Consider the following 60,948-nt stretch of genomic DNA (forward strand, 5'->3'; position numbering starts at 1 on the left):
GTCCCTGCCTTCTAGCGGGTGGGGGGTCCGATTGGGTCCCCCCCGGCTGCGTGCGGCAGGCGGATTCCCTCGGGGAGCGATCCGGGACGACGGCGCGGCTATTCGTTTATAGCCGCTCCGTCGCGATCGCTCCCCAGAGCTGAAGAACGGGGAGAGCCGTATGTAAACACGGCTTCCCCGTGCTTCACTGTGGCGGCGTATCAATCGAGTGATCCTTTTTATAAGAGAGACTCGATCGATGACATCAGTCCTACAGCCACACCCCCCTACAGTTGTAAACACACACTAAGTGAACACTAACCCCTACAGCGCCCCCTGTGGTTAACTCCCAAACTGCAACTGTCATTTTCACAATAAACAATGCAATTTAAATGCATTTTTTGCTGTGAAAATGACAATGGTCCCAAAAATGTGTCAAAATTGTCCGAAGTGTCCGCCATAATGTCGCAGTCACGAAATAAATCGCTGAACGCCGCCATTAGTAGTAAAAAAAAAAAAAAAATAGAAATGCAATAAAACTATCCCCTATTTTGTAAACGCTATAAATTTTGCGCAAACCAATCGATAAACGCTTATTGCGATTTTTTTTACCAAAAATAGGTAGAAGAATACGTATCGGCCTAAACTGAGGGAAAAAAAATGTATATATGTTTTTGGGGGATATTTATTACAGCAAAAAGTAAAAAATATTGCATTTTTCTCAAAATTGTCGCTATATTTTTGTTTATAGCGCAAAAAATAAAAACCGCAGAGGTGATCAAATACCACCAAAAGAAAGCTCTATTTGTGGGGAAAAAAGGACGCCAATTTTGTTTGGGAGCCACGTCGCACGACCGCGCAATTGTCTGTTAAAGCGACGCAGCGCCGAATCGCAAAACCTGGCCTGGGCATTTAGCTGCAAAATGGTCCGGGGCTTAAGTGGTTAATGACACGGCTACCAGCACTCACTGCCAAAAAAAGGTGCAGGCGCACGTTTGAAAAAATAAATGATGCGTCACGCGAGTATGAATGGGGTCCAAGGACTCTTCCACACATGTGACAGTCACTACTGCCCCTGTGAAAAATGAGCCGCCTTGTATATAGAGAATATTTGCTGATCCCGGCGTTTTGGTTTTGGTAATAAAAAATGCAAAAGTCAATACAAACACAGAATACACATTCCAATAGGAGTTTGTATCTAATCCCTCTAATCTTTTCGTTTGCATCCCAGCAGCTTTCCTTTTTCCGGAGGTAATGGTATAGTCAGCAGGATATTAGAAGTACAGATTGTTCTTATATACTTCCCTGCAGTATGCAGCACGCAGGGAACATGGCTTGGTTATCGACTGTTATGTGGGAGTTCTGTTTAGTAAATAGTAAAACAAAACAAAAAATCCCTTTAAATGAAAAGGAAGTCTTGCTGTTTAACTAAATGCAATGCTTCTTGTTCTAATCAATCTAACCGCTGATATTTGTGTTGTTTACAGGAAAGCCATAGGACAAAATATTGGCTTTTCACATGGAAAACAGCTCTAAATAGATTTACTTATTTATATATATACTAGCTGAATACCCGGTGTTGCCCGGTCTTCCTATCTTAACCTTTTGGGGAGGAAAATCATAGTAATATAAATATACCCATCTTTTATATAAGGGTGTAGGTAAGGGTTAATTTAACTGTCATATATTTTTATTTGGCATATAAGTAATATGTGTAGCAGGTATTATTGAAATATCTCCAGGCGTACAGAAGTTATGTGGGAACATACATTTCCCATTGATTTGCATGGGACTTTAAACAAAAACCCCGACCCTCACAAATGGGGGTAGTCAAGGGATAAATTAACTATCCTATAGTTTAAGTGGACATATAAGTAACATGTGACCAAGTGTTATGGAAATATCTACAGCCGTTTGGAAGTTATGAAGTAACATGTATTTCCCATAGAGTTGAATGGGACTTTAAAGAAAAACCCAGACCATGGCAAATGGGGGTGGGTAAGGGTTAAACCACCTATCCTATGTTTGTTGCTGACATATAAGTAACATGTGTGCCAAGTTTCATGTTAATATCTTTAGCCGTTTGGACGTGATGCTGGAACATACATACATACATACATACATACACACACACGTTGAGTTTTATATATATAGATGTAGCACTACCCCCGAAGGAGCTGCTGGTTAGTTTTGGGTGGCATGCTACCTCCATTCCTCCGCCATCTAGGGCAGGGGTTGACAAATTTGCTTGGAATCTAGAAGCCAGCTAAAAAAGTTAGGAGCCAGAAAACGCGCCCCGTCCCGACGAGCTTGCGCGCAGAAGCGAACACATACGTGAGCAGCGCCCGCATATGTAAACGGTGTTCAAACCACACATGTGAGGTATCACCGCGATTGGTAGAGCGAGAGCAATAATTCTAGCCCTAGACCTCCTCTGTAACTCAAAACATGCAACCTGTAGGATTTTTTAAACGTCGCCTATGGAGATTTTAAAGGGTCAGCCTAGGTTCACACTGCTGCGAATTCAAAATCGCGGTAAAATGCGCGATTTTACCGCGATTTCGCGGCCGCGATTTTGCCGCGATTTCGGCCGCAATTTAATGTAAATCGCGGCCCGAAATCGCAAAAAGTAGTACAGGAACTACTTTTTGAAATCGCAGATGCGGCGTCGCACTGATTAGGACAGTGCCATTGCCGACAATTGCCGCCGATTTGAGATGCGATTTGACATGTCAAATCGCATCTCAAATCGTTCCAAATCGTACCCAGTGTGAACCAGGGCTCAAGGTTTGTCGCCATTCCACGGCGGACGTAATTTTGAAGCGTGACATGTTGGGTATCAATTTACTCGGCGTAACATTATCTTTCATAATATAAAAAAAATGGGGATAATTTTACTGTTGTCTTATTTTTTAATTTAAAAAAGTGTAATTTTTTCCCAAAAAAGTGCGCTTGTAAGACCGCTGCACAAATACGGCGTGACAGAAAGTATTGCAACAATCGCCATTTTATTCTCTAGGGTGTTAGGATAAAAAATATATATAATGTTTGGGGGTTCTAATTAGAGGGAAGAAGATGGCAGTGAAAATAGTGAAAAATTACATTAGAATTGCTGTTTAACTTGTAATGCTTAACTTGTAATACCAACGGCCACCACCAGATGGCGCCAGCTTACACATCTGGTGGTAATAACTTGTAATACCAACGGCTCACCACCAGATGGCGCCAGCTCACAAAAAAAGCCCCCCCTTCCAAGCCAAGTCGCCAGGATCCTATTTCTAGTCGCCCTGGCGACCGGGATTTGTCGAGCCCTGATTTAGGGTACATGATGAGAGCTGAGAAGAACTGCAAAGTCCACACTTTAGTGTCGTTCTCTGCGCTTTATTACCCAACGGGGTAAAATAATAAAAGTAGTAGTTGAAGAGGTAGAAAGGATAGTAGGTAGTAGGTTCAGGTGTATAACTTTGTTCAGAAACATTCCTGCTTCCAGCGATAAACTCTCGTCGCCACTCTAGCCAGAGCGGGTATTGTGCACCTGGATTGGCCTCTCTCACCAGCCTAGCAGCCAGAGTGTCACACAGAACTTTAGCAAAGTCTCTGCCACAGACAGGGCCGGATTTGCTCTCCCTGCCGCTCCAAGGCCAGGTTCCACAATGCACCCCCTCCCTGCCAACCGAACCAGCCCCCCCCCCCAAAAAAATCAACTGAGAATGGTAACCGGATGGCAGGGGTGGCACGGTTAGTTCAAATATTTTTTGTTTCTTTTATTTTTTTTACTTTTTTATCACTTTTTGATTTTTATTTATTTGTAGCTTGTCGTTTACTTTTTTTCTTTTTGTATATTTTTCTTTTTTTTTATATTATTTTTTTTATTATTGTTTTTTTATTCTTTACTTTTTAATTACTTTTTTTATTTTATTAATTTAATTATTATTTATTTTTTTCACTTAACTTTATTGCTATCACACAAGAGAAAACAATTCCCTGTGTAATAGCAATCAGAGGTTCATTGACCATGTCACCTCAAAAACAGGAGTCCTAGCACTGTGCTAAAACTCCTGTCACAGCTGAGATGGCAAGAGCACAGCTCACCCCTCTCACTGTGTACATCGGGGGGAGGGACGGGAGACAGACTTGGCGGCTGGGGGGAGGACGGAGTCCCGAAAAAAGAGCCAGCAGAGAGAGGTATGTGGGGGGGGGGGGGGGAGAGGGGAGGACGGACGGGAGCACATATTTTACAAGTGATTTCGACTACATCACAGCAATCACTTGTTAACAAGCGAGTGGAATTTCCCCACACTACAATTAGTCCTGCTACAAAGCAACTTACCGCCCTTAACTGTATGTTCCAGCCATCGGGGGACTCCATGCCACTGCCGCCCCTCTGTGCCCTGCCGCCCCGAGGCCTGGCCTCGGTGGCCTTGTGGGAAATCCAGGCCTGGCCACAGACCTTCCCAAAGGCAGAGATTTTTTCAGTCCAGAATCCTTCTCAGCACAGGAATAAGCACCGGGATCTCTCTTGAATAAACTTTGGTGAACTCAGAACTGACGGACGACCGTCACTCAGCCTTTCAGTAATGGTGCGTCCTTCGATGAAGTTCAAGGCCTCTCCTGAGATACCAGCCTCGTGCTCGGTGCTCTTCAGGACAGGTTCTTCATCGGGTGGCTTCCTCCCTCAGGACATACAGCACAGGACCACTCTGCGATTGTAGACCCAGTCTGACTACCACAGTGGCGTAGCGTGGGTTGTCAGCGTCCCGGGGCAAGGCAAGAAATTTGCGCCCCCCTAACCTGGGACTCTGAGTCCCTTCCCTTCCTACAATAGTACTGACCAGCCTGATTCCTATACTGACCACTACACTAACCTCTACAAGGACTTACATGATTCCTAGACTGACCATTACACTTACCTACCTGTCCACTGCACTGACCTACCCGATTCTTACACTGAACACTACACTGCACATCACACTACACTGCACATCACACTGTCCACCAGGGCTGGTGCAAGGATCTTTGACACCCTAGGTGATACCTAATTTTGCTGTGACCCGACTCCACTTTACCCTGCCCCTGCAACACATGTGACCTATGTGACCACCTGACACACCTACCTGACACATGCACTGATCCACCTGAATCCTACTTCCTGCAATACTCACATTACACTGACCCACCTGAACCCTACAGTGACCTACCTGACACCTACACTGACTGACCTGACACCTACACTGACCCCTGCACTGACCTAACTGACACCTACACTGACTATTACAATGACTGACACCTACGCTGACCCCCCCTCCTGACACATACATCCTGATCACCTGCCCTTGTGGAAAACAGTACGTTGGTCGTACCATACGGAGCTTTTCCACAAGGGTAGGTGAACATGTGGCCAAGATTCTGAAAGGCCGCACTAACCATACTGTCCCCAGACACTATGTAGAAAAACACAACAAGAGAGTGGAGGGGACGAGCTTTCAGATCATAGATAGGTTTGTTCCCCATTGGAGGGGCGAGCCTAAAACCAGAGGCGTATCTAAGCTGGAAGTATTCTGGATATTTCAACTAAAGAGTTTCGTTCCACATGGGCTAAACGTTGAGTGGGATGTTAATGCCTTCATCAATCAGGCATAGCATTACAATTCATTGTGGAGCCCTGCACATTGCGACCAAGAGAAAAATATATTTTTGGTTTAAATATGATGTTGATGTTTAGGATTTATTTTTTCAAGTATGGTTTATATTATATTGTTTGGTTAGCTCTATCTCATCTGTTTGGATTCATGTAATTTTTGGTATTCATTTTTCCACCCCCCAGTGAATGTTGAAAAAACCTAGATGTATACATATTCGGTTTCCATAGGAGGTGTTCTGTGGGCTTTTTTCATTTATACAAGCCTAATAAGTGTAATACCCCTTTTCAGCCACAAGATGCCGCTCTTATTGTCAATGATACTTCTTTGGATTTGAAGCTCAGCTGAGTGTCATGTTCCTAATGGGCAGTGAACGTCGGCAGATTAACAGATGAATGATTCCAAACAGGTGGATAATGGGCTATTAAGGCAGGTGAGGGCATGGGACTGTGTACACACCCCAGTAGAAGTCCAATTGCGACGAAACCGGTAGGGTATACAGGTCACATTGCCACCATCTGCTAAAACTCTGTGGATTCCTTCAGCCTTTCACAGGGCATTGAAGCTTTATTTTTTGCTGCATGTTTTTCTGGTTGGATTGTTTTCTCCTTTTTTTTGGATTCACTACTGAATTTTATTGCCAATTTTATTCAAAGTGTTGATCTTTGTAGTGACACTAGTTTGATGTTTTTTATTAAATCACAACTTTTTTACACTATGAGGAGCTTTTTCTTTTTTCTTTTTTCCTCACATACCTTGGTATGATCAATTATTGGCTGTATCACGATTTTCCAATCACCCTTGGAAACATCCGAACCCCCCTGGACTGTGAGTATAATCTCCCACCAGCAACCGTCCTGATGTCACATAGGCTTTGAAATAGTCTTGGAAGGATACCACCGCAAGGATAACCAGAGAGGGCAATCGACCCATACAAGCATTGGAGACCCACCCATCTTATGATGAGCAGTGGGTCATTGGAATCTGGTAAGAGTATCCATTTACTACCTTCCCTAAAGTGATTGGAATGAGTTGCTGAAGATATTCATCTCTTCAAGTCCATACGAGTGGAAAGAGTTTATACTTGTATATCACCACTGATAGGGGGACGGACTTTACATCTTTTGTTTCTATGCAGACTGTTGCAGAGGAATATAGAGATTCTTCCACATATTAATTTATGTTGATGCTGGGTGTCTGGTTCATATGCCAAATTGGGAGAGTTGCTACCTCCTCTTTTTGCTATCAAACACCTTTTTGATTGCCGGATTGATCTATATGGACACATAACAACACAGACTGATTTATGTACAATATGGTGTTGGGTTGAATTTGTGTAATGCACTTTGTTCAATTTACAGGTTTATTTAATATTCTCATTTTTATATTTGTGATTGATATTTCACATTTGTGATACTATACATTATCCCACTATCACTGTGTGGATACACGTTGTTTTTTCATTCCTTTCAGGAGTGTCTTACTCCATTTGGGGCATCCAGAGTAGAGCTGAGTCATTGGCGCTACACTTTATATTTTTACATTCTTTCACAAATACATTTTGTGTGTTGGCTGCCTATCCATATTATATTTTAGTTTGCGCAATATTTTTTACACTCACATACAAAGACCCACCTGACTCCTACTTCCTCCACTACTCACACACCCCCCCCTCCCCACAGCTTGGTGCAGATCCATCCTCCTCCTTACCTCTGCTCTTCGTTGCTTCCCCGTCAGTGCCATCCACCCGCTCGCTCCATGGTGTCCTCGCCGGGGGCCCTGCCAGCACCATCCACCCGCTCCATGATGTCCCTGCCGGGCGGGAGCCGGAGGTCAGCTATCAGACCCTGCACCTCCATGCTCCCATCTCCACGAGCCCCGCCCTGCCGCCCGCTGTACACACAGCGCGGCACCAGAGGGACAGGCAGAGGAGAAGCTCCAGCGGTTTACAGTTTACAGTGCTTGTCTGAGTCTCTCAAGTCCCGCCGCCATGTTCAGTGTTTCCCGGCGCACTGTCGTATAGGGGTCATGCGCGGAGGCAGGACTTCAAGAGCAACCGTGATAGGCCAGCCGCACATGACCCCCATAAGCCCAATCACAGGGTGCCTGACAGTAAACATGGCGGCCAGAGATCAGGGGACACGGAAACGAAAATTACGAGACGGCAGCCAGTAGTGACACTACTGTCACTAAATTTTGCGCCCCCCTAAATGTCGCGCCCGGGGCCACGGCCCCCCCTGCCCCCCCCCCCCCCACGCTATGCCACTGGACTACCAGACCTACACAGTAGATCACAACCCCGGACCAACGTGGTCCCGGAGCCAGGAACACTTGGACACGCACCCCCGGCCATGAGGGCCACACAGGGGTGGTGGGATGACAGACCAGCGATCGACGACCGTGAACCAATGATGTCTGTCCCTTAAGTACTCTCCCCCAGCATGCACAGTGAGGCTATTAACCCCCACTGATTGGCAGCTGAGGAAAAACACCCAATACGCCCTGACTCGACTGCTGCCACCCTTGGCCTGGGGTGGTACAGGCACCCCAGACAGCAACAGTGGTCACTCACAGTACAGCCATGGCTGGAACAGAGGCCCAAATTTGGCAAAACAACACGGCCAGAGGCAACAAAATCTCTGACCACCCTCTAAATTTAGGGCAGCACCAGCTATGAAAGTAGCAGGGCGCTATATATATATATATGCAAAAATAAATAATTTCAGATATTGGTGAATAAAATTTAAATACATTATTACATTAAATTACATTATACACACCAATATCATTCTGTGATGGCAGGGTTTTGTCGGATAATCTGACTGTTTGTACGCTCCATCAGACAATTCTTGTCGGGATTTCCGACAACAAATGTTTATAGCATGCTTTAAAATTTTCCGACAATAAATGTGTCTTGCCGGAATATTGGATCGTGTGTACACAAGTTAATCGGAAAAAAATCCAAAGTACAAACACGCATACTCCGAACCAATGCTAACCATAAGACAACATTTGCAGAAGTTGCCCTAAAGGGTGGCACTAAAAGAGCTGAAAAATCACATTTTTTCGTATATGTTGGCTGAAAAAGTTTTGCCGTCTGTATGCATACAAAGTTCATGGCCAACGCCCTTTACCCAAAATTCCACGTCTTTGTCCGATGGAAGTCTGATCGTGTGTACGAGGCTTTAGAATCCTTTTTAACCATTTGCCAACTGCCTAATGTACTTGTACTGCAGCAGGTCGGCTCTATTGCGCAACAGTCTACTGACTGGAATGGTAACAGCTGATTGGAGAAAAACCAATGTAGCACCAATATTTAAAAAAGGGCCAAGATACATACCTGGGAGTTCCAGACCAGTTAGCCTAACATCAATAGTATGTAAGCTCTTGGAGGGGATGATGACAATTGCGCGTTGTCGTGCGACGTGGCTCCCAAACAAAACTGATAACCTTTTTTCCCACAAATAGAGCTTTCTTTGGGTGGTATTTTATCTCCTCTGCAATTTTTATTTTTTGCGCTATAAACAAAAATAGAACAACAATTTTGAAAAAAATGCAATGGGCCAGATCCAGAGAGAGATTTCCCGCGTCGTATTTTTAGTTTGAATCCTCAAACCAAGATATGACGGCATCTGGGTTTGATCCTACAGGCGTACGGCTTCGTACGCCTTTGGATCGTAGATGCAATACTTCGGCGTCCGCTGGGTGGAGTTTGCGTAGTTTTCTGCCTCGGGTATGCTAATTAGCTATTTCCGACGATCCACGAACGTACGCGCGCGGCCGTCGCATTTCCTTACGTCGTCTCTAGTCGGCTTTTTCCGGCATATAGTTAAAGCTGGTATTTTGCGGCGTATAGATAGACTTGCCATGTTAAGTATGGCCATCGTTCCCGCGTCGAAATTTTAATATTTTTTTTTTTTTTGCATAAGTCGTCCGTGAATAGGGATGGACGTAATTCACGTCTAAGTTAGAAAAATGACGTCGTTGCGACGTCATTTCGCGCAATGCACGGCGGGAAATTTCAAAACGGAGCATGCGCAGTTCATTCGGCGCGGGGACGCGCTTCATTTAAATGAATCACGCCCCCTAATAGCCGATTTGAATTCCGCCACCAAAGATACACTACGCCGCCGTAATTTACGGCGCAAATTCGTTGTGGATTTGAAACAAAGCCAAGTAAGTTACGGCGGCGTAGCGTATCTTAGATACGCTGCGCCCGTGCCGATCTATGTGGATCTGGCCCAATATTTTTTACTTTTTGCTATAATAAATATCCCCAAAAAATATATAAAACATTTTTTTTCCCTCAGTATAGGCCGATACATTTTCTTCTACAGATTTTTGGTAAAAAAAAGCGCAATAAGCGTTTTATTGATTAGTTTCCACAAAAGTTATAGCGTCTACAAAATAGGTGATAGTTTTATGGCATTTTTATTAATAATTTTTTTTTTTTTTTACTAGTAATGGCAGTGATTAGAGTTTTTTTATCGTGACTGCGACATTATGGCGGACACATCGGACACTTTTGACACCATTTTGGGACCATTGTCATTTTTACAGCGATCAGTGCTATAAAAATGCACTGATAACTGTGAAAATGACACTGGTAGTGAAGGGGTTAACCTGTAGGGGGAGCTGAAGGGGTTAAGTGTGATCTAAGGGAGTGATTCTTACTGTGTGGGGGCGTGGCTTGGCGTGTGATGTCACTGATCGTCCCCTATAACAGAGAACAGACGATCAGTGACAGTCTGACTAGGAAGCACGGGGAGAGGTTTGTTTACACTTACCTTTCCCCGTTTCTTCAGCTCTGTGACCCAATCGTGGGACACCGGCGGCGATCGGGTCCGTGGGCACGGTCACAGAGTACCCGACCGGGTCGCGAGCGCGCGACCCAGGGCTGTGCATATTAAAGGGGATATACCTGTACGCCAATATGTGCAGCCGTGCCATTGTGCCGACGTACATCGGCATGCGGCGGCCGGCAAGCGGTTAATGTAGAAACATGTCAAATAATGCATTTGGGTGGCACAAATATTAATTTATTCTATACACTGGGGGGAGAACCTCTGGGGGAATCTAAGATGGAAAAGGACCTGGGGGTCCTAGTAGATGATAGGCTCAGCAATGGCATGCAATGCCAAGCTGCTGCTAACAAAGCAAACAGAATATTGAAATGCATTAAAAAGGGTATTAACTCCAGAGATAAAACAATAAATCTCCCACTCTACAAGACTCTGGTCCGGCCGCACCTGGAGTATGCTGTCCAGTTCTGGGCACCAGTCCTCAGGAAGGATGTGCTGGAAATGGAGAGTCCAGAGAAGGGCAACAAAACTAATAAAGGGTCCGGAGGATATTAGTTATGAAGAAAGATTGCGAGCGCTGAACTTATTCTCTCTGGAGAAGAGAGACGTTTGAGAGGGGATATGATTTCAATGTACAAATACCGTACTGGTGACCCCACAATAGGGATAAAACGTATGAATGGTAATTTAATAAGACACGCGACCATTCACTAAAATTAGAAGAAAAGAGGTTTAACCTTAAACTGCGTAGAAGGTTCTTTACTGTAAGAGCGGCAAGGGTGTGGGATTCCATTCCACAGGTGGTGGTCTCAGCAGGGGGCATCAATGGTTTCAAAAAACTGTTAGATAAGCACCTGAACGACCGCAACATACAGGGATATACAATGTAATACTGACAGATTATCACACACATAGGTTGGACTTGATGGACTTGTCTTTTTTTAGCCTCACCTACTATGCAACTATATAATTAGAACATATTGGCCTAAATCGATGAAGAAATTCGATTTAAAAAAAATAAATTTATTGGATGTGTTTGATAGCAGAGTAATAAAGTTTTTTTTTTGTTTGTTTTTTTCCCGCTCTTTTTTTGTTTATAGTGCAAACAATTAAAACCGCAGAGGTGATCAAATACCACCAAAGGAAAGCTCTATTTGTGCGAAAAAAAATACATTAATTTTGTTTGGGTACAGAGTCACACGACCGCTCAATTGTCGGCTAAAGTAATGCAGTACCACTTCGTAAGAAATAGCCTGGTTATTAAGGGGGTAAAACCTTCAGGGGCTGGAGTGGTAAAAAGATAAGGATTATTATGATTATTATTACTATCATGTTGATAAGGTATCCCCCCCCCCCATTTTTTTTTTTAAAGAGCCCAGTGAACAAAAGTGAAAAAATAAATGGGTAAAGCTCCACTTTTAATGTTTTTCTGATATAGCCCTTTATATAAAACGATGAATAGTTGAAGCCACATTTATAGTAGACTAGCTGAATACCCGGCATTGCCCGGTCTTCCTATCTTAACCTTTTGGGGAGGAAAATCATAGTAATATAAATATACCCATCTTTTATATAAGGGTGTAGGCAGGCCCGGATTTACTCCCTGTGCCGCCCCAAGGCCGGATCCTTCAATGCCGCCCCCCCACCCCCCACACACACAGGGGCCAAGTGATACAGTGGGCGGCTATAGCCGCCGACTGTATCACGGGAGCGCGCCCGCAAGAACTAACCCATATGCGAGAGAGCTCGCATCCATATTTAGCACTATAACATTTAACTGGCTGCTTGCTTCTGCTTGGGCCTGGCACAGTGGCACACACACATGCACAACATGATGATCAATCATGGTCATCAATCATACCTGCTAGTGTGTAATCCCTGCTGGCTGCTTCTTCTTTTTCTGACGTCACAGTCTCAGACCCCCACTCCTGGCCTGGGGAGATGCGGGCCGCTCACAGAGGGTCTCTTCTCCTTACATGTCACTGTCCCCAGCCAGCGGAGTGTTTCCTTACATCTCAGGTGTCACTGTCCCCAGCGGAGTGTTTCCTTACATCTCAGGTGTCACTGTCCCCAGCGGAGTGTTTCCTTACATCTCAGGTGTCACTGTCCCCAGCGGAGTGTTTCCTTACATCTCAGGTGTCACTGTCCCCAGCCAGCGGAGAGCTTCCTTACATCTCAGGTGTCACTGTCCCCAGCGAAGTGTTTCCTTACATCTCAGGTGTCACTGTCCCCAGCCAGCGGAGTGCTTCCTTACATCTCAGGTGTCACTGTCCCCAGCCAGCGGAGTGCTTCCTTACATCTCAGGTGTCACTGTCCCCAGCCAGCGGAGTGTTTCCTTACATCTCAGGTGTGACAGTCCCCAGCCAGCGGAGTGCTTCCTTACATCTCAGGTGTCACTGTCCCCAGCGGAGTGTTTCCTTACATCTCAGGTGTCACTGTCCCCAGCGGAGTGTTTCCTTACATCTCAGGTGTCACTGTCCCCAGCGGAGTGTTTCCTTACATCTCAGGTGTCACTGTCCCCAGCGAAGTGTTTCCTTACATCTCAGGTGTCACTGTCCCCAGCCAGCGGAGTGCTTCCTTACATCTCAGGTGTCACTGTCCCCAGCCAGCGGAGTGCTTCCTTACATCTCAGGTGTCACTGTCCCCAGCCAGCGGAGTGCTTCCTTACATCTCAGGTGTCACTGTCCCCAGCGGAGTGCTTCCTTACATCTCAGGTGTCACTGTCCCCAGCGGAGTGTTTCCTTACATCTCAGGTGTCCCTGTCCCCAGCGGAGTGCTTCCTTACATCTCAGGTGTCACTGTCCCCAGCCAGCGGAGTGCTTCCTTACATCTCAGGTGTCACTGTCCCCAGCGGAGTGCTTCCTTACATCTCAGGTGTCACTGTCCCCAGCGGAGTGTTTCCTTACATCTCAGGTGTCACTGTCCCCAGCAGAGTGCTTCCTTACATCTCAGGTGTCACTGTCCCCAGCGGAGTGTTTCCTTACATCTCAGGTGTCACTGTCCCCAGCCAGCGGAGTGCTTCCTTACATCTCAGGTGTCACTGTCCCCAGCCAGCGGAGTGCTTCCTTACATCTCAGGTGTCACTGTCCCCAGCGGAGTGTTTCCTTACATCTCAGGTGTCACTGTCCCCAGCGGAGTGTTTCCTTACATCTCAGGTGTCACTGTCCCCAGCGGAGTGTTTCCTTACATCTCAGGAGTCACTGTCCCCAGCAGAGTGTTTCCTTACATCTCAGGTGTCACTGTCCCCAGCGGAGTGTCTCCTTACATCTCAGGTGTCACTGTCCCCAGCGGAGTGTTTCCTTACATCTCAGGTGTCCCTGTCCCCAGCGGAGTGTTTCCTTACATCTCAGGTGTCCCTGTCCCCAGCGGAGTGTTTCCTTACATCTCAGGTGTCACTGTCCCCAGCGGAGTGTTTCCTTACATCTCAGGTGTCACTGTCCCCAGCGGAGTGTTTCCTTACATCTCAGGTGTCACTGTCCCCAGCGGAGTGTTTCCTTACATCTCAGGTGTCACTGTCCCCAGCGGAGTGTTTCCTTACATCTCAGGTGTCACTGTCCCCAGCGGAGTGTTTCCTTACATCTCAGGTGTCCCTGTCCCCAGCGGAGTGTTTCCTTACATCTCAGGTGTCACTGTCCCCAGCGGAGTGTTTCCTTACATCTCAGGTGTCACTGTCCCCAGCGGAGTGTTTCCTTACATCTCAGGTGTCCCTGTCCCCAGCGGAGTGTTTCCTTACATCTCAGGTGTCACTGTCCCCAGCGGAGTGCTTCCTTACATCTCAGGTGTCACTGTCCCCAGCGGAGTGTTTCCTTACATCTCAGGTGTCCCTGTCCCCAGCGGAGTGTTTCCTTACATCTCAGGTGTCACTGTCCCCAGCGGAGTGTTTCCTTACATCTCAGGTGTCACTGTCCCCAGCGGAGTGTTTCCTTACATCTCAGGTGTCCCTGTCCCCAGCGGAGTGTTTCCTTACATCTCAGGTGTCACTGTCCCCAGCGGAGTGTTTCCTTACATCTCAGGTGTCACTGTCCCCAGCGGAGTGTTTCCTTACATCTCAGGTGTCCCTGTCCCCAGCGGAGTGTTTCCTTACATCTCAGGTGTCACTGTCCCCAGCGGAGTGTTTCCTTACATCTCAGGTGTCACTGTCCCCAGCGGAGTGTTTCCTTACATCTCAGGTGTCCCTGTCCCCAGCGGAGTGTTTCCTTACATCTCAGGTGTCACTGTCCCCAGCGGAGTGTTTCCTTACATCTCAGGTGTCCCTGTCCCCAGCGGAGTGTTTCCTTACATCTCAGGTGTCACTGTCCCCAGCCAGCGGAGTGCTTCCTTACATCTCAGGTGTCACTGTCCCCAGCGGAGTGTTTCCTTACATCTCAGGAGTCACTGTCCCCAGCGGAGTGTTTCCTTACATCTCAGGTGTCCCTGTCCCCAGCGGAGTGTTTCCTTACATCTCAGGTGTCACTGTCCCCAGCGGAGTGTTTCCTTACATCTCAGGTGTCACTGTCCCCAGCGGAGTGCTTCCTTACATCTCAGGTGTCACTGTCCCCAGCGGAGTGTTTCCTTACATCTCAGGTGTCACTGTCCCCAGCGGAGTGTTTCCTTACATCTCAGGTGTCACTGTCCCCAGCGGAGTGCTTCCTTACATCTCAGGTGTCACTGTCCCCAGCGGAGTGTTTCCTTACATCTCAGGTGTCCCTGTCCCCAGCGGAGTGTTTCCTTACATCTCAGGTGTCACTGTCCCCAGCCAGCGGAGTGCTTCCTTACATCTCAGGTGTCCCTGTCCCCAGCGGAGTGTTTCCTTACATCTCAGGTGTCACTGTCCCCAGCGGAGTGTTTCCTTACATCTCAGGTGTCACTGTCCCCAGCGGAGTGTTTCCTTACATCTCAGGTGTCACTGTCCCCAGCCAGCGGAGTGCTCCTTACATCTCAGGTGTCACTGTCCCCAGCCAGCGGAGTGCTCCTTACATCTCAGGTGTCACTGTCCCCAGCCAGCGGAGTGCTCCTTACATCTCAGGTGTCACTGTCCCCAGCCAGCGGAGTGCTTCCTTACATCTCAGGTGTCCCTGTCCCCAGCGGAGTGTTTCCTTACATCTCAGGAGTCACTGTCCCCAGCGGAGTGTTTCCTTACATCTCAGGTGTCACTGCCCCCCCCCCCAGGTGTCGCCCCCCCCCCCCCCACTGTTTACTAAGAACTCAGGGCTCTGTACACGGAGCAGTGATGTAGCTGTTTTTTTCTCCCTGCAAAGTAATCAGCCACATTGATTAAGTGGTTGTTAACCCACTTTCATTCATTTGCATTTCACCTAGTGACAGTGCCACCCCATCCCCCTCCTGTTGCAGGAATAACCAATATATTTTTACACTATCCGTTCTAAATGCTAATACAGTGTCCCCCTGTCTCTATAGTTCATTAAAAATATACCTCCTTCACTTCACCGTATCTCACGGCGGCTCCCGTCGCTCTTGTAACAGGCTATGTCTCCTCTCTGCACGTCTTGCAGAAGCAGTGGGCAGGGCCGAGATTTCCCCGCTGACATGACACGAGGAGGACATGAGAGAGGAGACGCAGCCTGTCACGTGATCGCCAGGAGCCGCCGTGAGATACGGTGAAGGAGGATTTTTTTTAATGAACCACAGAGACGGGGGGCACTGTATTAGATTACAGAACGGATAGTGTACAAATATATTGGTTATTCCTGCAGCAGGAGGGGATGGGGCAGCACTGTCACTAGGTGACACGCAAAGAGGGGGGAGGACAGAGAAGACAGACACAAAAGAGGCGCCGCCCCTTCACCCACTGCCGCCCCGAGGCCTGGCCTTGGGTGGCCTTGTGGGAAATCCGGCCCTGGGTGTAGGTAAGGGTTAATTTAACTGTCATATATTTTTATTTGGCATATAAGTAATATGTGTACCAGGTATTATTGAAATATCTCCAGGCGTACAGAAGTTATGTGGGGACATAAATTTCCCATTGATTTGCATGGGACTTTAAACAAAAACCCCGACCCTCACAAATGGGGGTAGTTAAGGGATAAATTAACTATCCTATAGTTTAAGTGGACATATAAGTAACATGTGACCAAGTGTTATCGAAATATCTACAGCCGTTTGGAAGTTATGAAGTAACATGTATTTCCCATAGAGTTGAATGGGACTTTAAAGGAAAACCCCGACCATGGCAAATGGGGGTGGGTAAGGGTTAAACCACCTATCCTATGTTTGTTGCTGACATATAAGTAACATGTGTGCCAAGTTTCATGTTAATATCTTTAGCCGTTTGGACGTGATGCTGGAACATACATACATACATACATACACACACACACACGTTGAGTTTTATATATATAGATGTTTTAAAACATATAGGGGAAACTCCTTGTTTTAAATATTTTTCACCTATCTATAGTAAATAATAAAACCCAGTGGTTATTAAATACTACCAAAAGAAATCTCTATCTGTCTGAAACAAATGATATGAAATTTATTTGGACAGAGTGTCGTATGATGAAGTAATTGTCAGTCAAAATACCACAATGCTGGAAATGTAATAAAATAACTTATAGCCCTGGTTCACACTGGGCTGCGGGAGTGAAGCCGTGCGAGTTCAGCTGAACTCGCACGATTTCACTCCCGCCGGCAGTCCCGATTTGGGCCGCGATTTAAGAGACATCTGTGCAGGTTTCTGCACAGATGTCTATGTAAATCGCGGCCCGAAATCGCAAAAAGTAGTACAAGAACTACTTTTTGAAATCGGTGCAGCGCCGCAGATGCGGCGTCGCACCGATTAGGACGGCGCCATTGCCGACAATTGGCGGCATTTGAGATGCGATTTCACATGTGAAATCGCATCTCAAATCGAATGAAATCGCACCCAGTGTGAACCTGGGCTTAAGGAAATGGGTGAAACATACTGGTACTGAAGTGGTTAAATAATGACATTAAAAGCAACAAATAATATTACACAGAAGTTTCCCATCAAGATCTGCACATATATCACAGCCAAAGGAAAATTCCTGTGGTGTAATTTGGATTGAAACCTAACTTTATGGGAATACATCACCATTAGGCTGCATTCACACCTTGGCGTACCTAATCGCGGCGTTTTGTCCCGCGAATTGCGGCGACAAATTGCGGCGCTTTGTACCGCGATTTGCGGCGACAAAACGCCGCGATTGTGAATGCAGCTTACCCCCAGGTCCACATCTCCTATGCCGAACGCCGAAAGCCGCCTGAAAAAAAGGTCCGGGACTTGTTTTCAGGCTGCAGGCGTACGGCGTGGAGATGTGAACCATCTCCATAGAGGGCAATGTAAAATCACCCCTCCAGCGTATTAGGGGCTGCTGCGGCGTCGCGCTTCAGGCGTATATACGCCTAGGTGTGAACAGAGCCTTACTGCATCAAAAGTCTAATGTTCGACTAGTGTTCAGATCCCCTGAAGAAGTCACGTGATGTGACGAACACTAGTCGGGAATAGGAGTTACAGAGCTGACACAGACCGACGGCGATGAGACGAGCTCGCTGCTCGTAGGTGTTTTGCTGCTGTCTGTATTTTAAAATGTGAGTTTTTTTACTTGTTACTACTTGTACCTTAATACATTTTATGAGATACTGCACTATGGGCCCCCCTCTGTTTCCTTCCATCTTATACCCCCTGAGCACTGGCTGATACCACGGACAGGAGGTGGAAGACACAGAGAAAGCGAGAGTTGCCCGGCTTACCAGTGAATTTCCAACATACCAGTTCCGGATACGAACGCGGCGTTCGTGGAGATAGGTCCACTATCCACAGCCTCAATGTGAGTGCGTGTATATGTGATATATCAAACCCATTTTAAGTTTTCCCACAGGATTATGCTATTTTCCGTTTATTTTTGCTTCCATGTTTGTATGAACACTTGATGAGGAGCCCTCTCCATCTCAGCATATTCCAATGTGGTTGCACATCTAGGGAGACATCTGTGGTACTGTGAGCCATCCGTGCTATGTCTCTGAGGTGAGCATTTAGTACCACAAGAGGTGTGCGCACTGAAGTCTGCTTTATTTAACCAGTTCCCGACCCCCGCATGTACATATACGTCCACAATATGGCACGTACAGGCACATGGGCGTACACGTACGTCCTTGCCTATTAGCGGGTGGGGGGTCCGATCGGGACCCCCCCCGCTACATGCGGAGGTCGGGTCCGCTCGGGGAGCGATCCGGGACCACGGCGCGGCTATTTGTTTATAGCCGCTCCGTCGCGATCGCTCCCCGGAGCTGAAGAACGGGGAGAGCCGTATGTAAACACGGCTTCCCCGTGCTTCACTGTGGCGGCGCATCGATCGCGTCATTCCCTTTATAGGGAAGACACGATCGATGACGTCATTCCTACAGCCACACCCCCCTACAGTTGTAAACACATACTAGGTGAACCCTAACTCCTACAGCGCCCCCTGTGGTTAACTCCCAAACTGCAACTGTCATTTTCACAATAAACAATGCAATTTAAATGCATTTTTTGCTGTGAAAATGACAATGGTCCCAAAAATGTGTCAAAATTGTCCGAAGTGTCCGCCATAATGTCGCAGTCACGAAAAAAATTGCTGATCGCCGCCATTAGTAGTAAAAAAAAAAAAATTAATAAAAATGCAATAAAACTATCCCCTATTTTGTAAACACTATAAATTTTGCGCAAACCAATCGATAAACGCTTATTGCGATTTTTTTTACTAAAAATAGGTAGAAGAATACGTATCGGCCTAAACTGAGGAAAAAAAATGTTTTTATATATGTTTTTGGGGGATATTTATTACAGCAAAAAGTAAAAAATATTGCATTTTTTTCAAAATTGTCGCTCTATTTTTGTTTATAGCGCAAAAACTAAAAACCGCAGATGTGATCAAATACCACCAAAAGAAAGCTCTATTTGTGGGGGGAAAAAGGACGCCAATTTTGTTTGGGAGCCAAGTCGCACGACCGCGCAATTGTCTGTTAAAGCGACGCAGTCCCGAACTGTAAAAACACCTTGGGTCTTTAGGCTGCATATTGGTCCGGGGCTTAACTGGTTAAACACTGGACTTTTTTTCTTTTGGGTTTTGGTGTTACCATTCCTATGGATTTTTTTCACATGTTTTTTGCTATGCATTGTTTCTGTGTGTTGCTACGCACAGCACAGATATTTTAGCTTGTGTGAGTTATTGATTTGTTCACATTTGTGTACTAACCTTTATTATTGTCTACCTGGTATATCCATCCTGTTACACCGTGTCACTTAGTGTTCACATCATATGTTATTGTATTCACCTCCTTCCCCTTTTTTAGGGCCAGATTCTTAGGGCCAGATTCACGTAGGTGAACGGCGGCGTAACGTATCGTAGATACGTTACACCGCCGCAAGTTTTCATCGCAAGTGCCTGATTCACAGAGCACTTGCGATGAAAACTACGCCGGCGGCCTCCGGCGCAAGGCGAGCCAATTCAAATGGGCGTGTGCCATTTAAATTAGGCGCGCTCCCGCGCCGGACCTACTGCGCATGCTCAGTTTCCTAACTCCTGCCGTGCTTTGCGCGAAGTGACGTAATTTTTTCGAACGGCGACGTGCGTAGCGTACTTCCGTATTCCCGGACGTCTTACGCAAACGACGTTGATTTTTAAATTTCGACGCGGGAACGACGGCCGTACTTTAGACAGCAATACGTTTGCTGACTAAAGTTAGGGCACCAAAAAAGACGACTAAAATTGCGACGGGAAACTAGACTACCGACGACGTAGCGAACGCGAAAATCCGTCGTGGATTGCCGTAACTCCTAATTTGCATACCCGACGCTGGTTTACGACGCGAAATCCCCCCAGCGGCGGCCGCGGTACTGCATCCTAAGATCTGACAGTGTAAAACAATTACACCTGTCGGATCTTCTGGCTATCTATGCGTAACTGATTCTATGAATCAGTCGCATAGATACTCTGAGAGATACTCCGTCGTATCTCCTTTGTGAATCTGGCCCTTTGTGTTTTATTTATTCATTTATTTTTCACCAGGGTCACCTACCCACATGGGTATCCTTATTTTTTTGTGTTATTAGTTTTCACAGCGCTTCACCACCACCTATCTATATTTGTATTTTTAAGGCAGACTATCAGGTGATTGCAGCAGTGCCCCCCGGTGTCCAGCATAGATAGCGCAAGAGTACCACCATTTATAATGTTAAGTATGGCCGTCGCTCCCGAGCCGAGTTTTGAATTTTTGACGTCGTTTGCGTAAGTCGTTTGCGAATACGGATGGACGTAATTTACGTTCACGTCGAAAGCGATGACGTTTTGCGGCGGATTTTCGATCATGCGCACTGGGATGTTTTCAAGAACGGCGCATGCGCCGTTGAAAAAAAAAACGTCAAATACGTGGGGTCAAGCATAATTTAAATAAAACACGCCCCCTACATCCCCATTTGAATTACACGGCCTTACGCCGCAACACATACGTTACGCCACCGTAACTAAGGGCGCAAGTTCTTTCTGAATAAAGAACTCGCGCCCAAAGTTAGAGCGGCGTAACGTATCGGAGATACGTTACGCCGGCTGGACAGATACACGGAGGTATCTGAATCCGGCCCACTGATTATACTGTTGTGGGTTTAGTAACACTTTAAGTACATGATTGGTAACTCTTTCAGGTGTAGCGCCCTGCTCCTGTTGAGTAGGCGCTATTTTGTAAATTTAGTTATCTGAGCTGTAGTTTAGCTCAGATTTTCATGCCAAATTATAGGTCTCTGTTCCAGATGGGCTGTGTTGCGCATCTTCCACCTGACTGTGGGTGTCGCTGTCACTAGGGGTCAAGGTTGGAATTGCAATGGGCTGGGTGTATTGGGTGCCTCTTGCCCAGAAGCAGCTCAGTGAGTGTGGTCTCCGCCGCTGTGCATTCTGGGGAGGGGTATTTAGGGGCAGACACCGTTCTAGCGGGGTCTTCCGATCCTGACCTGATGGCCCTCCTGGCCTCAGGGATGTATTAGCAACCTTTTTTGGTCTTGGGGCCTGCTGGCCCGAGGCTCTGTTACTGAGAGTAGGCCCAGGAGTTTCTGGGGGTCTACTGGTCCAGGGATGGTCCTGTGCTGTCTTCTCTGCAGGAAGGAGCTGAACAATTGAGGATTCAATTAGAGGACGGGCCCTGCCCAATTTACCTCACAGTGCGGCCGGCCTGGCTGAAATATCCTGGCGCCGTGAGCTGTGTAATTTCTTTTGGAACTTTACAAGGTGTTTGTGTAGCTACATGATCCTGTGGCAGAGGACCGTGTAACGACTCGACGGTATTCATCAAGTCTGTGGCAGAGACTGTTGAACGAGCTTCGCACCGGCTGCTAGGCCAATGAGAGAGGCCTATCTGGTGGTCGCTGAATCCAGTGTGGATGTAGTTTGTCCTCTGGATCCAAGATTATACCCACAACCCGCAAAGCAAGCTACCTGAATCTTCCCTAACCCGCTGTCCCACTAAAGGAACTTGTTTAATAAAATGTTTTGAAGAAAAGGAAACCAAGTGTTGGTGCGGACATTTGTAACTCTTCAAGAAGGACCCCTAGGACCAACATGGTGAACAGTAAGGTAACGGCAGACCCAAATCTAAACCAGCAGCTCCTTCGGGGGTAGTGCTAGATGGGTATTTATTACCTCTCACAGAGATCACATTACTCCCGCTGACAACATCTTCATCTGCTTTTCACTTCAGACAGCGCCATCTTTGTTCAGACATCATCCAGGGCCACCATCTTCTGCCAGGGTTGAGATGTCAGTGTTCACTAATGCCTGACAACAAATCAGCCTCTGCTGCAGCCTCTCACCTTATGACTTGCTACAATTGTATCATGTTGCAGTCTAATCACTAGGGGGAGGGGAGACTGAGGAAATGCTTTCTCTGGCCTGCAGCAGACTGATGACATCATCTAAGCCTAGGTAAAGTTTTAAGCGGATTTTAAGGATGAAGGTGGGTTTTTAACCACTTACCCCCCGGACCATATTGCTGCCCAAAGACCAGAGTACTTTTTGCGATTCGGGACTGCGTCGCTTTAACAGACAATTGCGCGGTCGTGCGACGTGGCTCCCAAACAAAATTGGCGTCCTTTTTTTCCCACAAATAGAGCTTTCTTTTGGTGGTATTTGATCACCTCTGCGTTTTTTATTTTTTGCGCTATAAACAAAAATAGAACGACAATTTTGAAAAAAATTAATATTTTTTACTTTTTGCTGTAATAAATATCCCCCAAAAATATATAAAAAAACATTTTTTTTCCTCAGTTTAGGCCGATACGTATTCTTCTACATATTTTTCGTAAAAAAAATCGCAATAAGCGTTTATTGATTGGTTTGCGCAAAAGTTATAGCGTTTACAAAATAGGGGGTATTTTTATGGCATTTTTATTAATATTTTTTTTTACTAGTAATGGCGGCGATCAGCGATTTTTTTTTCGGTATTGCGACATTATGGCGGACACTTCGGACATTTTTGACACATTTTTGGCACCATTGGCATTTTTATAGCGATCAGTGCTATAAAAATGCATTAGATTACTATAAAAATGCCACTGGCAGTGAAGGGGTTAACACTAGGGGGCGGGGAAGGGGTTAAGTATGCCTGGGTGTGTTCTTACTGTGGGGGGGGGGGGGTGGCCTCACTAGGGGAAACACTGATCTTCTGTTCATACATTGTATGAACAGAAAATCAGCATTTCCCCTGCTGACAGGAACGAGAGCTGTGTGTTTACACACACAGCTCCCGTTCCCCGCTCTGTACCGAGCGATCGCGTGTGCCCGGCGGCGATCGCTCCCGCCGGGCACACGTACGGGAGTCGGGGGCGAGCGGGGGGCACGTGCGCCCCTAGTGGCGGCTAAAAGGCAGGACGTCCATTTACGTGGTCTCGCCTAGGAGAGCCACCTTGTGGACGTATAATGACGGTGCGGCGACGGCAAGTGGTTAATGATAAAATGTGGAGTGTGTTTGGTTATTCACCCAACTAACAAGGTAATCAATACCATTAAAATGGATGCATTAAGGTGAAAAAAACACGAAGCTTTACAACCCCTTTAAGATCATATCCTAATTTATTTCTTGATCAACAAATATATAAAAGGTTTACAGAAGCAAGCAACATGCAGTCTAGACAACTCAATGTTCACAAAAGATTAGAGATACCGTATATACTCGAGTATAAGCCGAGTTTTTCTGCACAGTTTTTTGGGCTGAAAATGCCCCCCTCGGCTTATACTCGAGTCAACTTTTTGTGCCTGATCTCCCGGACTTTGGGGACCCAGTACTGGCCGGCCGTAGGTCCCCTAGACCCCAAACTTGGCACACATGTAGCCCCACTCTACAAGCGTTCAAAATTTGTTGTCAAAGCCGGGCACCCCTTCCATAGACTCCCATGTTAGACAGTAATTTCTCTGGTGAATTTGGGGACCCGGTACAGGCCGGTCGTAGGTCCTCTGGACCCCAAACTTGGCACACATGTAGCCCCCTTCCATAAACTCCCATGTTAAACGTCAGTCTAGTCATGGGCACAGTGAGGCATGGACACAGTGAGGCATGGGCACAGTGAGGCATGGGCATGGACACAGTGAGGCATGCACATGGACACAGTGGGCCAGATTCAGATAGATTAGCGGATCTTTAGATCCGCGTAATCTATCTGATTTACGATCCGCCGGCGCAATTTTGCGAGGCTAGTGCAGTATTCACAAAGCACTTACCTCCAAACTTGCGCCGGCGGATCGTAACTCCCCCGGCGGAATTCAAATTCCGCGGCTAGGGGGAGTGTACAATTTAAATCAGGCGCGTCCCCGAGCCGATTTAACTGCGCATGCGCCGCCGGGGAAATTTCCCAGTGCGCATGCTCCAAATGACGTCGCTAGGACGTCATTGTTTTCGACGTGAACGTAAATTACGGCCATCCGTATTCGCGACCAACTTACGCAATCGATGTAAAAAATTCAAAACTCGGCGCGGGAACGACGGCCATACTTAACATGGGATACACCGCATATAGCAGGGGTAACTATCCGCTGGAAAAAGCCAAACGCAAACGACGTAAAAAAAAAACGACGGGCGGGCGTTCGTTTCTGAATCGGCGGATCTCCTCATTTGCATATTCATCGCGTATACAAATAGAAGCGCCACCTAGCGGCCGGCGGGAGAATGCAGCCTAAGATCCGACGGTGTAAGTCACTTACACCTGTCGGATCTAAAGGAGATCTATGCGTAACCTGATTCTTATGAATCAGTCGCATAGATCCGACCGTCGGATCTCAGAGATACGCCGTCGTATCTCTTTATGAATCTGGCCCACTGAGGCAAAGTGAGGCATGCACATGGACACAGTGAGGCAAAGTGAGGCACAGTGAGGCACGCAGATGGACACCCTAGGCTTATACTCAAGTCAAAAAGTTTTCACAGTTTTTTGTGGTAAAATTAGGTGCCTCCGCTTATATTCGGGTCGTCTTATACTCGAGTATATACGGTAATAGACGATTAAAAAGGTGATTATATAATTCCTTCCCCAAAGATGGCCAATTTCGTATAATTCTACATAATGTGTTTATCGTTTAGCCTCCAGATCCTTTATGACCCCGGGATTGTGTTTCTTGAGGACCTCATGGAAGAAATCCATTTCTTTCTTTCCCAAGCGACTCACGGAATCGTAGATCGTTCTCATCTTGTCCTGTGGGGTTGGTGCGCTGCATACTGTATCGTATTCTTCATGTGCTAAAATCTTTTCCTTGTACAGCTCATCTACGACTGATTTAATAGAAATGATTCTTTGTATCAGTGCTGCTCTGTGCTTCATCACAAAATGGTCGCCAGACTCATCTGCGTGTATAAAAAAAAATTTTTTTAATGGCGTGCAAATATCTCAGACATTTATAGAATTTTCATCTAATGGGATGTAAAATCTCTCAGTTTCGGTCATTTTTGTATTAATTGTTCTTGAAGGAGAAGATAGCCATATTTGCTTTTCATAGTACCTGTTTTGCCAAGTTACTGCATTGCTGGACCCTTATCTCATTACAAGGCTTACAGACAGGGTCTAATTAAAAAGAAGAACCCTTGCATAGGAAGCGTAAGTTAGGAGACATGAGTGAGTTGTAGGCAGATGCAGTCTGCTTTCTCCACTGTAGGTGGAGCTCAACCAAAGCAGGAGGGCCAAGAGAAACTTAGTTCCTCTGTGGTTTCCTGGGTCACAGGGGACTGTTATCTGACTGGATGCTGGCACCCCATGTGACTGTGGTGGCCATGTCGGGTCAGGCAGTGTCTATTTAAGGCCATGGCTCCCAGGTTTGGTATGCATTTTCAAGTGTGGCTAGAGAAGGAACAGGTTACCCATAATATTTTAGAGTGACGATGTTGTCCCTTTGTTCCTTTATTTTTTTTAATCAGATCCTTTTTTTTATTTTTATATGCAAACAACATTAAGATAATACAGACACATTATACAAACAGAATACAGCCAAATAAATGACAATGGTCACAAAATAGTGTCAAAAGTGTCCGAAATAATTTTGCAGTCCCGATAAAAATCGCAGATCGCCGCCATTACTAATAAAAACAATAATAATAAAAATGGCACAAATCTATCCCCTATTTTGTAGACACTATGGCCCGGATTCACGTAGCACTTACGCCAACGCATCTTGAGATACGCCGCGTAAGTGTAAATGTGCGCCGTGCCCACAGAACTAGATACGCCTGAAAATAGGCTTCCTACGACCGACGTAAGTTTCCTACGCCGTTGTATCGTGGGCACATATTTACACTGGCCGCGAGGGGCGCTCCCATTGATTTACGATTCGAATATGCAAATGAGTGAGATACGCCGATTCACAAACGTACTTGAGCCCGGCGCATAAATATACACGGTTTACGTCCGGCGTATAGTTATTCCCCATCTATGAGGCGCAACTCATGCAAAGGTATGGACCAGGGAACAGCCGTCGTATTTTACGTCGTTTACGGCCCATCATTTGCATGGGGCCACACTTCATTTAAATGGATCACGCCCACTTCCACCTATTTTTAATTAGGCGGGCTTACGCCTACAAATTTACGTTACGCCGGCGCAACGTTGGAAGCATTTGCTTTCTGAATTCCATGCTTGCCTCTCTGTGTTGCGTCGGCGTAGCGTAAAAGAGATACGCTGTGGCGGCATATATAGATGTATGTGAATCCGGGCATATAACTTTTGCGCAAACCAATCTATATATGCTTATTGCGATTTTTTTTACCAAAAATATGCAGAAGAATACGTATCGGCCTAAACTGAAGAAAATATTGTTTTTTTTTATATATTTTTGGGGGATAATTATTATAGCAAAAAGTAAAAAATATTGTTTTTTTTTTTCAAAATGTACGCTCTTTTTTTGTTTATAGTGCAAAAATAAAAACCGCAGAGGTGATCAAATACCACCAAAAGAAAGCTCTATTTGTGGGGAAAAAAGGACGTCAATTTTGTTTGGGTGCCACGTCGCACGACCGCGCAATTGTCAGTTAAAACGACGCAGTGCCGAATCGCAAAAAGTGCTCTGGTCAAGAAGGGGGTAAATTCTTTCGGGGCTGAAGTGGTTAAATACATCACGGGGGGGAATAAAGTACAGGAGAACAGTATTTTTAATAAGATCCAGAACATGGGGCCATGACCTCAAACTAAGAGGAGGAAAGTTCAAAACGAATATTAGAAAAGTATTTTACTGAAAGAAGTTGATTCTTTTATCAGAAAAAATGTAAAAACAAAAAACCCTTAAGACACACGTCGGGCCACTTTTTTTTTTTTTTTTTTTTTCTGCCACCACCTTCTATCTTTCTATAAATACATTTTCCCCCAATTGCTGTGACAATGGAAGTTGCAACATACCGGTCTGCTTTATAGGTTTCACCATCACTGACAGGTCTTCCAGGTCGGCTGAAAATATAACGCACATTATTATCAGGCAGTTTTTACAGCTTCCTATCAGTTATTACATGTTGACATGTAGAGGAACAAGGGGATCATGCCTAATAAAAAGAATAAGATGCATCTAAGCTAAGGATGAACAATCACTGTGTACACTAAGCTCTATTAGTTATATTTTTTGGGGGGTACAGCAGATCCGGTAATTAAAAACTCAGGAGTAAGGATGAGCTTGGGCGTGTTTGCAACCCCACGTGCCCACGCCTGCCAGGAAGCCGGCACTGTGTAGCGCTAATCACAGGCAGTGAGACATTTCCTGCTCTGTGCAGTCGCGGATCGGGAAAATTTCTCACTGCCTGCGATTAGCGCCGCGCACTGCCGGCTCCCTGGCGGGCATATGGTCGAATGTTCTTAGCCTATAGTGTTAGGATATTTTCTCTGATGAAGGTTAACTCCCATAGTTGAATATTCTCATGGCTATTTTTCTCCGAGGATGGAATGTTAGGAAATGTTACCTTAGCCTGACAAGAGGCAACAAAGAAATGTATTTATTTATTTTAGGTACGCTGTCAATTTACTCAGCGATTTACATATATATATATATATATATATATATATATATATATATATATATATATATATATATATATATATATATATACACAGTATATATTGTACACTCACATCATTTCCTGCTCGTAAGGAGCTTACAATCTAGGGTCCATAACCCGCATTTATACATACACATTGTATGGCCAATTTAGAAAGGAGCCAACCAATCTAACCCATTCCGGGTTTTATATTTGTCCTAGCGTTTTAACCACTTCCCGACCCCCGCATGTACATATACGTCCACAATATGGCACGTACAGGCACATGGGCGTACACGTACATCCTCGCCTATTAGCGGGTGGGGGGTCCGATCGGGACCCCCCCCGCTACATGCGGAGGTCGGGTCCGCTCGGGGAGCGATCCGGGACCACGGCGCGGCTATTTGTTTATAGCCGCTCCGTCGCGATCGCTCCCCGGAGCTGAAGAACGAGGAGAGCCGTGTGTAAACACGGCTTCCCCGTCCTTCACTATGGCGGCGCATCGATCGCGTCATTCCCTTTATAGGGAAGACACGATCGATGACGTCATTCCTACAGCCACACCCCCCTACAGTTGTAAACACATACTAGGTGCACCCTAACTCCTACAGCGCCACCTGTGGTTAACTCCCAAACTGCAACTGTCATTTTCACAATAAAGAATGCAATTTAAATGCATTTTTTGCTGTGAAAATGACAATGGTCCCAAAAATGTGTCAAAATTGTCCGAAGTGTCCGCCATAATGTCGCAGTCACGAAAAAAATTGCTGATCGCCGCCATTAGTAGTAAAAAAAATAAAAATAAATAAAAATGCAATAAAACTATCCCCTATTTTGTAAACACTATAAATTTTGCGCAAACCAATCGATAAACGCTTATTGCGATTTTTTTTACTAAAAATAGGTAGAAGAATACGTATCGGCCTAAACTGAGGAAAAAAAATGTTTTTATATATGTTTTTGGGGGATATTTATTACAGCAAAAAGTCAAAATTGTCGCTCTATTTTTGTTTATAGCGCAAAAACTAAAAACCGCAGATGTGATCAAATACCACCAAAAGAAAGCTCTATTTGTGGGGAAAAAAGGACGCCAATTTTGTTTGGGAGCCACGTCGCACGACCGCGCAATTGTCTGTTAAAGCGACGCAGTCCGGAACTGTAAAAACACCTTGGGTCTTTAGGCTGCATATTGGTCCGGGGCTTAAGTGGTTAACCAGTGGCGGTGCGTCCATAGTGGGCACAGGAGCACCGCCTCTCTCCTGCACCCGTCACTCACCAATAGATAGATTCATGTATTGCATGAATCTATCTATTGTTGCTGCTGCCGCCCCCCTATTCAGGTGTTCGGCCCCCTGTTGAGCGCGGGCCATCTGAATTGCAGCAGTGGGGGTGTTTTGGAAGTGCCCGATTAGAGCCATAGGCTTCCTGATTTCCAAATTGTTAAACAGCGGGCGCACTGCTGTGCGTTCCCTGCTTAAACAGTGATGTGTTAGGGAATCGCTTCCCCAACACTGACCCGCCTCTCAGCCAATCAGGTCTGGTTACCGGTCATCTGATTGGCTGAAGGGACAGGCGCTGTGATTGGACGCCCAGGTATCCAATCATAGCAGAGATGACATCGAGGACTCGGAGGGAGCGTGGAGGAGGATGGCGCGGACCCGAGAAAGGTAAGTGGCAGGGGGGGGGGCAAACTGGCTGCATTTGATGGGAGAAACTGGCTGCATTTGATGGGACAAACTGGCTGCATTTGATGGGGGCAAACTGGCTGCATTTGATGGGGGCAAACTGGCTGCATTTGATGGGGGCAAACTGGCTGCATTTGATGGGGGCAAACTGGCTGCATTTGATGGGGGCAAACTGGCTCCATTTGATGGGGAAACTGGCTCCATTTGATGGGGGCAAACTGGCTGCATTTGATGGGGGCAAACTGGCTGCATTTGATGGGGGCAAACTGGCTGCATTTGATGGGGGCAAACTGGCTGCATTTGATGGGGGCAAACTGGCTCAATTTGATGGGGAAACTGGCTGCATTTGATGGGGGCAAACTGGCTGCATTTGATGGGGGCAAACTGGCTGCATTTGATGGGGGCAAACTGGCTGCGTTTGATGGGGGCAAACTGGCTGCGTTTGATGGGGGCAAACTGGCTGCATTTGATGGGGGCAAACTGGCTGCATTTGATGGGGGCAAACTGACTGCATTTGATGGGGGAAAACTGGCTGCGTTTGATGGGGGCAAACTGGCTGCGTTTGATGGGGGCAAACTGGCTGCGTTTGATGGGGGCAAACTGGCTGCGTTTGATGGGGGCAAACTGGCTGCGTTTGATGGGGGCAAACTGGCTGCGTTTGATGGGGGCAAACTGGCTGCATTTGATGGGGGCAAACTGACTGCATTTGATGGGGCAAACTGACTGCATTTGATGGGGGAAAACTGGCTGCATTTGATGGGGGCAAACTGGCTGCGTTTGATGGGGGCAAACTGGCTGCGTTTGATGGGGGCAAACTGGCTGCGTTTGATGGGGGCAAACTGGCTGCGTTTGATGGGGGCAAACTGGCTGCGTTTGATGGGGGCAAACTGGCTGCGTTTGATGGGGGCAAACTGGCTGCATTTGATGGGGGCAAACTGACTGCATTTGATGGGGGCAAACTGACTGCATTTGATGGGGGAAAACTGGCTGCATTTGATGGGGGCAAACTGGCTGCGTTTGATGGGGGCAAACTGGTTGCGTTTGATGGGGGCAAACTGGCTGCATTTGATGGGGGCAAACTGGCTGCATTTGATGGGGGCAAACTGGCTGCATTTGATGGGGGCAAACTGGCTGCATTTGATGGGGGCAAACTGGCTCCATTTGATGGGGAAACTGGCTGCATTTGATGGGGGCAAACTGGCTCCATTTGATGGGGAAACTGGCTGCATTTGATGGGGGCAAACTGGCTCCATTTGATGGGGAAACTGGTGGCATTTGAGGGGGCAAACTGGCAGCAATTGATGAGCACAGTAGCTGCATTTGATGGGCACAGTGAGGCTGCAATTGGTGTTTTTTTTTTCAGTTTGTTTGCGCCCGCCACCACTGGTTTTAACATCTAAATAGACAATATATATATATTTTTTTTTTAATGGAAATAAACGAAATTACGCAATATTGGTCTCTCTCTGCCATTCATTTATACCGTATGACCGTACACTGAGGACAACCCACGCCACAGTCGGAGATATAGCCAGAGGGACAACAGAGCCCAACCATCCACACAAGTGTTTGTGACTTCTGTCATGGGATTCCCTAGTATCTGGTGAGAGAGAGGGCACACAGAGAGAGAGCACGGACTGCACAGTTTAATCTGTTTTTCATCACTTGGTACTTTATTTTGCACAAAGAAAATTTGAATCTGCACTTTGAAAATTGTGAATCCTCTAAAACTTTTATGAATTCATGAACTCAATATATGGACTTTATTCATGGTATTATTTATGGTTATGTATTGATTAATGATTATTTGTTGCACAATGGCAACTGTGTGTTAGTTTAATCAGCATCGGGTAGCACTCTTATATTGATTTTCACATTTAACCACTTGAGCCCCGCGCTATTGACAAAAGACGTCCACAGCGCGGTTCTCAGGTGCCAAGTGGAAGTCTTTGGACGTCATTTGAAATGCATTACCCGCGCGCGCCACTGGGGGGCGCGCGGCGGGTAACCACTGTGCCGCCGCATCGCTGGGGACCCGATGCGTGTACCTGGCGGCCGCGATGTCCGCTGGGTACACGCGATCGTCGGGAACACAGCCGGTAACAGCAGGGACGTGGAGCTCTGTGTGTAAACACAGAGCTCCACGTGCTGTTAGAGGAGAGGAGACCGATCTGTGTCTCTTGTACATAGAGACACAGCATCGGTCACCTCCCCCAGTCACCCCCCTCCCCCCACACAGTTAGAACACACCCAGGATACACAGTTAACCCCTTCCTCACCCCCTAGTGTTAACCCCTTCCCTGCCAGTCACATTTATACAGTAATTAGTGCATTTTTATAGCACTGGTCGCTGTATAAATGTGAATGGTCCCAAATTTGTGTCGAAAGTGTCCGATACGTCCGTCGCAATATTGCAGTCCCAATAAAAATCGCAGATCGCCGCCATTACTAGTAAAAAAAAAAATAATGAAAAAAATCATAATTCTGTTCCCCATTTTGTAGGCGCTATAACTTTTGCGCAAACCAGTCGCTTATTGCGATTTTTTTTTACAAAAATACGTCGAAAAATACTTATCGGCCTTAACTGAGAAAAAAAATGTTTTTTTTAAAAAAAAAAATGGGAGATTTATTATAGCAACAAGTAAAAAAAATATATATTTTTTTAAAATTGTCGCTCTTTTTTTGTTTATAGCGCAAAAAATAAAAACCACAAAGGTGATCAAATACCACCAAAATAAAGCTCTATTTGTGGGGAAAAAAGGACGTCGATTTTGTTTGGGAGCCACGTCGCACGACTGCGCAAATGTCAGTTAAAGCGGCGCAGTGCCGGAAGCTGAAATTTCGCCTGGGAACGAAGGGGGTTTATGTGCCCAGTAAGCAAGTGGTTAAAGGCACATAAACCTTTGAGAGCTGCAACCATTCATTTTAATTACATTTTATTTATTTAAATGTATTCAATTAAGTTTGTTTTGCACATTTACTTATCCATCAGCGCAGGAGTATATATTGTTGTACCTACACATTTATATACCCATCAATTTATAGCCATGGAGTGACTCTGCTAGGTCCAAGTCTGCCTGCAGGACTTTACCATAGAAGGGATAAGCAGTACTTAAAGAATATGAATAGTGAGTCTTATTCAAATTGCTGTGAGAAAGAAAAAGTTAGTCCCAAGCTAATATTTTCTGCGAACTTCATTGGGGCCCTTATGGTGGTCCACAGATGGTGATGTTTGGTTGCTTAAATCTGCTTTGAGAGATCATTTTAATATCCCAGCACAAGGGGATGAAAAATTCTAGTCAGTTACTATAATAATACCTCTTGTCAGTGCCCCCGTCCATACAGACTTCTCGGCTGTAGCCAACTTTAGAGAAATTGATTTCGCACTTCCTCCCACATTGATTTCCGCAAACGGCAGATCGTTGATAGGATTGTTCATTTTAAACTTCAAAGACTAAAAATATATAAAATGTTTAGCTTGTTATGGGGTCATAATTATGAATTCGTATTCTTATTACTTATTAGTATTAATATTATTATTAGAGTTTGGCGAACGGTTTGGCCCGAGCATGAGTTTGGGCCAAACATTTGCTTTTCCCCCTTTCGATGAACACCTGAATTGTCAGAGTTTTCGACAATTTGTTCGGCCCGCTGAAGGACCACAGTGCAGAGTGCGACCGTACAGTGCATTGGAAGCCCTGATTGGCTGAAAAAAATTAAAACTTTGCCCAATCAGGGCACAGAGCACTGTCAGAGCCATGATTGGAGAAAGTAATGATGACTATGCTCAATCATGGCTCATTGTATGGGTACATCACCTAGTCTGGCAGACGGCAAACAGTTAAAGGTCCTGTCAAACAGTGTATGTGTTTATTTACTTGTAATACTACCCCCAAGGAAGCACTGTAATTCAACTGATTCCTTCCCCAATTTTAGTGCAGAGGTGGCCACCTCCTCAGGGTTTTGCTGGGTCCCAATAAAAAAATCTGACTGCCCTTCTGCATTTACTCCAACTGTGATTCCAGAACCTCCTAGAATGCAGGGGAAATAATCAGACTAGCAGCCTGTGAAACACTGAGCAGGCTAAAGCAATCAACAACTGCTCCACTGGATACAGAGGAGCCAGACTAAATTTACCCAGCATCCTATTCCCTAACAAGGAGGGTGCTATATACTATTGACTTTTTTGTGAATGGGTAGGGGCACTCCTTCACATAGGGGCAGGGCCGGATTCCAGACAAGGCCAACAAGGCCAGGCCTCGGGGCGGCAGTGGGTGCAGGGGCGGCACTGCGGCTGAGAGGAGAGGACACTTTTACTTTCATATCGGGAGTTCCCCCCTGTCATGAGGATGGTGAGAAGAGGAAAAAACAGAGGAAAGAGGAGGTGAGATAGTTCTTGGCAGCAGCAACCCCCCTCCTGGTTCTCAATGTCATTTTGTCATTTTCGGCAGCAGCACCCCCCAATGCTCAATGTCATTTTTGGCAGCAACACCCCCGTCTTCTCAGTGTCCTGCCGACAAAGTTCCCCGGCGGATAATGTCCCCCCTGTACTGCGCAGCCGGGGGGTGGCATTGAAGAACCTGGCCTTGGTGCGGCAAAGGGAGTAAATCCGGGCCTGCATAAGGGGGGGGGGGGGTACCCACAGACCCTCTTCGTTTTAAAGGGGGTTCCAGATTCCAATTAGTACACTAAATATACTGCATAGAATTACCTCAGGTATAACACTGGTGTTTGGTCCTTCAACATTCACGTTGTAGGTTTCCCCAGCAATTAATATGGTGCTGGTAGGTTTATCAATCTTATTAAATCCACTTTTTTCCTTTTTTTCATCGAGTTTCTGTAGTTAATGGAAACAAAAAAAAATATTTTAAATTAATAAAAATATCACTCAAATAATTTACAATATAAACAGCAGTTATGTATACGTGATGGCGTTGCGCTGTGTGTGGTATACAAATGTGTATCAACTCACGCCTCCTCCTCCTCGTCCGTGATAGGCTGACTCACGGCTGGGAAACCGAGTCAGAGGAAGAGGAGGAGGCGGCGCTTGGTTACACTGAATGTATCACAGCGCCGGGACATAATAAGACTAAAGGTGGGCACAGCGCCGGGAGATAATAAGACTGTAGATGGGCACAGCGCTGGGACATAATAAGACTAAAGATGGGCACAACACCGAGAGATAATAAGACTGAAGATAGGCACAGCGCCAGGAGATAACGCTGATCAAGGTACCGTACTTGAGGCACAGTGAGACATGGGCACACTGAGGCATGGACAAAGTGAGGCACAGTGAGGCATGGGCACAGTGAGGCATGGGCACAGTGACAATTGCTATTTTTAACGCATACTGTTAGACAGGTTAATTGGTTGTTCTGCGAGCTGCTCGGTAAGTAGGCTTGGTTTTTCCCTGGGCATTCCCCAGGTTTTGTTGTTATGGGCACAGTGAGCCATGGGCACAGTGAGGCATGCAGATGGACACCCACTAGGCTTATACTCAAGTCAATATGTTTTCCCATTTTTTTGTGGTAAAATTAGGTGCCTCGGCTTATACTCGGGTCGGCTTATACTTGAGTATATACGATAGTTAAATTTACTAAGCTATGACAATGGTTACCGTATTTACCTTGCTATAACGCACCCCAGCGTATAGCATGCACCCCCAACCTAGAAGGAAAATTCCTGAAAAAAAAATACTTACAGTTTGGATGCCCCTCGTCGGTGTCTTGCCAGCCGTCCATAGCGTCCATCGGCGGCCTTGTCTGGTCCAGCGTCCTTCTGCGGCCATCGTGGTGTCCTCCCCGCTCGATCCCCGCTTCCCGTGCTGTGTTTGAACCACTCCGCCGACATATATACCGAGCGCAGTACACTCGGGTATAGTCGGGCAGGCTCGGCTCCTCTCGCGTAAAGGACGTACAGGATGCACAGGACGTGACCGCGAGCGGAGCCGAGCCTGCCCCACTATACCTGAGTGTACTGAGCTCGGTATATGTCGGCGCAGTGGTTCAAACACAGCGCGGGAAGTGGGTATCGGCGTATATCGCGCACCCACGATTTTGCCCTGATTTTCAGGGCAAAAAAGTGTGCGGTATACGCCGATCAATATGGTACTTGCTATAAGTACAATTCTTTTCAGCAAGGAGAACCAAAGAGGGCTAAAAAAAAAAAAAACAGCTAAAACAAGGCTGAAAAAAATCTGACTTATTTGAGTTCTATTAGTGAAGCATTTATATATATATACATATATACAGTGGGAAGAAAACGTGTGTGAACCCCTTGGAACTAACTAGTTTTCTTCAGTTAGTTGCCATAAAATGTGATCTGGTCCTCATCTAAGTCACAACAATAGACAAACACAATGTGCTTAAACTGATAACACACAAACAATTCTTATTTCTCGGGTCTTTATTGAACACACCCATTAAACATTCACAGGGCTGGAGGAAAAATAAGAGAACCCATAGATAACAAAAGCTCATTGGAGTCAGTAGTTTGCAAACCTGACAGTGTTCTGCCAACACACAATTTTTTAACAGAGTATGTAGTGCAGTCCATATCGTATATATACTGCAGTTCAGAGTATATAGTGCCCTCAGTGTACTATATATAATACAGATAATATAGCGCAGTGTACAATATATAACATAGTGTATTGAAGTGGTTAAGGGGAGCCCTATGACAGAATTAAGAAAAAAATGGCATGGGCTCCCCCGGTCTATACCAGGCCCTTTGGGTCTGGTATGGATTTTGGGGGGGGGACCCCCACGCCATTTTTTAAAATGATTTTTTATGTATATTGCCGGGACAGAGGACAATATACCTTTAACCATGGTTTAATGACATTCAGTGCTTCCGTCTTCTCTCCCACCCTCAATACCATCACTGCATGTCCTGCATTGTGCAAAATGATGTCAACAAAATGGGCAAGGTCATGTAAAGTAAAAATACACATGGACATATTACCTGTAGGTCAGGATTTTTGCAAGGCACCAGATACAAATGAGTCCGATATTCTTTGATTTCTTCATTGTGTGGACTCATTATACGGAAGTATAGAACAACCTTCCCTTCAATTTGAATGGATCTCTTCCTCAGTGTCAAAAAGAACGTTGAACGAATCATAGCTCCGACACGTGAGAAAGTGGGATTCTTCAACACAATGTAAGATGAATTGATGCTTGTTGGGGTTTTAAAATGTACCTTTTCATCTTTAAAGTGCCCATATTTAATGCTGGTTTTGTCCCTACCGAGACCTGTAAATTTAAAAAGAGCAGTTTATAAGTATATGAGTCAATTACACTGTGGAGTGGATATTGAGGAAGCCTGCTCCTGCTTCCTGGTGTTTCCTGGTCAACTTCCTGGTTCCTAGCACCTTACATTACATAGGAGGGGCTTGCTCAACATTAACCACCTGGAAGGTTGCCATCGTTTGAGACCTATTGATATGCTTTTAAGAGCCCATTCACACAGGGGTGGCACGACATTGGGGGCAACTCGGCAAGGCGACCTGAAGAAGGCTTCAGAGGTGACTTGCAAAATGACTTCTGTATAGAAGTCTATGCGAGTCTCCCCCAAAGTCACACAAGAACCTTTTTCTAAGTCGGAGCGATTTGCGTCGCTCCTATTAGAACGGTTCTATTGAACAGAGCGGGACGCGACTTGTCAGGCGGCTGTCGCCCCTGTGTGAATGGGCTCTTAATGTCTTTTAAAACATGTGTGCATATTTATTGTTTTTCATTTTACCAATATGTTTTAATAAATGCTACGCTTAGGAAGTGACGTTTTTCTCTTCTTTTTTTTGTTTATACATGGTTTGCTGGTGGGAGCCTCTCCAGATCCTGCTTGGAAGAGAAACTGCTGACGCTGCCATAATGTGAACCTTATGCCACAGTGACTTTTATGGACTTTTCTAAAGCCCCGTACACACGGTCAGAATTTCCAACGGGAAAACGTCCGTCGGAAAGTCAGACGGAAAAATTGAGAACCTGCTCTCAATCTATTTGTCGGAATTCCCGACTGAAAAAGTCAGATGGAGCATACACACGGTCAGAATTTCCGACCTAAAGCTCCCATTGGACTTTTTCTGTCGGGAATTCCAAACTTGTGTACGGGGCTTTAAGGGGTAAAAAGACTCCCTTCATTCAACACTCTCTGCCCATTTCTTTTTTTGTTTTGTTGGTTGCACCAGTGCCCCCTTTTTTGTGCTTGGGTACGTTTAGGGTGTTAATGCCCTTTACAAATCACTTGTTAGTTATTGCATTATCACTGCCTGAGCTGCTTCTCCTCCTGGAGTTCCTGAAAAACTGGGGGCCCCAGTTTACACGAGATGGAGCGTCTGGATTCCTCCCTCTTCATTGATTCAAGGATCTCCTGATCCTGCATCTGGCTATCATAATTTGTGATCCCCTGGCCAGGGGTCTGCTCCTTTTTGCTGGTGCTATGTTTGTGTCAGTGTTCTTTGTGTATCCGTGACCTGCTATCTGTGCATGACATACTTCTGACCCCTGCACTTTGTATGTAGGCTCAAGTTTTAAGCGTCTTCCTTTGTTAACACCCACAATTCACCATGGCTCCAAGTGTTTATGCCCTTAGAAAATGGCCCTATCATGTAAGCTGTAAAAGGCCTTGTGGTCCCTAATGGCATACACATATAATTTTTACTGAGGCACACCTAGTTAGTACACCTCCAGTAAATGACTCACCTTCTAAATACAAATAATGTGGCAGGTGCACAGTGGACACCACATCAGGCTCGACGGTGATGTTGAAAAGAGGACCAACGAGTTTATAGCCGCTGTCTTTGATTTGTTTCATGTAGTCTTTGCCATATTCCAGCTCATATTCAATTGTGACCGGAGATTTCACCTGGAATTTAATCCCCGTCTTCGAACAGCAGCAAAGCTGGCCAGGTTTGACTTCAAGACTAAATAATAATAAAAAAATATATAGATCCCTCTCAGCCAAAATAGTTTAAAGTGTATGCATGTTGACTAGTCTTGTGATTATGTGAGTGTTGACTAACAAGACTAGCAGAATTCAAGTCAAGCTAAATAAGCCTGCAGTACCTCATTTGGTCTGAGGGACGGGGCGCAGAAGCCGAGCAGAGCCGAAAATAGGCCTGCAGTACCTCATTTAGCCTGAGGTACGGGGCGCAGGAGCCGTGAAAAGCCGAACATTGTCTTGCAGTACCCAATGTGGCCTGAGGTACGGGGGAGCAGGAAATGAGCTGAAGTGTCCTCGGGCCTTTTCGGACGTTTTCGGCACTCTCTGGCGCCCCCCACCTCTGGCCATATTCGGTATTGCATCCCATTGAAGTCAATGCGGAACTAATTATTTTAGTTTCCTTTGACTTCAATGGGAAAACTCGCTTTGATATGCAAGTATTTTGGATTACAAGCATTCTCCTGGAACAGACTATGCTCGTAATCCGAGGTTCAACTGTAGAGAGTTTGATTGCCTGTTAACTTCAGGTCAGCCCATGATGGCTGCTTTCTGTTCCCACACCAAAAGAAAGATTGGATGAGTCACAGCAGGCCCATGTGAGATGCAAACAGGGAGAACAAAAGGCCACCCTTTGAAGTTGTAGCTAATTACCGTAAGACTAGCCCATCGACTCAATACGTTAAATATATTTTCTTCTACCTGAAATATATCTAATTGCAATTTTATTTACAGCTGTTAATGGAGATTTCACATACACCCATAAGGCAACAGCAAATATATTTTCTTTATTGTGTTTAGCACTAATAAGTAAATAAATAAATATATATATTTTTTTTTTATCGACAGATCTCCAATGCTAGTAGGATGTATGCTTCTTGTCTTACCTGTAGGTCTTGCCACGAACACTTGGAGAAATTATGTTGCCTTCCTACATCAAAATAAAACTGAACATGAAATATTGCATATTTAATCAACTTTACCAAAGTCAATTTTTAGATTATATTATCTGTAGAGATGAGCTTTGGGTTCAGACTGAAGTTAAATGCAGTATGAATTTCTCATGTTTAGTGAACAGCTGAACCACACCTCCCAACTTTTTGAGATGGAAATGAGGAACACCTAACAGCAAAAGTATGCAGGCATAGGACACACCCCTTATCACGCCCCCTTAACCTCCCTGGCGGTATGATTCTTTCCGATTTTTGGTGCTGAAAGCGGTACAATTATTTTGCATGGAAATTTGGCGTTTTATATTGTAGGCCTGTAATTCTTATGAATAACTCACTTAAATCTGTCCAAACAAGAGTCTAGTAGACATCCCGGGTATGATAAAGTTTGAAACACAAAATCATAAATTATAATATAATAAATAACTATAAACAATTATAACAAATAATAATGTAATTATAATAAAACCTATTCAATAATGTAATCAAATCAAAAACACTGAAATGTTCTCAGTTGCAGAATTGTCGCTGTCATTACTTTTATTGTTTGATGACGAATTGCCCCACAAATCGCTACCACTCAATTTTTATTTTTACATTACTACATTTTTCCTAGGGCAGTACTTAGCCCATATGTTATTTGTTTAACAATCCATTGTTTATTAGCCTTAATAATGGGCAGAACTGATTTTAAAGATGTTAAGATGATTTTAAAGATGTTACATTTCTGAAGGCCGGGGCCCCAAGCAGTGGCAGCCCATCCTTTAAGGGCGCACGGGGGGAAGCCACGTCCTCTCTCCACTCCACCCCCCTATATGCAATAGTGTTGCTCACGAATATTCGCATTGCGAATATTCGACTCGAATATAGCATATTCGAGAAATCGCGCTATATTTCGAATTTCGCGGTGAATATTCGCAATTCCGAATATTCGCATTTTTTCAATTTGATTTTTAAAACAGATCACATCCTATCGACGTCTAAAAGCATTGCTGGTATGATTAGAGACCCTGGGCCGAGTAGCTAAGCTGAGGCGATCCTTTTATGTTGCCAAATTGAAAAAAAAAAAATTGCGATTTTTCGCTATTGCGAATGCGAAAATGATTGCGAATTTTCGATAACTGTGGTAGGAGAACTCTGATTGTCTCTGATGCAAAAGGGGGGGGCTTTGTGTATGTGTATGTTATGAATATTTGTATGTTTGATATTATTATTTTTTGTAAGAAGGAAAAAATTGCGCATACCTTAAAAAAGGGGAGAATACAGCAGCAACTCAAAAATGTTATACAACATAAATTAATACAAGACAGAAAATGGAGTCGCTCTACAAGAATAAAAAATATGTCTAGTGACAAGACATGTGGGCAAATTATAAAATAAGCAAGCGCAAATAACTTGTGAAATACACAGTGAAACAAATATATAAAGAAATATAGTCCCAATAATAGAAAAATAATCTTTCATAAAAATGTCTTTGATATGTGAAGTGAAAAAAAGTCCAAAGCATGCAGCATGAACGTGTTCAATCTTCAAGGTGTTTGATTGACAAACGGCTGTGACAGATGGATAGAGTAAAGAATCACCACCAATGCAAAACACTTTTTATTTTGTATTGTAAAATATCACGAATATTCTGAGCCAATCAGAGTGCTCCTTCCGCATTTGCCGAATATTCGCAATTATTTTGTATTGTAAAATATCAAGAATATTCTGAGCCAATCAGAGTGCTCCTTCCGCATTTGCCGAATATTCGCAATTATTTTGTATTGTAAAATATCAAGAATATTCTGAGCCAATCAGAGTGCTCCTTCCGCATTTGCCGAATATTCGCAATTATTTTGTATTGTAAAATATCAAGAATATTCTGAGCCAATCAGAGTGCTCCTTCCGCATTTGCCGAATATTCGCAATTATTTTGTATTGTAAAATATCAAGAATATTCTGAGCCAATCAGAGTGCTCCTTCCGCATTTGCCGAATATTCGCAATTATTTTGTATTGTAAAATATCAAGAATATTCTGAGCCAATCAGAGTGCTCCTTCTGCATTTGCCGAATATTCGCAATTATTTTGTATTGTAAAATATCAAGAATATTCTGAGCCAATCAGAGTGCTCCTTCCTCATTTGCCGAATATTCGCAATTATTTTGTATTGTAAAATATCACGAATATTCTGAGCCAATCAGAGTGCTCCTACAGCATTTGTCGAAATTGCGCAATAAATATCGCATTCGCATGTTGCGATATTTCGATAAAATATCACGAATATTCTGAGCCAATCAGAGCGCTCCTCCAGCATTTCTCGAAATTGCGCAATAAATATCGCATTCGCATGTTGCGATATTTCGATAAAATATCACGAATATTCTGAGCCAATCAGAGTGCTCCTACCGCAGTTATCAAAAAATCGCAATTATTTTCGCATTCGCAATAGCGAAAAATCGCAATCATTTACTTTCGATAAAATATCACGAATATTCGAATTTAGCGAATATATCTCGAATATTCGAATATATATTCGAGATATATCGCGAAATCGAATATGGCATATTCTGCTCAACACTAATATGCAATGGATAGATCCATGCATAGCATGAATCTATCCATGGCTGCTGCGGCCACCCTCTATTTATGCGTCCGACCCATCTCAGGGCACCGGGTGCATAAATTACAGCAGTTGTTTTTTTTTTTTTTGTGAAGTACCTGATTAGAGCCAGAAGCTCTAATACAATTCAAAATCCCGTGGGCTTGGGTCGCAGAGGATGCACTCTGATCCCACCCAGGTGTGTTACAACAGCGAATTAATATTTGCTGTTGAAACACTGATCCTCAATCCAGCCATTCAGAAGCGGGTGTGAGACCTGTTTTCCAATTGGCCTAAAAGAGAAGACTCCCGATTGGCCGCTGAGGAGGAGGGAGAAAACAGAGGGGCGCCGCCATGATGACCCGGAGAACGGGAGGCAGCAGGAGAATGGGAGGCCGCTGAGCAGGGTAAGCAGCCGCCGAGCAGGGTAAGCAGCAGCCGAGCAGGGTAAGCAGACGCCGAGCAGGGGAAGTTGCCGTCGAGCAGAGGAAGCCACCATGAGCAGGGGAAGCCCCCACCAAGCAGAGTAAGCAGCCGTCGAGCAGGGGAAGCAGCCGCCGAGCAGGGGAAGCCGCCATTGAGCAGAGGAAGCCGCCATGAGCAGGGGAAGCCCCCACCAAGCAGGGGAAGCAGCCGCCGAGCAGAGGAAGCAGCCGCCGAGCAGAGGAAGCAGCCGAGGAGCAGAGGAAGCAGCCGAGGAGCAGGGGAAGCCGCTGCCCAGCAGGGGAAGCCGCCATCGAGCAGGGGAAGCCGCCATCGAGCAGGGGAAGCAGCCGCCGATCAGGGGAACCAGCCGCCGATCAGGGGAAGCCACCGCCGATCAGGGGAAGCCGCCATGAGCAGGGGAAGCCCCTACCAAGCAGGGGAAGCAGCCGCCGATCAGGCGAAGCCGAAGACGAGCAGGCGAAGCCGCCGATGAGCAGGGGAAGCCGCCGGTGATGGGGTAAGTGCTACCGACCAACCGGGGGAAATTCCGCCGGTCGCCACTGGCCCCAAGGTATAAATGGTTGCAAAGCCCAAAGGGCCACATGCACCAAGGCAAAACAGCCTTAGCTTTTTAAGTTAATTTGCATGACACAATTTTACTTAAATCCAACATCTGCTAGTTAGTGATAATTAGACGTGTGTTACCTCTGTGAGGGTGCTGATCTCTGGTGTAGTCCCATCCAAATCAACACGTGCCATCTTTTCTGAAAGTATATCGATGCTTGGTTCAAGAAACAAATGTTTCATATCTATGGTTAAAGAGAATTACATGAGGAATAAACCAGATAATGGACAATATGTTTTTATATAATATTTGCTTTTACAGTATATGAAGCAATGGAAATTTAGGTGAGCCTGTCGCTAGAATAATAAAGAATATGTGAATCCCTATCCTGGAATAAAAAATCCATTCAGTTTAAAATAAAAATGAAAGGCAAAACATTTGTGTACATGTTTAAAAACATTATAAATACAATTTTTTCTCCTTTTTTTTATATAAGTAATAACATAATCTCTGTTCTCAGCTGCACAAAGAGCTTGGAGACTATTGGGGGTAAGTAAGCAGGACGCAGAAAAAGAGCAGTGAATGGCTGGGCAGAAGGGGCATGTCAGCACAAGTCTGACCTCTGGAGGACAGGCAGGCTGAGCTCCCAGCGCAGCTGGAAAACTGACCATTCTGTGATGCATGAGCTCCCATGCCTACCTAGCATGGTCTTTTTGAAATAGGAAATGAGAGGGACTGGCAGGAACACAAGGCATTTCACACAAAGGAAGCAATACAAAGAGAAATGGATATGTTTTAACAAAAGTACATGGTACAGCAGGCACATATTAGGAATATGAAATGTTGGGGTAACATAAACTTTAAGAAAAGGTGCCCCCAAAAAGAAGTGAAATCATGCATATCTTTCACGTGCTGCCAATCTGCACAGTATTGCTGCTTCAAGAAATCTCAGGATCTGAATCATGTGAGTGTGTCCGATGCCTGGTACCCCATGGCTTTCAGTGGCTCAATCTGCTGGCCACTATTTATCATTGTGTTCTGTAGTGCGGCAGCAACTGGCAAGAGGAACCCCAAAGCACAGTGGGGTACCAAGAACCTGAAAGTCTCGAATTCTGAGAGGTCTTAATAAGGGGTGAGAGATCTCCCGAAGAAGTCTGATGGTTACTGCCCTGTCCAATCCCTGACCTCATAAGGCTTCCGAGCAGGGTTGCCAACCCCTCATGACTTTTTTTTGCTGAAAAAACATGGAAAATTTACTAACAGAGCAATATTTTTTTTTTTTACCAACGACCTAAAACATGACAGAAACGTCTATTAGAAACTAAATGCCGCGTACACCCGATCGGTTCAACCGATGAGAATGGTCTGATGGACCGTTTTCATCGGTCAAAACCGATCGTGTGTGGGCGCTATCGGTTATAAAAAAAGGCAACTTGTTTTAAAATTAACCGATGGATTCCTAACCGATAGGACAAAACCGATCGTTAGTAGGCACAAAAATCAGTTAAAAATCTACGCATGCTCAGAATCAAGTCGACGCATGCTTGGAAGCATTGAACTTCGTTTTTTTCAGCACGTCGTTGTGTTTTACGTCACGATCGTTTTTTTAACCGATGGTGTGTAGGCGTGACGGACCATCAGTCCAGCGCAGTTTTTTTTTTAAGTAAATGGGCATCAATTATTTTTTTTTAACTAACTTTCTATGTTTACTTCAACTTCCCAATGCATATTTTTTATTGGATAAATTGATACCCGATTAAATACACTGCATGCATAATACACTTTTGGAACACTGAGGGCTTAATCCATGAAGGTCCTTTGGGCCAGATTCATAAAAGAGATACGCATAGATCTCCCTAAGATCCGACAGATGTAAGTGACTTACACCGTCGGATCTTAGGCTGCAATTCTAGGCCGGCCGCTAGGTGGCGATTCCATTGTGGTCGGCGTAGAATATGCAAATGACTAGTTACGCCGATTCACGAACGTACACTTTCCCCTGTCGCAGTAAATGTACGCCGTTTCCGTAGAGATACGCGGCGTAAAGATAAAGCTGCCCTCTAGGACGGTCTAGCCAATGTTAAGTATGGCCGTCGTTCCGCTTTGAAATTTGAAATTTAACGTCGGTTGCGTAAGTCGTCCGTGAATGGCGCTGGACGCCATTTACGTTAACGTCGAAACCAATGACGTCCCTGCGACGTCATTTAGCGCAATGCACGTCGGGAAATTTTAGGGACGGAGCATGCGCAGTACGTTCGGTGCGGGAACGCGCCTAATTTAAATCGTCTCCGCCCCATTTAAATTAGGCGGGCTTGCGCCGGGCGGATTTACGCTACGCCGCCGCAAGTTTACAGGCAAGTGCTTTGTGAATCAAGCTTGTGGCGGTGTAACGTAAATGGGATACGTTAGACCGCCGCAAATGTACCTGAATCTGGCCCTTTGTTTTCACTGATGTGACTGTGAATCGCAATTCACTCGGCTGAAAATATCTTTCACCTTTTTTTTTTATAAGGATCCTTATCCTAGTATTTTTTTTTAGCTTTTTGCCTCATGTATTCTTTTTACTTTGAATAAACGTAATTTATTACTTTTAAAAAAAAAAATACTATATAAAACATTTGATTTTGTGATTGTAGTAATTTAATTTACAGTTATAATTTGTTAAGACCATTTTTTAAACAAGCATTCATTTATGACCATTTTAAAAACACTATAGGAATGTGAATATGACATATGAATATGATGCATGTTAGTTTTGGTCTCTAGTTATATCAAGCATGAGCTATGCAGTGCTTTGTAAGCCACTTTAAATTTGAGTTTGAATTAAAAAATTTTTTTTTTTTTATTAAAAATAACTAAACAATGCAAGTTGTATCTCTCTTCTTCTGGTTAACTGATATTACAAAAACATTTGAGAACAAGAGGAAGATTGGGATACTATGGATTGAATGAAAATATCTCCCTCCACATATTTTGGATGATATGGGTAAAACAATGTTATGTAAGAAGTCAACACCTCTGGTGAGTTTATTGAGGGAGGAAATAGTGAGAGATCTGAGCACAGATTAAATTGCTTGCATACAGAAGTTTTGCACAGCAGACTATTAAACTGTTTAAAGTAGAAAAATATAATATTATTGGACTTTGTTGGGCACTGACACTTGCACTTAAAAGGATATAATATATATACAGTGGGGGTCGAAAGTTTGGGCACCCCAGGTAAAAATTTGTATTAATGTGCATAACGAAGCCAAGGAAAGATGGAGAAATCTACAAAAGGCATCAAATTACAGATTAGACATTATTATAATATGTCCAAAAAAGTTAGATTTTATTTCCATCATTTGCACTTTCAAAATGACAGAAAACAAAAAAAATGGCGTCTGCAAAAGTTTGGGCACCCTGCAGAATTTCTAGCATGCACTGCCCCCTTTGCAAAGCTGAGACCTGCCAGTGTCATGGATTGTTCTCAATCATCGTCTGGGAAGACCAGGTGATGTCAATCTCAAAGGTTTTAAATGCCCAGACTCATCTGACCTTGCCCCAACAATCAGCACCATGGGTTCTTCTAAGCAGTTGTCTAGAAAACTGAAAGTGAAAATAGTTGCCGCTCACAAAGCTGGAGAAGGCTATAAGGCTGCGTACACACCATCGGTCCAAACCGATGAAAACGGACCGAAGTTCAGTTTCATCGGTCCAAACCGTCTGTGTGTACGCCCCATCGGTCTTTTGTCCTTCGGACAAAAATTAGAGAACTTGCTTTAAAATCGAATCGATGGACCGCTGACCGATAGGTCCAAACCGATGGTTAGTACACAAAAGCATCGGTTAAAAACCCACGCATGCTCAGAATCAAGTCGATGCATGCTTGGAAGCATTGAACTTCGTTTTTTTCAGCACGTCGTGTGTTTTACGTCACCGCGTTCTGACCTGATCGGTTTTTGAAATGATGGTGTGTACGCACATCAGACCATCAGTCTGCTTCAGCGGTGAACCAATGAAAACGGTCCGTCGGACCATTCTCATCGGATGGATCGACCGTGTGTACGCAGCCTAAGAACATAGCAAAGCGTTTTCAGATGTCAATATCCTCTGTTTGGAATGTAATTAAGAAATGGCAGTCATCAGGAACAGTGGAAGTAAAGGCAAGATCTGAAAGACCAAGAAAAATATCAGACAGAACAGCTCGCAGGATTGTGAGAAAAGCAAATCAAAACCCACGTTTGACTGCACAATCCCTCCAGAAAGATCTGGCAGACACTGGAGTTGTGGTACACTATTCCACTATAAAGATATACTTGTACAAATATGGTCTTCATGGAAGAGTCATCAGAAGAAAACCTCTTCTACATCGTCACCACAAAAATCAGCGTTTGAACTTTGCAAATGAACATATAGACAAGCCTGATGCATTTTGGAAACAAGTTCTGTGGACTGATGAGGTTAGAATATAACTTTTTGGCCGGAATGAGCAAAGGTACGTTTGGAGAAGAAAGGACACAGAATTTAATGAAAAGAACCTCTGTCCAACTGTGAAGCATGGGGGTGGATCAATCATGCTTTGGGGTTGTATTGCAGCCAGTGGCACAGGGAACATTTCACCAGTAGAAGGAAAAATGGATTCAATAAAGTTTCAGCAAATTTTGGATGGTAACTTGATGCCATCTGTGAAAAAGCTGAAGTTAAAGAGAGGATGGCTTCTACAAATGGATAATGATCCTAAACACACATCAAAATCCACGGGGGATTACATCAAGAGGCGTAAACTCAAGGTTTTGCCATGGCCTTCACAATCTCCTGACCTCAACATAAATGAAAATCTATGGATAGACCTTAAAAGAGCAGTGCGTGACAGACAGCCCAGAAATCTCAAAAAAAGGGAAGACTTTTGTAAGGAAGAATGGGCAAAGATCCCTCAAACAAGAATTGAAAGACTCTTGGCTGGCTACAAAAAGCGTTTACAAGCTGTGATACTTGCCAAAGGGGGCAGTACAAGATATTAACTCTGCAGGGTGCCCAAACTTTTGCAGACGCCATTTTTTTGTTTTCTGTCATTTTGAAAGTGTAAATGATGGAAATAAAATCTAACTTTTTTTGACATATTATAAGAATGTCTAATCTGTAATTTGATGCCTTTTGGAGATGTTTCCATCTTTCATTGGCTTCGTTATGCACATTAATAGAAATTTTTACCTGGGGTGCCCAAACTTTCGACCCCCACTGTATATATAAATACATATACACACACACACACACACACACATCTTTTTATAATGGTTTATTTATTTTGCTGTAAAAACCTGTATACGTGCAAATAGTAGTGTCCAAAAAAATTCAATAACACATATTCTTTATTTTTTTTAAACTGTTTATTCATTTATTTTATTTAGTTGTTAAAAAAAAAAATATCCTTGTGTTTAAATTCAGTGTGTGTATGTATATATATATATATATATATATATATATATATATATATATATATATATATATATATACACGAATAAAGTTCAAGAGTTGCTGCACTTAAAAATCTTTTTTTTATTTTTCAAGTATCTTCAAGAAAGGATTCATACTGTTCTAGATCTATACTGCTAGGGTTTTTTTTTTTTTTATTTAAACTTCTTTTTGGGAAGGGGGAGGATAATAAAACAAGATATAGTACTAAAGCAGATTACCAGCAGTTAATTGATTTTGCTAAAAAAAAAATGTATACGTGCAAGTAGTAGTGTCCAAAAAAGTTCAATAACACACAGGCCCGGATTCACAAAGCACTTACGCCAACGTATCTCGAGATACGTCGCATAAGTGTAAATATGCGCCGTCGTATCCGTGTGCCATGCCCACAGAACTAGATATGCCTGAAAATAGGCTTCATTCGACCGACGTAACTTTCCTACGTCGTCGTATCTTAGGCACATATTTACGCTGGCCGCAAGGGGCGCTCCCATTGATTTACGATTCGAATATGTAAATGAGGGAGATACGTCGATTCACGAACGTACTTGCGCCCGGCGCATAATATGCGCGGTTTGCGTAAGTCGTACGTCCGGTGTAAAGTTATTCCCCATATAGGAGGCGCAAGTCATGCAAAGGTATGGACCAGGGAACACAGCCGTCGTATTTTACGTCGTTTACGTAGTACGTGAATAGGGCTGGGCGTAGGTTACGTTCACGTCGCAGGAAGTGATCCGTCGTATCTCAGGGAGTAGTTTTGATGTGATTCTGAGCATGCGCACTAGGAATACGTCCACGGGACGGCGCATGCGCCATACGTTATTCGTAACTTTATGACGCTCAGTCCTTCATTTACATGGGGTCACACCTCATTAGCATGGCTCACGCCAACTTCCACCTACGCCGGCTTATGCCGAGGGAACCCAGCGTAGATTTGGGAGTGAGTGCTTTGAGAATTTAGGGCCAGATTCACAGAATAGATACGACGGCGTATCTCCTGATACACCGTCGTATCTCTTGTCCTATCTATGCGGCTGATTCATAGAATCAGTTCCGCATAGATAGCCCTAAGATCCGACAGGTGTAATTGACTTACACCGTCGGATCTTAGGATGCAATACTTCGGCCGCCGCTGGGGGGATTTTGCGTCGTATTCCAGCGTCGGGTATGCAAATGAGGATTTACGGCGATCCACAAAGGTTTTCGTGTTCGTTACGTCGTCGCTAGTAATTTTTTTCCGTCGCAAAGTTACACCTGCTTTAACATGGCTTAACTTTAGTCGAGCCATGTTAAAGTATGGCCGTCGTGCCCGGGTCGAATTTCAATTTTTTTTTGTTTTGGCGTAAGACGTCCGGGAATGGACGCTACGCACGTCGCCGTTCTAAAAAATTACATCACATCGCGCAAAGCACGGCAGGAATTTCTAAACTGAGCATGCGCAGTACGTCTAATTTAAATGGTACACGCCCCATTTGAATTGGGCGGGCTTGCGCCGGACGTGTTTACGATACACCGCCACAAGTTTACAGGTAAGTGCTTTGTGGAACAGGCACTTACACTGAAAACTTGCGGCGGTGTAACGTAAACGGGTTACGTTGCGCCACAGCAATTGTACGAGAATCTGGCCCACTGTGCTTGCCTCTCTGCGTTGGTTCGGCGTAGCGTAAAAAAGATACGCTACGCCGGCATAAATATTTCTTTATTTTTTCTTAAACTGTTTATTCATTTATTTTATTTATATTTGTTTGTTAAAAAAATACCCTTGTGTTTATTGTGTTTATATATATATATATATATATATATATATATATATATATATATATATATATATATATATATATATATATATATATATATATATATATATATATATATGTATGTATATGCACACAAATAAAGTTCAAGAGTTGCTGCACTTAAAAATATTTTTTTTATTTTTCAAGTATCTTCAAGAAAGGTTACATACTGTTCTAGATCTATACTGCTAGGGGTTGTTTTTTTTGTTTTTTTTTGTTTTTTTTTATTTAAACTTCTTTTTAGGAAGGAGAGGATAATAAAAAACAAAATATGGTACTAGAGCAGATTACCATAAGATAATGTTTAATACGACAAAGGAGGAGTCAGAGGCAGGAGAATTTAAAAGCTGTCTGTTTTGGTAAAGTGTAATGAATGTGCATGCAAGAGTAACATTTTTTATTTTTTTTTCCTTAACTCATCTTTTACTCTTTTTTTTTTTTTTTTTAAAGTGTATTATGTGCGTGTACTCAAGAGAGGAGCCGGACTGCAGGAGTTGGGAGTAGGCAGGCCTCCCCCAGAGGCAATCTGCCAGGGAGTGAGAGGATTTGCCCGCTCAACCAGCCCCGTTAGTCCTTCGCCTCTCTTTTTAGAGACCACATGGTCAAAGTGCGTGCATGTTAACCCAATTTCAAGTGCGTGTAAGTGTGGTGGTTTTTGTGGGAGGGGGAAGGGCATACTAAGCGCAGGCTTACCTCGCATAGCACACCCACCGGGAGCCGGGCTGAGACCACCAAACTCAATTCACATGTAGCTGAGACCGGGATCCGAACCCCTAGCTGCAGAGGTGAATGGCTTATCAGCGCAGTGCCAATCGCGTTGAGCCACCGCAGCTCCCCATGCAAGAGTAACATAATTATAACAGTTGAATAAGATGTATTGCATTTAAAGGCTGTATTATTACTATTATCTTTGTGAAAGAAAAGAAAAACTTAAAAATAAAGAATTTATATTAAAAAAAAAGAGAAAGGTTACATACCAAAAAATATTCAAAATTGTTCAGACAAATGTAGCGCCCCCTTACTTTCAGTATGGGCACTACGCTAAAGTTAGTGGGGAATGGAAGAGTTATTTTGCTCCCATTCACAATTTATCTAAATTGAGACTTCTGTCATTCCAGAAATGTCCACTGGGTCAGTCTGTACTCCAGGCATGTGATACCATCCCTGGCCTGCAGTTGGCGCCAGAGGGGTTCTGGCAGAGCAAGTTGTCCCCAGCAGCCAATTAGAGGAGTTTTACCCTCGCGGGGCATGCTGGGGGAGAGTATACCTGTGACAGGTGTCATGTGTTCTAAAATCTTCGCGGGGTCCCAGTTCCAGGTGCGGCATCCACCTTCAGGGTACGCGCATCCATGGACCCCGCCGGCGTGGCCCACCTGGCCAAAGTTGCAGGCTACACAGAACCTCATCTGGAGGTAAAAGGGGACCCCAGTGATTTGCTGCGTTCCCCGTTCTATTGAAAGGATCCCAGGCTGGGTGCCGTGCGATTGGGGAGTCGGCTTGAGGAGAACCCGGAGGCAGGTTATCCAACAGGGCTTGAACGAACCAATCGGGGATCTGGTGACCGGAATGCTGACAGGTACGCTTTGCTGTCATCCAGTGACATATGCTAAATTTCCCTGGGAGGATTCGCCCCGTCCATTCACTTAGCTTACTTAAAGTAATTGGCCTGTGGCAGAGGCCTTAGGGCCAGGCCTGTGAGAGAGACCTGTTCCTCCCAGAAAATCCTAAGTGACGCTTCAGCTGCCAGGCTTGTGAGAGGGGTCTGTCCGGGGGCACTTCACCCACTCTGGCTAGAGTGGCGACGAGTTACAAATTAGTACTACATAGAGCAGGACTGCTCCAATAATATCCAGGCCTGAACCTGCAAGGTTTTCTCTCTCTCTTTTCATCAACCTTGTTCTTCCCAATTGATGTTGATGTTGGCCGTGTTGGCCTAGAAAATAAAGCATTGGAAAACCCTTTTATTCACGGTCTGGACCTTCGCTCATTACTTTGTGTTCTATTTGCACCCTCAGTCCATATCAAGGTAACTTAATATGCCGATCCCATCATTAAACTAGCGGCTGCTTAGGGGGTAGCGCTACACAAAGATTTCCGTTTCGGGCTTACATGCTCACGCCCTTCCTCAGATCAGTCAGAACACATCTAACAATTTCATCAAAGTCATGTGTTTTTAAAGACTTACGAGCATCATCACATATGGAATCAATTACATGCTTAATTGCTCATTAATACAATCAAATCCCTACAATAATTATTTATTTCACACCATAGATGCAAAAAGGGTTACTCAAGCTGATCACAATCTCATTATTCCCTCAGGAGCCATCCTAATGTCAATCTGAAAAACATATATGTATGAGAAAGTAAAAATGAAAAAAGATTGAAAAAATAATGATAATAATAATAAATAAAAAAAAATGTGTAAAAAAAATATAAAGAAAACATAAATTCATATAAATAAATATACATCTTAAATACAGATTTATATTTATATTTATTCATATGAATTTATGTTTTCTTTATATATATATATTTTTTTACACATTTTTTTATTATTATCATTATTTTTTTCAATCTTTTTAAAGGTTTTCTTTTTCAAACATATATGTTTTTCAGATTGACATTAGGATGGCTCCTGAGGGAATAATGATTTCACACCATAGATACAAAGAAAGTTAATCAAGCTGATCACAAGATCAGCTTGATTAACTTTTTTTGTATCAATGGTGTGAAATAAATAATGAATGTAGGAATTTAATTGTATTACCAAGCAATTAACCATGTAATTGATTCCATATGTGATGATGTTCGTAAGCCTTTAAAAACACATGTGTTCTGACTGATCTGAGGAAGGGTGTGAGCATGTAAGCCCAAAACGGAAATCTTTGTCTGAACAATTTTGAATATTTTTTGGTATGTAACCTTTCTTGAAGATACTTGAAAAATAAAAAATGATTTTGATCTTGAACTTTATTTGTATATGTAAGGTCGGTGGGAAGACCTGTTTGCTGGCACTTACTACAAACCGGGTGCGGTTCTCCTCCACTTAATAGCATATAGATAGATAGATAGATAGATAGATAGATAGATAGATAGATAGATAGATAGATAGATACTGAATATAAACACAAGGGGCCAGATTCACATACATTTGCGGCCGTGCAACGTAACCCGTTTACGATACACCGCCGCAAGTTTCCAGTTTTAGTGCCCGATCCACAAAGCACTTACCTGGAAACTTGCGGCGGTGTATCCGTAAATACGTCCGGCGCAAGGCGGGCCAATTCAAATGGGCGTGTGACATTTTAAATTAGGCGCACTCCCGCGCCGGACCTACTGCGCATGCTCCGTTTCGCAATTCCCGGCGTGCTTTGCGCGCAGTGACGTAATTTTTTCGAATGGCGACGAGCGTAGCGTAATTCCGCATTCCCGGACGGCTTACGCAAACGACGTTCATTTTTAAATTTCGACGCGGGAACGACGGCCATACTTTATACAGCAATACGATTGCTGTGTAAAGTTAAGGCAGGTCAAATAACGACTAACTTTGCGACGGGAAACTAGACTAGCGGCGACGTAGCGAACGCGAAAATCCGTCGTGAATCGCCGTAACTCCTAATTTGCATACCCGACGCTGGTTTACGACGCAAACTCCCCCCAGCGGCAGCCGCGGTACTGCATCCTAAGATCCGACAGTGTAAAACAATTGCACCTGTCGGATCTTATGGATATCTATGCGTAACTGATTCTATGAATCAGTCGCATAGATAGAAACAGAGATACGACGGCGTATCAGGAGATACGCCGTCGTATCTCTTTTGTGAATCTGGCCCCAAGGACACTGAAAATAAAGGGTATTTTTTAACAAAAATTTTTAATAAAATAAATGACTAAACAGTTAATTTAAAAAAATTAAGAATATGTGTTATTGAACTTTTTTGGACACTACTACTTGCACGTATACAGATTTTTATAGCAAAATAAATAAACATTTATAAAAAAAAAAAAAAAAAAGATGTATTATTGGAACTCTACCATTTTGACCTATAAGCAACTTTTTGGCAACTGTTAATTAAAAGATATACGTTTTATTGTAAGTGGTAATTATTTTACCGCTGCCTATAATTAGTATTTCTACATCATTATTTGACATGCCTGCAGGAAGCTGATATTGTTATGAGACAGTGAACATGAATTTTCCAACAGAGAATGCTTACTGCAGCCTTTAGGCACAGAATAGGTTGGCCGTCGGGCATCATTAACTTCTGAATGCCTGTGAATGATCATATATTGGTATACTGTATATATCAAAGTATATGCCATGGAATTTAAGACGCAAGATATGTTGGGGATTTTACTGACATTTCTCATCATGAAAGGTACAAATAAATAGTGTGTGTGTGTGTGTGAATACTGCAGTTTGATCGTTTTATTTTTTTTTGCCTATCTTATATTTTAAAATTGTATACAATTTTGGTCCACTTTATCAGGGCCGCTGATAGGGGGGGACCACCAGCCCTCCTGTAGGGGGCCCCGGCACACAGAGGGGCCTGAACAGCAGGAGGAATCAGTGTGGTTGGGCAATTACAGAAAGGTGTCCTGTGCGGCTCTCTGCAGCAGATAAAATAGAGTTTCTCTCCCTCCCCCCAGCTTTCAGCTGCTGAAGGGAGAGACATAGACACAGGGCATTGTTCCTGTAATTTTTTCTCCTGCACCGATCCCCCTCCCTGTTCTTTTATAAAATGGCTCATTTCCACAGGTTCTCTGTTTGTGTCCACTAATAATGTTTTTAGTGTATTTTTAGTGAAAATATTTTTTTTATACATGGGGGGACCCTGGTAGGCTGTACGGGGCCCCCGAGATTTCTAACAGCAGCCCTGCATTTTATAATAAACTCCGTAATGCGAGGCTTTCTTCCTGGTGTGGAGAAAGCCTCTTGAGGGGGGAGGGGGCGAGCAGGAGGGTCAGGACGCCCACTAACACACTGCTCCTTTCTCTATCTGCAACGTGGAGAGTGTCCTGACCCTCCTGCTCGCCTCCTCCCCCTTCAAGAGGCTTTCTCCACACCAGGGAGAAAGCCTCGCATTACTGTGTGGAGTTACAGACAGAAGAACAGGAAGTGAGGATTTCTCAGAAGAAAACAGGACATTTAAAAACAAAATGGAAGGATGAGGTAAGTGAAGGAGGACTGCGCTAAGGAAAAGGAAGACATTTAAGGAAAGAAAAATTCCTTTACAACCCCTTTAAGGAAGGAGGGAGGAAGAAATGGAAGGGAGGGTTAACCTTAAAGCGGGGGTTCACCCTTAGAGGGCACTTTTCCCCCTTAGATTCCTGCTCGTTTTTACTAGGGGAATCGGCTATTTGTTTTAAAATATGAGCAGTACTTACCCGTTTACGAGATGCATCCTCTCCGTCGCTTCCGGGTATGGGCTGCGGGAATGGGCGTTCCTTCTTGATTGACAGTCTTCCGAGAGGCTTCCGACGGTCGCATCCATCGCGTCACGATTTTCCGAAAGAAGCCGAACGTCGGTGCGCAGGCGCAGTATAGAGCCGCACCGACGTTCGGCTTCTTTCGGCTACGAGTGACGCGATGGATGCGACCGTCGGAAGCCTCTCGGAAGAATGTCAATCAAGAAGGAACGCCCGCTCCCGAAGACCCATACCCGGAAGCGATGGAAGAAGATGCAGCTCGAAAACGGGTAAGTACTGCTCATATTTTAATACAAATAGCCGATTCCCCTAGACCGAACGAGCAGGAAGCTAAGGGGAGAAAAAAAAAAATTTATAAATGGGTGAACTCCCGCTTTAAGTAAAAAAATAAAGTATTATAATTTTTTTGTTTTGGTGTTCCGAATATGTGGTGGATGAATGTAAGGGTGAGAGGGAATTACAACGAAATCCTGGGGAAATAACAAAGTTAAAAAAATAAAGGGAATGAGATCCCACGAATATTAATCAAGATCCTAAGTGACGAGAACAGGGAAAATGTAAAACTATAAAATAAGATATATGAGTGTATAGAGATATATGTTTTTTTAAATGTATTTGTAAAATGTATATAAAATGTAATAAAAAGAGATTGTAAACAATGGCAACTGATTTTTAACATCTGCTTAATAATATGAAATTTATATATAATAGAAGGCTATTCCAGATAAAAACAAAATACAACAAAAAAGCTCACCTTTTCACAAGAATTGGGATTGTCCTTTAATGGTTACACAATCACTGAAACCCCTGTAAAAAAATAAAGACAAATAATAATGATACATATAAAATGATATAACAGGTAAAATATAATTACTTCAGTGTCAGACTTTACACCAAAGAAGAGAAGGAGGAAGTGAAAGTTGAAAGTCCATGTTGAGTGTTGAGTATGTAATGAAGCAGCCACAGAAATACTCACAATACAGAGTAATTATAGAATAAAGATACCCCTAAGTAAGTAGTATAGAGGAAGTAAGAAGAGAAGGGGGCTCACAAGTGTGAAGAGTACAAAATATCTTATAAAAATACTTACAGATAGAAGGAAGACCAGATATGTTACCTGCGTGGGTGGTAATGAGGTCTCAGCTAAAGCCACATCCTTCAATATCACATTACATTCTATTGTCAATCAAGCTGGATTTTCATAGGCTGATGGAGGTAGGAGGAGTAGCATGGCTCCGCCCCTGTTCCAGCTGAGCAGGTTTCATAATACAGTGTCTGTGCAGTGTGCACTACTAGTCTGCTGGATTATCCAATCTCCATAAAGAAAAGAAAAGTCCTACAAGACACCTCCCTAAACCTTGTGTCTAGATGGCTTTTAAATTGTGGAGAAAGTCTGGCTACACAGTTACATTGTTAGGCTGAAAAAAAAGTATATAGGGCCAGATTCACAGCAGAAATACGCCGGCGTATCTACTGATGCGCCGGCGTATTTTAAAATGTGCCCCGTCGTATCTTGATTTGGAATCCTCAAACCAAGATACGACGGCTTTTGGCAAAGATCTGACAGGCGTACGGCTTCGTACGCCTTCGGATCTTAGGTGTAATTTTCCGGCGGCCGCTGGGTGGAGTTTGCGTCGTTTTCCAGCGTCAGGTATGCAAATGAGCTGTTTACGGCGATCCACGAAGGTACGCGCGTTCGTCGCATTCTCTTACGTCGTTTTTTCCCGTCGTGAAGTTAAGAGTGCTATTTAGATGGTGTAAAATGACACCATCCATGTTAAAGTATGGCCGTCGTTCCCGCGTCGAATTAAAACATTTTTTTTTTTGCGTAAGACGTCCGGGAATACGAAAGTACATTACACACGTCGCCGTTCAAAAAACACGTTGGGGCGCAGTTATTTTGCGCAAAGCACGGCGGAAAATTTTCAAGCGGAGCATGCGCAGAACGTTCGGCGCGGGAACGCGCCTAATTTAAATGGTACACTCCCCATTTGAATTAGGCGGGCTTGCGCCGGACGGCTTTACGCTACGCCGCTGAAAGTTTACACGCAAGTGCTTTGTGAATCAAGCACTTACGCCGAAAACTTGCGGCGGCATAACGTAAACGGGATACGTTACGCCGTCGTAAATCTACATGAATCTGGCCCATAATTAGTATTTGTTTATCTCCATTCTGCATGAAGCTGATATTGTCAGCTGCTAATTTTATTGAACATGTGTTTTTTTAAAACGACTACAGGTTGAAAAAAGAGGTGGCACTGATAAGGAGTGGGCGGTGTCAGTAGCAGTGGCGGCTGGTGCTCAAAATGTTTGGGGGGGCGCAAACTAAAAAAAAAATGCAGCCTCACTGTGCCCATCAAATGCAGCCACTGTGCCATCAATTGTCACCACTGTGCCATGCCATCAAACTCAGCCACTGTGCCATCAATTGTCACCACTGTGCCATGCCATCAAACGCAGCCACTGTGCCATCAATTCGCACCACTGTGCCATCAATTGTCACCACTGTGCCATGCCATCAAATGCAGCCACTGTGCCATCAATTGTCACCACTGTACCATGCCATCAAACGCAGCCACTGTGCCATCAATTGTCACCACTGTGCCATGCCATCAAACGCAGCCACTGTGCCATGCCATCAAACGCCACCACTGTGCCATCAATTCGCACCACTGCGCCATGCAATTAAACGCAGCCACTGTGCCATGCCATCAAACGCAGCCACTGTGCCATCAATTGTCACCACTGTGCCATGCCATCAAACGCAGCCACTGTGCCATGGCATCAAACACAGCCACTGTGCCATCAATTGTCACCACTGTGCCCTTTAATTGTCACCACTGTGCCCTTTAATTGTCACCGCTGTGCCCTTTAATTGTCCCTACTGTGCCCATTGTCCCCACTGTGCCCATTGATGTCGCCGCTGTGCCCTGTCAAGTGCCCCTCCCCCCCCCGCCCGACACTTACCTTTACTGGAGTCAGCCATCCACGTCCCTCGATGTCTTTTACCGCCCTCGATGACTGACAGGCGTCTCAGCCAATCAGGTTACCGGTAGCCAGAACCGGCCAACCTGATTGGCTGAGACGCCTGTCAGTCTTATACAAGGAGCGCATCCCTAGTGCGTTCCTTGTATAAGCTTCTGGTACCCGAGGGCTGTACTCGGAAAAGCCTATCAGAGCCAACCAGCTGCCGTTATTCAGATGGCCGGACATGAGTGCCGACCATTTGAATAGAACAGCGGCAGCGGCGACAATAACATAGATTCGTGCAATGCATGAATCTATGTTATTAGACTCAGTGGCGGTGAGAGCCAGAGGGGGCGGCGCTCCAGCGCTCTCTATGGACGAACCGCCACTGGTCAGTAGTTTTTTATTTGTCAAAAAACAAATAAAATCAAGCGCTCACAAAAATGAAATGTAGGAGATGGGAATACACATTTAAGGAAAGGGAAAAAATGGTGAAACTCATGTGAAAGCTGAAAAGATTAAAAAATGAACATGGAGAGGATTTTAGGGGGGGGGGGGGGGCTGTGATCAAATTCAGCTGTCCATGAGAGAGTTGATTAAAAATATATAATCAAAGTTAGTAAACTGGAGGATTAAAAAAGTTTTAAAAAAGTTTTAAAAAATGATTAAAGTTATTTGTGATAAAAATTCAGTCCATTGGAAAATTCATGAGACAGTAGCACAAATTGTTTTAAATTAAATATACACTCTTGCTTGGAGGGCTGCCAGCTGTCAAGAAGAAGTAGTTCTGAAACAACAATAAGAAAAACAAAAAGCGGCGCCCTCTAAGCGTAGTATGGAGTTTAATAAGGACAAACAACAACAATTCATATAAGAGGTTACTCACAAAGATACAGAAATTACGGGTATTGGAATAATGGTGTCATCTGAGACTGGCATCTGGAGTGTAAAGACTCTGCTGATAAGATCTTCTCGCAGGCTTCAGGCAGCGTGATGGTGAATCCACACAGTGGGGGCCGAGGGCGGTATCTCTGGGGGTCCCTGGATGGTATTACAGCACTGTTATTAGGGGAGGCAGGCAGGCAGAGACGCCACATTCGGCGCAGTGGAAGCTGCCTGAAGCCTGCGAGAAGATCTTATCAGCAGAGTCTTCACACTCCAGATGCCAGTCTCAGATGACACCATTATTCCAATACCCGTAATTTCTGTATCTTTGTGAGTAACCTCTTATATGAATTGTTGTTGTTTGTCCTTATTAAACTCCATACTACGCTTAGAGGGCGCCGCTTTTTGTTTTTCTTAGTTTTTTATTTGTATTTTTTTTTTTTACAATTTTTTTTTACAATTTATATATTTTGTGTTATATTTTTTTTTTACAATGCTTTCTGTTTTGGGGGGTGGTGTCATGCCGCGTACACATGATCGGAAATTTCATCAGCAAAAGTCCGATGTGAGCTTTTGGCCGGAAATTCCGACCGCGTGTATGCTTCATCGTAAGTTCCGCCAGCAAAAGATTGAGAGCAGGTTCTGTATTTTTCCAACGGACAAAAATACCAATCGGAAATTCAGTTCGTCTGTATGCAATTCCGACACGCAAAAAAAAAACGCATGCTCAGAATCAAGCAGAAGAGCCGAACTGTCTATTGAAGTTCATTGATCTCGGCTTGTCATATGTCTTGTACATCACCACGCTCTTGACGGTCGAAAGTACAGAGAACCTTTGTGTGACCTTGTGTATGCAAGCCAAGCTTGAGCGGAATTCCGTTGGAAAAACCATCCAAGCTTTTTCCGACGGAAATTCCACTCGTGTGTACAGGGCATAAGTGTTTTTGATTTTGATTTTTTATTAAGTTTACTTTTAAATATTTACTACAAATTTTCCTTTTTATTTTGCAACCCCACATAGCTGGTTGCTAAGTCTTATGGGGCGGACTGGGTTAAGAGGTAAATTAGTCTAGCGCCCCCGTAAAGTGGCCACACTGCGGGGTCGCTGCTTCTAATTTTGACTGTTCTATCAGCCTGGACCACAAATCTTCCTCACTGTGCTATGTTTTCTGCTGCACCATTGGGATAGTTATATCTTCTTAGTCCTCTTTATAAAATTATCAGAAATTTGTGCTTAAAGTAGAACTATAGGCAACACTTTTTTTTTTCATTTTGGATTATTTTTTAACATCCCTGTCCCATTGCAGAGATTTCCCTCCACTTCCTGCCTCATAGCCAAACAGAGGAAATCTATGCAAATTAA

General features: G+C 44.3%; 1 protein-coding gene across 2 annotated transcripts; it reads right to left on the reverse strand.

Moving 5' to 3' along the window:
* Positions 1–24,823: 24,823 nt before the first annotated feature.
* On the reverse strand, positions 24,824–56,906 carry LOC120913168 (NACHT, LRR and PYD domains-containing protein 1b allele 3-like). Of its 2 annotated transcripts, none has more exons than XM_040322909.1 (10): positions 56,851–56,906; positions 56,488–56,540; positions 43,191–43,294; positions 39,414–39,457; positions 38,289–38,509; positions 36,550–36,839; positions 34,298–34,423; positions 32,905–33,040; positions 27,276–27,323; positions 24,824–25,237 (listed from the first exon to the last, which is right to left on the reverse strand). In XM_040322909.1, exons 3-10 carry the CDS (start codon positions 43,290–43,292, stop codon positions 24,966–24,968), a joined length of 1,239 nt encoding a protein of 412 aa, XP_040178843.1. In that variant the 5' UTR covers positions 43,293–43,294; positions 56,488–56,540; positions 56,851–56,906; the 3' UTR covers positions 24,824–24,965. The 2 variants fall into 2 exon arrangements, with proteins under 2 accessions (XP_040178843.1, XP_040178842.1); XM_040322908.1 differs by having other exon boundaries at positions 56,824–56,901.
* Positions 56,907–60,948: the final 4,042 nt, after the last annotated feature.

This window comes from Rana temporaria, chromosome 9 (genome assembly GCF_905171775.1).
Source record: "Rana temporaria chromosome 9, aRanTem1.1, whole genome shotgun sequence".
Taxonomy (NCBI): domain Eukaryota; kingdom Metazoa; phylum Chordata; class Amphibia; order Anura; family Ranidae; genus Rana; species Rana temporaria.

What these genes read in the sequence shown, in the direction of transcription:
- LOC120913168 (XM_040322909.1), bottom strand. Translation starts at nt 43,292, where the DNA reads ATGAAACATTTGTTTCTTGAACCAAGCATCGATATACTTTCAGAAAAG. An exon ending in AGATCAGCACCCTCACAGAG is followed by an intron (nt 39,458 to 43,190) that starts GTAACACACGTC and finishes ATTTTGATGTAG; the next exon opens with GAAGGCAACATAATTTCTCC. An exon ending in GACGGGGGCACTGACAAGAG is followed by an intron (nt 27,324 to 32,904) that starts GTATTATTATAG and finishes TTATATTTTCAG; the next exon opens with CCGACCTGGAAGACCTGTCA.